This window comes from Phaethon lepturus, unplaced genomic scaffold, assembly GCF_000687285.1.
Source record: "Phaethon lepturus isolate BGI_N335 unplaced genomic scaffold, ASM68728v1 scaffold5213, whole genome shotgun sequence".
NCBI classification, from domain to species: domain Eukaryota; kingdom Metazoa; phylum Chordata; class Aves; order Phaethontiformes; family Phaethontidae; genus Phaethon; species Phaethon lepturus.
In genome coordinates this window covers 30,991-83,780 of record NW_010527096.1, presented here as the reverse complement: position 1 = coordinate 83,780, position 52,790 = coordinate 30,991, and the positions used below count along the sequence as shown (strand labels likewise).

Genomic DNA, 52,790 nt, shown 5'->3' with positions numbered 1-52,790 from the left:
CAGCAGGAAGGTTGCAAGAACAGGAGAGGGAGTGCCTGGGCAGTGTTCAGCGGTGGAAGCGGGGAGGCTAAGGAGGGAGGGCAGAGAGCTTTCCTAGTAACAGAAGAAGAACAGCGAAACCTTTGCTGCAGCCCAGCCAAGACTGGCTCACACAAACAGTCGTTGTCGCTCCCCAGGAAGCTCCGTTATCCCCACAAAGCTCTCCTGGACGCAGGGCAAAGCAGATGCTTCTGTCGCTGCCCTGCTGCATCGGGGCTAAACCACACACGCTCCTGCTGCTGCGAGCGCTTCGGCCTCTCCTGCAGCCGCAGGTCTTGTCGCTGTGGGAAGCGCCTGGAAGTCAGAGCAGGAAGGGCTGCTGCAAGGCTCAAGGGCATCTGGCAAATCGTCAGCCAGACGCTGAATGAGATTTAATGAGGAGGAAGTCCGAGTTGTATAAAACCATCCTCAAGGCTTGTGCAATTTGCAACAGGTTTATGATGCGCTGTTACTATTCTTTGATGACACTTAAACGCTTTATAGAAAGATTGCGGCTCTTTAGCAAATCGTATGGGGATACTCTGTAAGGGTTCCCATATAGAACCTGCCTGTATAGAGGAAGAATAGTCTTGAGATTAAGATGTGATGGAGGAAAGCATTGTCAAGTAAATGTGATGTAGGGACTTAAGAATTTGATTGAATTTAGGTTCCTACATGCCTTTTTGTAGATGTGCTCAGAATCCCAGGAAATAGGATATTTAAAACGTAATACTCTGAGCTGCTTTCCCCACCACGGACCATTTCTGACATTGGGCACATCACATATTTGTGCTGTCTCCAGTCCATTCAAGTAGCCTGAGTCCTGACTTGCCCTTTGCAAATGGGTCCTGTGTCTTCTGTGCATGGCACAAAAGGGTTCTGCTCTCCAGGTAACTGCGATAATATTAATAATAACAAAAAATTTTAAAGATAACTCATCACAGCTCACAGCCAGAAGATCACTATTCACCAAACTAATCACAGGTTGAAGAAATGCATTAGCATCTGCACCCACAACTTTGCCACTGCCTTCCAGTCTAGCACATCAGAGCCCAGGACAGTACGCTCTGGGTTACAGTGCCCCCCCCGCCCCAGCAATGCTTACGTTTTCCTTCCCCCCAAGCAGAAGTGTGAGATTTTTGCACTAATTTTGCTCTGTGCATTTTGGTGTAATAGAAGCCAGGTTGAAGGCAGCCTGTTTACTGTATGAACAGTATATAGGTCTCTCTTCCAATCTAGAGAAGCCTCAGGGTCTGGCAAAGAAAACTCTTGCTTTTGCATTTTATGTCTGATTTCTGTGCCGAAGGCAGAGGGAAGGACAAAGCAAGGCTTCTTGAAATAAAACCTCTATCTGCAAAGCTGGTTTGGATGAGAGGTAAAGACTGCCAAGCTATCCACATGAGACGACAGCACGCAAAGTTGCAACACATAGTCCTCACGAGATGGTACTTACTTCCAAATCTCCTGAGTGCTTCATAGCTAAAGGCTTTGTCCAGCAGTCGAATCTCAGCCAGTGCCTCCTCTTCTTCCAACAGCAAGCGGACAATCCTCTGGCCAAGAAATCCTCCCGCTCCTGTCACCAGACAGCTTACCCCGGCCAGGGACATTGCTCTGGGTTGCTCCTCAGCAATGAACCGTCCGTCTCTTGAGCTTAGACCAGCTGGTTCACCTCCTGCCTGGGGAAATGAACACACGACATCAACCTCTGGAGTCTTTAAGAATCAAAGGGTATTCCTAGAAGGAGAGACTACTGGAAAACAAACTCTCACCGCTGCATTAAACAACAATTTTTAAAGCGTGTCTTACTTTTGCTAGCTATTCCTATTCAGATGTAGCCTACACATTTTTCCATGCAAAGAAAAAACTGTTTACAATATATTACAAACTAAAGAAATTAACAAATATGAAAATACTCAAAATCTACTTCAATGCCGAACAAACCCCACAAAAGTCTGCCTCAATCCTTGGTTCCACCTCTCTAGCACTCAAGAGGCTGTAGGGGAGATTTGCCTGTATTTATATACCTCAGTCATTTTTCTTCCCCTCCCTCTTGCGTGCCTCTGCTGCAAGCAAATGTGGTGCTTCCACCCCTCCTCTCAAAGAGGAAAACTCTGGATGCGGCAAGGTCTGACCCTCGATGTTGTCCTGCATGCCTAAATCCTTGGAGGCTAAACCCGCATGCTGAGGATTCTTTGTAGCTGTGCTTGCTTGTATAATACAGTGTTAATATGAAGGTAGAGAGCACTAAAATTAAATGCAAATAGCAGGAGTAGCTGTTTATAATGGTTTGAGAAGTGGACTCTACTGCTGTAGTTTTTTTGGATACTGGGTCCCAGGTTGTAGCATGGGTTTCTCACTCTCTCTGTGCAAGATCGAAAACGAACCTCTGGGATTTTGTATTTTTTCAGTATACTCGAGGCATTTGAAGTGACAAAATGATCTAATGTACCATTAAAGTTAAATTAAAGCTGCAGGAGAAAAAGATTCACCTCTGAAATGTCTGGTGTGAGAGTACCTAGTTAAAATAAGGCTGTGGCTGGCCGTTTGTGCCTTTGCAGTGAACTGTATCATTACTTTTTACATCTCCAAAATACAGAGAAAATGCGCAAGTGTTTCTCCTTAGGGTTTCACTCCAGTTCTAGCAAAACTCTTTTCTAGTGTGAGACCAGGGCAGGGCTTAGGCATTAGCCTGAAACTCTGAACACTGCGCTGCCTTCCCGTGTCTTTGTGTACTGTTGGGACACGCTGAGGGGATGTTCCCTCTCTCACAGGGATAGGCAGCCATCCCTACTGGAGCAAGATGATAAACAGGTAGCCGCCTTAGGCGAGAAGGAAGTTACAAAACAGGCCGGCAGCACAACTAATTAGGCTGAAATCACTGGAAAGAGGATCACTGATTTCAGGCACAGCTGGAACGGTTCTCTAAAAATGCTTTACTCGCATCTGTGACTAACTCCCAAACTCCCTTTTTTATTCTGTCATGAATTTTGTTCACTCATTCAAGAAAGCCCTGGAGAAAAGCTATAGAAGCAGCACCCCAACATTGTTACTTTATTTTAGAGCAAAAAGTGGCAGGAGGAAAGCAAAACCATTTCTGTTGGAGGAGAAAAGTTTCTAGCTGACACAGATTACAAAGTTTTGGTAACTGTTTCAGTCACAGCGTCCTTGAAAATCCTTCCCTTACCCCAACAAAGCTTTAAAAAATTATCACTGTTTCTTTCCTTGGCTTCTCTCAGGCAGGACCTTGATGTTGTCTGTTCTTATCAGAAGCAGCTGAAAATTAATTTTGTGCAATGCATGCATTTTGCAAGGAAAAATAACTGACCAAAGCCTGCTGCTGCAGTCGGTGTTCTCTGAAACAGTGCTTCCTTTTTACTGTTAGAAAAGAAATAAAATGACATTACTCAATTCAAAGGCAGACCTGCTGGTGCTTCCTGTGGTCTCACCTAGAGTTGACATTTTCACCTTCTGTTTCTTCTGGACATTGCTGGGTGGGGTTGCTGGGTGGCATGACACCTCCTCTGTGCTGCAAACATGACTGGCTCTGGTGTTGCGTGAAGGACACAGAGGCAGATGCTGGAATGGGCTGTACGCCTCAAAACTGTGGTCAATGAGCAACGAGGCCCAAGCCCACCAGACCCCTGACCATCAGGGACAACATCACAGCTGTGTCCTTAATCTGGTGGTCCAGGAACAATGTTGATCTTCCGGCTTTATTGGTGCTTACTGTGACAAAGGTACTCTGGGGCAATGGCTGGCTTGTGTTAGGAGAACACATTTCCTTAGCCTTGTCACAAGGAGAAAAAAGATTTGGGGAGGTGTAGTGGAGATGAGAAGACAGTAAGAGAGAAATAGTGAAGGGAAAATTCCCAGCAGCATTGAGAACAAACTGTATCATGGTATTGGAGTCAATAAATGCAAGAACATTGCAGAGCATGGAAGTTTTAGGTAGGATAAAATATACTTTTATAGAGGGCAATGCTGTTTAATTGTGCAATCAGGCAAAAGAAGCTATCTGTGAGTAAGAAAAGAAGAATGGATTGTTTTGTCCAGAAAAGAAGTCTGATTTAGGAAAGGGGTTTCTGGACTCTGTCCTGTGGCCCAGACTGATGAGAACTGAAGCAGGGAAAAGCTCATTAGTTAACTTGGACCTTTTGCTGTCTAAACATAGAGTAATTGTGACCAAAAAGCCACAAAAAATCCATGAGCTTCTCATGTGAAAAATTAATGTGTTTCTTCTTATCTTATGCCTGTAAGCTCGAAATGCCTAGATGCTGGCAGATTTGTGAAAGAGGGTGTACTTTGAGGTGTAGATTTACTCTAGGAAAGCTTCTCCCCTTCAGGGTGGGAGGCACTGTTCCCCCGTGGAAACATTTTTCTCTCTCTTCTGGTTACACATTGACAAGAGGCAACAAGACTTAAATAATTAACTTTTGGACAGCTATGCTGATTCAAACGGAATAAACACAAATTCCTACAGTAGGGAACAGTTTTAAGACACTTTAACCAAAGAATAAAGATAACCACCTTAAGAGGTCTCAATGCTTCTGTGTATTCAAACGCGACAAGGAAAATACCTGCTATTTCAGTAGTACCAAAATTCTTTTGGTAGAAGGCAGAAAGTGTAAACTTTTATTACATGATCTTCAAGATCAGAAAGACTTACTTGTAGCATTCTTTGCTGTATTAGACAACACATGAGTTGGGCAATTAACTAGAAACAAACATTTAGTCTCATTTTCCCTTTAGTTTTAGGTAGAACTGTGTTTCCTCAACTGAAACTGATGAGTGAATTATATATTTAAAGGCTGTAGAAATTTGCACCATATGCCAAAGGAAAATGTTTATATTTGGATCCATTTTGTAGATAAACTATCCTTGTAAATAGACTGATTCCCTGTCCCTGCTACATCCTCCAGGGATGTTGGGAGGCAGCAGGGTTTGATTAGTCCTTAACCCACATGTTTACAATCTCTTCAGGCATAATTTTTTTGGAAGATTTGACCTTGCTTGAGTTTTCATCAGAGATATTCACAACAATCAAATACAGAAAGAAGGACAGAGTGTAGAAAGGGGGCATGAGACTTTTGTACACATTGACACAGGCTTAATCCAAATCGTAGAAAAGTTCCAAAGTCTTGGAAAAGTTGTAGGAAGGGCTTGTTCAATAGTATCTCAGCCTGGTTGAACCCTGTGAGCTCCTCTTTTAAGCTCACTCATCAAATAGCTTGCTTTTTCCCTCAGAAAATGCTTTCTGCAGCCTCTTTCACAGAGATTTAGGTGCTGCTTCTGCAGCTTCATGATAGTTGATCATGGCAACACACTGGTCCAGCAGGGTACAGATCTGATGTGTGGCTCTTATTTTATGATTCTGTGATGTCCCCCAACAGTTTAGATTGAAAGGAGCCTCTGGAGGTCTCTGACCCAACTCCTTCTCACAGCAGCATCAGATTAGATGAGGTTGCTCAGGACCTTGCCCAGTCTCCATCTCTAAGGATGGAGACTTCGCAAACCCTCTGTTGCAGCATCTGACCACCCTCAGGGTGAATTTTTTTCCCCCTAATTTCTAACTGTAATTTTCCTTATTGCAATTTTTGTCCATTGCCTTTCACCCTTTTTACTGCACACATCTGAGAAGTGGGGCTGAATCTTCTCTGTTCCTTCCGAGTGGTAAAAGATAGTGTTGTCATCCCTCCTCCTCCTACCTTTAGCCTCCTCAGGACTGAGCACACCCAGTTGTCTCAGTCTCTTCTTGTACATCCTTGAAGCCCATCAAAATGGGCAATGTGGTGTTACTCCTCAGTCTTATCTGCTGGGCTGTCAGTCTGCCAGCAAGGTTTATTATTGCTGGAACAGAGAGGAAGGCCTCCATGTGAAGGCCTCTGGAAGATCACTGCAGACACTGTTATCTCTGTGAGAAATTCAGGTCTAAACACAGTGAGCTAACAGGGCTAGCTTCTCTCTTCTGCCTCCTCAAGGCCAATGTAAAGTAGGGCTGATGCAGAAGGTCACTTCTTGGTAGCGTGGCTCCTGCTGAGCATGCCAGGGAGATGGGCACCAGGGCATCTGCCAGCTGCAAAGCAGGGGCTCTGCACTGCTGCGAGCTCGTTCTTTGCCCCAGAAGTGCCACTCTGCCATGGGCAATTGTTGGCCCTCTCAACTGAAGAGCAGCTTTATCGTTTGCCCCCAGGATGCACGTGCCCGATTCTGTAGTGGTTCCCTTTTGGTACTGATCCCTCTGGTATGACACTCACAAACCTGACCAGCAAAATATTCCCTTCCCCTTACTCCCGGAGGCATGCAGAACTATCCAAGGGTACAGGTATTGCTTCAGTTTTGGAATACATGCTGATCTGAGAGGGGAGAAGGGACTAGGAGGATATTCTATATTATTGCATAGTTTGAAAAATACGATAGAAAAATTGTATGGCTGTAAAGGGACAATAGGAAGAGACTGGATGGAGATGAGACTGGTGAACAAGATATTTCATCTCTGTGGGGCTGCCTATTCCAAATGCCTACAGTCCTGGACTCCTACTGACCTTCATTTCACTTGTAGATGCTCCATGCCTCTTCAAATCTGACTCCAGATGTACTCCACCAGACATCCAGATCACAGGAGGTGCAAATAAGTGGCCTCTGCAAACAATTCTGGTTTAAGATGTTTGTGCTATCTTATACAACAAACCTATAGAACAGCTTGTTGTCTGTCTACCTTTAGTGGGGTTCACATGTCCTTCAGCTCCACCTGCCCTCCTATCCTCCATCCCCCAACTTCAGTGCCATGGGGAAAACAGAGAAGGTGATAATAAACCATTGTGCTTATTTTCATGATGTGCATTTCCCTCAAAACAGATTTCAGTCTCATGGTACTCAACAATGGTGTAAATGAAGCCACCACAACTCAGCTCAGCAATGCAGTTTCCATCACAATTGTTTCAGCTCCAGCAGACATCTCTGAATTTCTTGATATAACTTTTCTCCTTCACAATTGTAACAATGACATGCTTTCCAGTATCTTGTTTTGTTGGCTTTAAATGAAAGCTGAGACTCTGGAGCCTGAAAGTTTTTTCTGCCTCAGCAGAGCAGCCTTGAGCACTACCTCTGCTCCAAGGAGCACAGACTGCTGTGAGAAGCGGCATGAGCAGACCAGCCATGTCATGTGTGGAGCATTGACAGAGTCTGGCCACAGGTGAAAGATATCTAAGTAAGTGAAATGCAGGTGAGAAACGGATGATTTTTCAGTACCTGGATTTCTCCAAACAAAAGGGATTTCTTTTCAGTGAATGGGAGTGTAGGATAAGGAACAAAGGCCTTGATAGCCATCTACCAGGGAGACAGAGGAGCTCATTTTCATAGGAACAGAGCTTAAATGCAATTGTCCCAGCCTCTCACCATCTACTTTCCCATTTTCAGCATCAGATCCAGACAGCAGCTAAATTCTGGCACCTGCTCACTCTCACACTTTACATGCCCATGTCTAGGTCTTCTAGATCATCCAGAAACAGATCTAAAAAACAATCCAAATGCTCAGAGGGAGGTCACTGAGATGTACCAGAGGAAGCATGCTAGAATCCTGCCCCTCTCCAGAGGTTAGCCAGATGTCTCAGGTCTGCCAGCAGGCCCCGTCAGCTGCTGCCATTTGCATAACCTGGAAGCCTCCCTTTTAGTGAGTTTAGGGTGTAACAAGCCTCGTTTCATTCTTCTAAGATACGTGCAAAAGGAGGTGCTGCTGCTGCCCCCCCTTTCCTTTGTACACCAGGAGCCAGTGGGGAATGTGCTCAGCAGGAGCTGGGTGAACACAGGTGCCTTCTCCTCTGCAGAAAAAGCAGCGCGTCTTGTCTGCCAGCCTTGACAGAAACAGCTCATAAGCAGTTTTGTGTGAGGAGAGCTGGCACCTTCTTGTTGAAACTTGGACACACAGCACTCCAAACCAGGGTTAGGTCACTGTGCGGCCCCGTGCACCAGTGACCTCTGTGTCATTTTCCCCCAAGTAATCACTGGGTGGAGTAATGACCTCGCACCCCACCTTCCTCCTCATACACAGGACAACCTCAATCACTAGCCTACAAAGCATCACTCCTCCCTGCTTGTGGCCCCTTATTCTTCATGCTTTTACTGAATGGTGCCAGAGCTCCAAGGGGAGCGGAGAGAGGTCCCGCTTGGGGATGCTCATGCCTGGTGCCCAGGGCAGTGCAGTTTGCAGGAGACCACCGTCTGAGGTTGCCTTCTGCTCGAAAAGGGAGCCTTGTGTGCATGGGAAGACTGGGAGGTGCACTAAGCAGAGGAGGTGCCCAGCAAGTTGGAACTTCTTTGGCACAGAGAGACATGTGGCATCCCATTGCTGCCCAGCATCACTCAGCCATTCTGTGCTGCCAAAAAGTGCCATAAAAGCAGCATCTGCACTGGGGAGTCTGGCCTCAAAAATTATTTATAAGAAAACAAGGCCAGGTGTCTTACCAGATATTTTGAAGATCACGTTGCATTTTTAAAAGATGAGGCACATACAGTAGCAGTTTTCATGTATGTACAGTCCTAGTTTACCTAGCCTCATTTAACAGACCTGATTAAGCCCGGGTAGTTAAATCAGCTAAACTCTTTATGGAGATTCAGCTTATCTCCATTTACACCGGCCCAATTCCCCACTGATTTACACATCACGTTTATAACAAAGACCAAATGCGCACATGGGGTTTTAGCCATTTTAAATAGATTCATTCTCTTTGCACCTTTCCTTAGACAGCATTGTATAAAGATTAAAAACCAAGTATTGTTAAAGTCCTCCTAGGGAGGAGTTCAGAGTAAATACTCATGCTGCAGCGTGTTGACACAAACAACCCCCAGGGAACACCAGGTCCAAATAATACAACATCAACAGGCTTCTGCCCTGGCTGCCCGCACTCTGCCTCATCTCCGCTCCCCAGTCGCTCCCTCGGCTCTGGGCAGCGGCAGGCTTCCTTGTTCTCCTCTCTGGTCAGCCAGAAAGCAGCTCTGGCATTCCCACCAAAGGTCCACGACACTGGGAGACTCATGTTACTCAGCGATATACAGAAATAATAGCGTAGATGAGGACTGAAATTTTTCTGAAGAAAAACAATGGGGAAGGCAGGCTGGTGGGGGATGGAGAGATGGGGGAATGAGGAAGAAAGAGGAAGACTAGGTGGTGTAGCTGAAGATTGTGCTCTAAGGAGTGCTGCAGAAAAAGAATCATCCAGGTGAAAGAGAACTAGAAGAAAAGAAAGAAGAAGGAAGGAAGGAAGGAAGGAAGGAAGGAAGGAAGGAAGGAAGGAAGGAAGGAAGGAAGGAAGGAAGGAAGGAAGGAAGGAAGGAAGGAAGGAAGGAAGGAAGGAAGGAAGGAAGGAAGGAAGGAAGGAAGGAAGGAAGGAAGGAAGGAAGGAGAGAAAGCTCCCAGTTGTTATTAAGGACCCATCACCACCAGGTGATGGCAGGTGGGTGGCACAGCAAGGGTGTGCTTCCTCATGGGGAGGCAAGACCCATGTCTCTGGAAGAAACCTGGACAGGGAAGGGATGAGCGCAGGTTTCTGTTACCTTGGGGAGGAAGGGTTTACGCCACTCTGTGCTGGCAGCAGGCACACCACTGCCTCTGCACCGTCTTCCGAGAGCCGAGGCCACACGCTGCGTGGGTGGTGCCGGCAGCTCCTGCCCGCTCTGTCAGCCTGTGCTGGCCGCGCTCAATCGTGGGCAGGGACCGGGGCACCGGCTGAGTTATTTACGTGGTGCCGCAGACCTGTGCTGTGCTCTGGGAAAGCGTAGGTCCTGACCGCTGCTCGGATGAGTTTGCCATGCAAGCTAACTATGTAGTGAAGGGAGAGGCTTTCTCAGCAGGGAGCACAGGGTGTTGCTTTAATTACTGATGATTTCATTGCTATGCATTTAGAAGCAGTGGGTAAGAACTGCCCCCACCTCCAAAGGGTAGCTGGGGTGCCTGTTGGCTGATGCATCTTGTTTCTGTATCTGCTATGAATACACCCAGGAAAGCCCAAGCTATGGAAGGTATCAGCCACAATGCTTACTGCCCCGGCGCAGGAAAGGTGTGCAGCTTGAGTTGCAATCAGACTTTCCACAACCAAGTGGAAGAAGCAAGGAACATAGTTTTCCATGTCTGGCTGCCCGGCGTAACAGAGCTTGGGAGTAAGGCCCGACACAGGTAATGCCATAGAACAGCCAGTTTAAAGTAAATTTATTTAAGCAAGTAACAATTACCCAAAATGTTAAAGAACTCATTGGTCTCAATAAAAGCAGAGAGAACAGCCTTTCCTAATCTCCTCAGAAGTTTCCTGAAGGCCTTATCAGATATTTATTGCACATTCAATGTTTTCACCTCCTTTTTCTCTCTTCAGTCTGGTTGGGACCTCAGTGTGAGCAGCCTCTGTTCAGTGGGCATTGCAGGAGGCTGTTCACAGCTTTGAGAACTGAACTAGGTGTCGGCCAATCTCTGAGACGCTGGCACAGCCTGAAATAAATAGAGAAATTAAACATGTTGGTGAGAGAGAAAGATCTGTGGATGGACCTTGGAAAGCCCCCTCTCTGAATCACGGTCTAGTCTTGTATGGGTCATGTGGGGATAGGTTGGTACTTCAACAGCTCACTCGCAGGAGCCCTACTCCTCAATGGCATCTTCAGCCTTGAGGTTAGGCACAGGGCTTCCCGCACAAGAAGAGTTAGTTAGAAACATGAAAAAAAAAAAGGATCCTTATAACAAGGTGAGAAGGAATCCATCTGATCCAGCCAGAAGTGAAAGGTAGACAGAAAAGATACCAGGATTGTATCTTTGTTGTGTGTCAAATGACCGGAGGTGGAGATTTGCATTGCTGTTTCATTTGGTCAAACCTAGGTGGGATTTCACAGCCCTGCCAAAAAGGTCCCAACCTGCTGCTCTTGCCAAGTTCAATGCCCTTTTGCATGTAGAAAAGTGTGAGAGCCTCCTTGAAAAAACCCACTTGTAGGAATTTTTACTAGTTGAAAAAGCAACCCAAAAAAACAGCCTATTAAGAAATGCCCAACGCAGTCAGCGTTGCTATCCACTTGAGTCCATGGTCACCGGAGCACGAAAATCTTTAAAACATGATTTGAAGTGGGATAAAACCCTTTTGCTGATGTCTGAATATTTCTGCACTGGATCTGCATGTTGTTCTTGTTCATGTGTGAAACTGGAGTTTGCACTGGGCTGTGCAAATTTGCTCTTCAGTGAGGGGGTCAAACATGGCAGCTACAGGTAGGACCATGAGTTAGCAATGCAGAATGAGGAACAGTAAAAGCTTGGAGGAGACATGGAGGCACATGGGATGCAGATATTTGAACCTGCACCAAGAGACTGTATTCTCTAATACCCCAAGAAAAATTCTGCATCCATTTTTTCCAAACTTTTCATGCAGCAAAAAAAATGTTTGCATTTTACCCTGGTAAACATTGCATTAAATACTGACAAACATACGCTGCAATTCCCAGCAGAACATAAATTCCAAGTTTTGCTAAGCTGCACTTAGCAGTTTTGCATCTCTTTAATTGGGTGAGAAAGCTGCTTTAACCGACTTCCTCCTTGCAAGCTTCATTGCTATGGCACCTGAAATGCCAAGTGGTTTCTACAGGAAGCAAAGAATCACCCTAAATATAGCAACTAGAACCAGCACAGCTCACATGGATTCTGATTTAAGATGGCTTGCATGCAGAAACCTCTGTATCACCAATTACAACCAAACTGCAAAAAGCTTACCAGCTAAGGCCATCGACAAACGAAACTCATCCTGCAAAATTCTCAAAACGTCTTGAAGACCCTCTTCACCCTGCTCCAACAAAGCAAGCAGTCAGGGTTAAAGGAGCACTGGCACAGAGCAACACTGCAGGATGCTTACACTGTGAGAGCTGGGACAGTCCCTTAAGTCCGTGCCAACTCCAGTCTCTCATACAGATGAATGATTAAAATGATGTGATGGATGTGCTTGGTTCATCATAGATTAATTTAGATGCTTTTCCCTTTGTGATACATCTGAACAGGGAAAGAAAACAAAGCTGTTTTTCACTTCTGACATTTTCTAGCTTTTTTTTTCCTTAGCTTTCAGTTAACCTCCACCAATGGGCTTGTTTTAAAATGTCAAGCCTTACAATGCTGACAATATTTTATGAAGTAATGAGAGTTTTATATATGGTACAGCTTTAAAAACTTTAGTTTACTCAGATAGCAGACTGAATCTTTAAAAATAGCACACTGTGTTTTCCTCCCAGCGAGTGACACCAAGAAGCTAAAAATCCAATAAAATGTACATGTGATTTGGATCTTACTGTAATATATTGGAGGATTTTTTCTTTTTTTCTCTTAAAATTTATGTTTATTTCTTGCAATAAATAATGCATTTGGGTGCATTCATGCCCTTTCCCTTGTGTATGCTAGGGTAATGCCACTGAGATACATCTTTGGGAATACTCTGTGGAATATAATACCAAAGCACAGTTGAACTCAAAAAATCCCATCTTCTTGCTGTTTGCATTGTGGAAAAAATGCAGGCAACTCACAGCAACACTCTTTTCATGTTAGACCCTTCTTCTCTGTTTACTGGCAACAGAAACAGTGCTGCCAACTCTTCCAGGTTTCTCAGAAGATTCAGGTGATCTCTTGCTTAAAGCCTAGATACTGGAATCCACAGCAATCACACCACTGGACAGAGGTTTCATTTAAAAGATAGGAAATGTTTCTAGATCATAAAAATAAATATTTTTTCTGCTAGAGAAAAGCTTGAAAGCTCCAATCCAGAGGCTAAAAAGCAAAAATTTAGCAAAGCAAACAACTGGTATAATTACATTGTAATTGTATTATGTTAACCTTCTGCATCAGAGGCCTAATTCATAAATCTGGATCATAGAAATATGCTAGTAGTTAAGAAGCAGCAAAGCTGGAATGGAGATAGTAGTGGCACGCTCAGGCCCCTACAGGACACGGTTGTGCTCAGTCTTGTGCAAAATATTTCAGACATCAGTGGGATGGAGTTCTACATGTATTTCTGAAGAATTCATAGCACTGCTGTGAAACTGCTGTATCAAAACCACACATTGTGTCCAAGTAAGCTGACAGCAAATAATATTGTCAGACTCATCTTTGTGGCAAATAAGCCCACCTCCAATTTTCAAAAGCACTCATGGTCCTGAGTCCTACAGTATTTTAGCACCAAACTGCAACACCAAGACATCAGGTCCCACAAAAAAATGTCACCAGCTTCAAAATCATACTTGAAATTGCAAAATTCAGTGGTATTTTTAAATCACAGAAATGTCTGGGTTTGATTTAATTTGGGATATTTCCACTTAAAATTCAGCAAAACCAAAAAAAAAAGGGTAAGATTCTTCACCGGTGAAAACTGTCTCCATGAGTTTTAAATAACAACAGCAGAGTGTTGGAGAGTATGAGAAGAGACAAACTCAAAGCTCCTTACTCACCTTGTAAGCCAGACCCCATAAAGCTGGTCTTCCAATAAAGACGCATTTCGCTCCCAGTGCCAGTGCTTTTAACACGTCACTTCCTTTTCGTATTCCACCATCTAAATAAACTTCGACTCTGCCTTGTACTGCCTCCACCACCTCAACCAGAGCATCAATCTGCAAAGAGGCAGCCGCTCTCACCTTGAGGTCAGCTTTTGATTCCAAGAGAAAGAGGAGATATTCCAAAGAGGCAGGCAGGGATGCAGTGCTTTAATAGCATACCTTCTCAAAATAAAATGTGACAACGCATCACAAATACTTCGGCACCAAAAGCTGCAGAATAAAGCGCAGCTCCCTGTTCTGTTTTCCAGATAGTTAATTCTGTTTTACACTGCTTTGCTTATGCCGATATTCTTTGCTAACACTTCTGATAAGTGTAAAAGTAACATTTTCACTTGCTTTCAATGGAAATTACTGTCGTTAATATCTTACTTTCATTTGAGACAATTATGAATGATACAAATGTTTATAAAAAAAGCTGATGTCAAACTTCTCCCTGCTACTGTCCAAATTACCTAAACTTACATTTCAACCTAATCCTGGTGACCACCTGTCGAAAGCCTCCTCAAACCCCCCGAAGTATCTGTGAGGGATTTCATTTGCTACGTAGTGCAGTCAAGGTCCCGTTTCCTCCAGGCTAAGCCTCCCGATTTCCTAAGGCCCTTTCCGCAGAGCAGGTGCCAGGCTGGTAGTGCAGGGCAGTACCGGGCAGAGACGCTGGCAGCATAACCAGGGGCAGGACATTGCACTAGACCTGATTAACTCCTTCGCAGCAAACCCGAAAGCCTCTTTTCTGCAGTCTCTTCAGTCAGAGGAGTATTCCTTTGCCTTCTTTTCGTCTTTTTTAAATTGAGCAGCTATAACTAAGATTACTAAGTAGATTTTTCCAATTGGGTCATATTTTTTTCAGAATTTCAGACTGAAAAGTTTCAGGCTGAAATTTTCTAGGAGTAGCTCAGCAAGAGCAGGGACAATAGCTTCTGCTGCCAGGCATGGCACCAGAGGAGCAGCAGAGCTGAACTAGGTATCTACTAGTTTGTCTGTGTGTGTAAAGAAACTTTCAAGGGAGAAGAGCAGTTTAATGTGGATGCCTTTTCTGTGATTATTATGTCCTTAGCATTTAGATTGATTTTTTTTTTATTCATTATTGTCAGCCTTGACGTAGAATAGAAGACAATTCCCTGGCACCTATTTTTGTTTTACAGAGGAAAATAGAGAAAAGAAAGTCCATAAGATACTATGCGATACAGAACTGTAAAATAAAGAACAACTGGAAAAACTGACAGAAGCCGAATTAAACCAGTGAAATACACATATGTCCAAACAACCCACAATTTCTTTGTACAGATAAAAAGCAGGGGAATTTTTCTCCAGATAAGTTACCCTTTTTCTGGCTCATGAAAGTCAATAAATTCCCATTTAGACTTGAGTCTGTAAATATGCAAGCAGACTTCTCACTAAATCTAGCTGCATTGTTTGTGCATGTTTTGGCAGATGTGAACAATGAGAACACGTTATGCCCTCATTTGTACATTTTTGTTTCCAGAACTTCATTTTATTTTTGCTGCAGTGCGCAAAGAGTACGTTTGCACTGCATCAGCTAATGAAGACATAGGCAGAAAACTTTTACTAACTTAGGCCTGTAGCTTGTCTGCAGTTATGTGGGTTCAGTGCTGCTTACAGAACCCTCCCAAGAAGCTAAGAAAATACTTTATAGGGTAGCCCATGCCAAGGCATGCCTCTTACCTGTTTAATGCTAAAGTACATCGGCACACATCCACAGCCACGCAAAGTCCAAACAGACAAGTCAAACACAAGTCCACCAGACACATATATGCAAAGATGAGCATAGAGATAGCCAGGTTAACACAAATGTGCATACTATAAAAATTGTGGGACATCCATTTTCTCACTTACAGTGGCAGGTCCTCCATCCAGTTGCCTTCCACCATGATTGGACACAATAATTCCCTGAACTCCATGTCTCACTGCCAGCTCTGCATCTTCTTTCGTCAAGATGCCTTTGATGATGATGGGCAAGTGGGTCAGGCTCCGCAGCCAGTAGATATCGTTCCAGGTGACCGACGGATCCAAGCTGTTGGGTGGCAGTCCATACTCAGAACGATCATCTCCCTACAGCCATAGGACAGAAGGAAACCTTATCTGAGCTGTAACAATACAGAGGCCCCTTGAAGTCCTTCCCTGCCCTACAACAGATTCATTAAACTTGCTAACAGACATGTTCATCAGCTCTGGAAAGCACATGTCTCCAGAGGAGAATAATTACAATGGAGATGGAGATCAGTGCCTCTAAGGCAGCTGGACTGGGATTTTGAAGCCAGAACCCAAGCTGGCAGGCTGTCAAGCCAGGATGCTGCAGAACCAGAAGGGGTGAAGATACACCCTGGGTACAGCAGTTGCCAAAGCAGCAGTTAGCCAGTGGTTTATGTCTCATGTGGTACACACCACCACAGCGAATGAAAGGACGGGCTCATTTTACAAACCTCAAAGGCTCCTTCCAAGTTCTTCAGTTTCATGTGGGGAGGAAGGCGGAAACCGTTGCGGACATCATCGCGTCTTTTGCCCGTGTAGGGCAGATCCGCGGTGAGGACGAGGCCCTGGAAACCCAAGGCCTCCGCCCGTTGGACCAGCTGCTGGGAAACCGCCCTGTTGCGGTGGATGTAGAGCTGGAACCACCGGAGCCCTCCGGGGGCGGCCGCAGTGATCTCCTCCAGCGTGCAGGTGGAGTATGTGCTGGCGATGTAACAGGTGTTCATCGCTTTGGCCGCTTCGGGAGGTATTGGAAAATAATCAGAATCAAGGTCATTTCAATAGTCCTGCCAGACACCAGGTACACAAGTTTTTTACATACAGTTTGCAGAGAACACCTGAGCTCCTGTTTTACTTATATCCTACCAAACACAGCACTCTACCAATTGGCAAATATGCCCTCGGGGTTGAAAATGGCTATATTTACCATGCACTGTTGTAGGATCATGGTTAAGAAAGCAGGAAAGGGACAGGTAATTTACCAAGTGGTGCTTTCATTTTGCAACTATTTTTTTAAAAAAAACAGGAACTTTATCTTTATGACTATGTCCTTTCAGGAATGCGCTGTCAAATGCACTCAGCGTACACAGAAACACACACTGGAAAAAAGATATTTCCAAGGGTCAGCTCCCCAGACCCACCAGAGGATTTTGGAAGAGATGTTATGCTTTTCTCCAAGGGAGAGACTGTTCTTACCAGTAACAAGGAATTTACAGGCTGAGTCCCATCCACCACTTTGATGTCCTATCTAGAGTCCACAGCACTGAGGACCTGTGTGGTCTGTGGTTACACCAGAAATATGTCCACAGTCTCTGTCTTAAGTTTGCAGCAGCCTTCACAGGGCTGATCTTGTAATAGTGGTAGCTGGAGAAGTAGAGCAATGTCTATACAGCTTCCCATGCACTCTGTGTCACCAGACCCAAGTGGGTCATCCACAAAAAGGAGCATCAGAAAGTGGCAAAGGAGTTTTCCCCCTCAAGCCTGAAGATTTTGCTCAGTCACACCAAGTCATCCTAACAGCTTCCTGAGGCTTTTCTACAAGCCCCGTTCTGCTACACAGCAACAAAGCAGAAGAGTACCTCTGGCTGTGCTTTTCTCTCCGTCAGGCCATGCTAGCTGGTGGAAGCCAGTGGGGGCGATTCCTACAGGAAAGCTGATTTCAGTCCCCAGCAGCTTAGTCCTAATGTCCATCATGGATACATCCCGCAGCATACGTGGCCGGAAACGAATTCTATAAGGCAAAACAATCCCTTCAGGATGGTAGCTGTTCAGTGGCTTTTCTGAAGTTTCATGGAACCTGGGTCTTCATTTACCTATTGTAATAGAGGAATCTGGGCCAATAAAGAAAGCAGCATATAACAAAGGCTCCGTTTGCTTTTAGAGGTCAATTCAGACAGCATTTCAGCCACTTACACTTTTCATTAATCCCATACTCCTGCTTACTGGCCAGGGTACATAATTTCTGCATTTCCCACCTCAGTTCTCCCACTGTCCATCCCACAGATTCCTTCTACTTGCAGCCCACTCCCAAGTTGCTGCCTTCTACTCTACCATCCGTATGTCTGTCCTCACTGTCTGCAGCATGTTCCCCAAATCCCATACTACTTAGACGCAGGCTTCCTGCTGTTGGCCACATGCTCCCATTGCATCTCATTCTAGTATAGCCACTCATCCCCGCTCCTGTCATACCACACCGTACCACACCGTACCAGACCAGACCCTACCCTACCCTACCATTTGCCTGGACCCTCAGCATCTCTTGTGCCTCACACAATCTATGTCATATTCAGGCTAGCATCAGAGCATACAGCGTATGTCATTCAGGTAAGTGCATTTTGCTTGGGGACCACCTTGAAAGGGCAAGGTGTAAGGAATCTTTGCTTGTGAAGTCCAAACACTTGCACAAAAACATAGTTTAAAAGTTTTCTGTACAAGACCCCTCATTTCCTCCTCACATTACCTTTTATATGCCTGGATGTTTTCATCTCGAGTGCTACAGTCATCTGCTCCAGCTGCAAAAAAATCCCAAGCAATTTTGGGTAAATACTTTTTAGCATAATCTTCAAAATCTGAAAGACACACCATAGCCATTGCTGAGAGAAGTTCTGGGAACCCTGAAGAAAAGAATAACATGGAGCACAAATTAGGTCCCTGAACTGTCATTCTCTCTTCCAGGGTCTCTAATGTCACTTAATGCAAACCTTGGACCCATCTGTCTTGTAGAAGAGTTGCTGAGAGGTTGTCTCAGTCTATCTTGCCATTCATCCTCTCCCCTAGTATAAGGAACACTTGCAGATGCAGCCATAACAGTAGGAAGAAACTTGCATCTCTGGCCCTCTCTCTTTATTCTGTCTCAAACAGAAACCCGAAGAAGACATTTTAGGTCTTTTACTATTTTAAGATACAGCAGTTGTGCAATTCTGTCATAAATTCCATCTTAAAACTTGCTGGGTTATTTGTTCCACTAATTCTCCTCAAAGGTTGTCCCAGAACATCGTTTGCTGGAATACCCCTTAGGACGGCTCCCTGACTGAACAATTAGTTATGGAGTGCAGTGACTAAAAACAAGCTCTGAAATCTAGAAGCAAGTAAATATGGAGTCTACATCTAACCTGCTCCAGCATGAACGCATTGTAAAACTATGTCCAGACTCCAAGTGCAAGCTACTGTCAAGGCCAGTGCTGTGGAAAAACAAAGCATTTTCTACATGTCTTCATTTCTCTTTTGTAACAATTATCTTCTGGGTGTTTGCATTACATACTGGAGCACCAATACATACTGAAAAAGGAGCATGCAAAATTTGGACAAACTATGGGAAAACACTGGGAAAAAGTATATTCCACAACATGAAACACAATTCTAGAAACTACCCTCAATCTTTCAGGGAACAGAAATGACGTTGTGTGACCCAGATGCCTCATCAAACCAACAGAAATGCTGCCTAGCAAATGCTGCCTAGCAAATGCCTCCACTTCTATGCTGTTGAACCAGCCAGGATTAAAAGCTATGCAAATTAATGTTTTAGCAAACCATGCCCATGTGCAAGGGAACATGTACAAAACACAGACAAAATCAATTTGCTAAATCGTTTCTTGCAATTACTTCCGCAGCTCTGATTAAAATAGTCATTTTGCAAGGTATATGAAAACATGAAGTTTTAAAACAGCTGTGGTTTGGGTCTAATTTTTCTAAAAATGCACAGGAAGAAGTAAATATCCTAGTTTTCAGGATTAGTCTCCCACCGCAGATTAGCAGGGGTTGCAAGCTTCATCAAAACCAGTCCCATGTGTCCAATGTTGTATGCTTCTGGCACAGATAAACACACAGGTTATGTACACAGATCCAACCTGCCAAACTGCACACATGGATATGTCTCACTGACTGAGATGCCTGTGTATCCACTTGAAAATTAGGACTCATAATTCTTCCTTAGCAAAGAGCCAAAGATGAGTGACTCATTGGAAGATGAAGACGTGTGACTGATTTCTTCAGTATTGTTTTGTCCCCTCTGACAGGCACTAGGTAGCAGGTGGTAAAAGTAGCCCAAGCCCTCTCTGTATGCCGTCAAGACATCATGCAAGTCTTCATATATCATACATCATGATATACCGTAAACCACATATCACGACTTCTGCTTTTCCAGCTGTTAGAAAAGTCAAAGCCAGCAAGCACAAAAAAATACACCAAGTCTTCTCATGGCAGAACAAATGGGAATTTTAAAAAACCCAGGCCCATTGACCCCCAATTCAGACCTCAGTTCAGACCTACTTTGGGTTTCAGAGATAACTGCAGGAGGTGAGATCCTCTCCTTCAAGTTCGTCTGCAAACAGGATGTAGAGGAGATCTTTTCACTGAGTAGCTGCTATTTTTTCTGGAGTCAATAAGCAACCACCAGAGATTAAAGCTCAATCCTGCAGTAAACTTTGTACTGTTTATATAACACTAACTTTGTTTTGCTATCAGATGATTGAAAGTTCTTTCCAAAAACATGCATCACCTTGTCAGCAATGCCATTGTTTGGGGGACAGCACTGGAGCTGTGCTCTTCAGCAGTGGTTGAAGGGAAGCAACAGTATTTCAGGGGTTTTGACTGAATCCCTAAACTCTTGGTAACTTGCTGCTGAATGTGCTACAAATTCCACCAAAATGACGATCCACAGACAGTATGAGTTGTTACAGCCCACAGCTACAGAGCCTTGAGTGTTTACAGCCACGTGTGGAAGAGATATTTTTTACTTTCTACAGTATATAAACAAGTAGAGTACCCTTTGTCTTCTGCCATTGTTAGAGGGCTATGAGCACTGTCGTGACCCGGTTGCTCTCCCACTGGGTTTGCAGATTCCCTCTTTTGGCTTCCCACCCAGCCATCTCCCAGGAGGACCATTGGTCCTCTCCCTTCCCTGTTCTCGGAGTTGGTGAGACTTCTCTGTGCTTCCCTCTGTCTCCCCTGCTAAGAATTACAAACGGGGACTGAGCTGCCAACAGATTTATGATATTGTCTTAAATTTGCAAGATATGAAAAGTAAACACTGGACAGTTTTATTTGTCTTTTGGGTTTTTTTAGGCCCTTAGGGTTCCTGCTTTCAATTTTTCCCTGCAAGCATGAGAGCTGGAAACTTTGATTTTTACTAGCTGAAAATTGAGATATTTTTCTCATAAACTTGTGATACCAGGTGCAAAGGGTGAGGCAGAAACTTGGAAAACATTCCCAAAGTTTTACCAGTATTGTTGCCCTCCCAGCCCAAACAGCCCAGATGGGGCAGTGTGAGCCAAAGGACCAAGGAAGAGGTGGAAGCTGAACAGACCCACAACCTTGGGACCTAGTGTGCAAGAGACTGGTCTGATCCAGGACTGCAGATCTGATGTTCCTGACAGCAGAAATCCTAGGTAGCTGACACCTTCTTTGCAGCTGTAGTGAACATCTATTCTTCTGTTAGATGTATTCACGAGACCATGCCCAAACTCTAGCAGTCATGACCGTACATACCATCGTCTTTTGAAACTTTTTTTAAATTCAGCCTTCAGAGCTCACTATGCACCAACAGCACCATGACCCTAACTTCTGGCATCCGGCTACGGATACACGTGTCACCAACAAGACACGGTGTGCACGCTTAACCAGAGAGCCCGTGAGATCCTTGGTTCGCTTTCCTGCCCAGGACAAGCCGTTCAGCAGGCAAGTCTGTCTGAGTGACCAAGGCAGGTCACTTCTGAAGAGAAGAGCAAATTGCCATTGCTATCTGCACACAACGGAGTGCATCCCTGGGAAGGGAAGGAAAATCCTGCGCTCATTCTCCCTCCACTAGATGTCAGCTTTGGGTCATATATGTCTATGCTGGTAATAACCAGAAAAAAAAATCAGTCCTTGACGGCCTGCCAGGCACTATGGCCTTAAAATTGATATGATCCCATCACAAGAACGTCTGCTAAGATGTTTTGAAATCTTCATTCCCTGTGTTTAATTCTTAACATTTTTTGGTGCACAGCAATAAATGTAGCTACATCTGGTCTGTCCTGATCTTTGTTTCAGCCTACGAGTTATCTGCAGGGTCCTCTGTCATATTTCTCCTTATACCTATCTCAGTACACCCCTACTTTAGGGATGCATATCGCAGCCAAATCACCAAACCATAAAGTTTATGGTTTCATGGTTATCATAATTTTACATGGATTAAAAATAGTCTGTGACTACTGTATTTTAGATCAGGATAGGGGAAAAATCTCTGCTTTTGTGTTGTGGCTTTTAAGAGACCGTACTTTGCATCTAGATATATTGTCTTCCTTCAGCAATGGACTCAATTCAAAGTAGCAATGACTTCTTGTCCCACAGGTAGCATTTTCTCCGATACTAGTTAGACTTCTGATTTATCTGTGAAGCTTTACAGTTCTAAGGAAATCAAAATTTGCCACAGAGGTAATACCTTTTGTTAGAGCCCCTGCTATTTACTTGAAAAAAGTGGACAAGTTTTAAAGTTCTGGAACTCTTCCAAAAGACTCTCTAAAAACTTTGCAGGAAACCATGCTGCCTTCTTTTGAGAAGTGACAAAAATAATATGGGAAATACTCACACATCTGGTCCAGCCTTGCAGGTAGAGTGTCAAGCAGTCAACAGACAAAGCTTCATTTTTGCACAGATCTGCACAGCTGGGGTTTTGCAGTTGCTTACTTTTCAATACTAAGATAGTCAAAGGCTCGTGAGTCCAAACACAAAGATCCTGTGTAAATCTGTGCTCAAGTTCCTATTACAATCACGATGCTCATTACTCCAGTTGGTTATATTTGTTTACTTTTCACAGATGGCAAATCGCTGTGGGTCAAGCTGACATCTATCTCACTGATGCATCTACTAGAGCTGGGTTCAGTCTCGGACTTTACAACACTTCAGTGAAGAATCTGCCGAATTCTAAGCAATGTAAATAACTCAGATCACATAATAGTTTGCATACAGTCACCACTGGTTTTCCTTATCAGATGTCTTTCCTGGGCATATACCCCATGTTTGGAAGGAAAACACTTTTTCCTTGCATGTCAGAAAGTTTTTCCAAAATTAAATATTTAAATAGCTGTCCCTCTATTATAGGTGGAGATGGCAAGAAATCTTATATTTAACATTGCCTAACAATTTTGATTATAAGATCCAGTTTTCAGTTGCTTTTCATTTTGTCATATTTTAATCATTCTAGGCTGAAATTTTCCATCCTTGGTCTCTGTGTTGGGCTGAATTTTTTTGGGAACATTTCACTCAAAGCTGGTCAGCAACTTCCAAGAATGAGGTTAGTGAAAAGTATGGTGGTTGGCCCATGCTGAAAATGTCTTACAGTGGTTTCACTGCAGTTCAGTGCTTCATGCAGGGGCTTGAAATTAGCAGGGGCTGATCCCTGGGGGCATCAGCCTGTACTTGCTGGCCATATGAAAATCCAGCTAGATCTGACCTAGCTGTAAATCACTGCTCTGTGCTTGCAGATGCTCAGCAGAGCTTATCTGAAATCCAGATGTTATCTTTACCGAAGACTTGCCTAGTGCAGAGGATGCTTCTGCCTGTGGCCAAAGGAACTTGGAAAGCCCCCAAGATGAGGGCAGAGAGCTGGCCGTCCCCCAACCTCCCACCCCCCACACCACCTCAGCCTTAAACAGCACTGGAGGGGAGAAGGAAGAGAAAAATAATGGCTCAGAAGAGGACCTGTAGGACAGCCCCTGGGGACAGGCAGGGTGGGATGGGGCACAGGCAACAAGGTCAGAGACAGAACAGATGGGAGTAAAACACGTCAGGGACGTGACAGGATGACAGGACTTCAGGGAGTTAGAAGAATCAAGAGAAAGGGACAAATTTGAGGAAGAGGCAGAAGGGGACACACTGGGCAGAAAGAGTTCTAGGAGACTACCAAATATTTGTCTGTTCTTTCTGTAATCACCTCTGTCTCTAAAACCCAGAAGAGAGCTTGATTTATTCTCAGCATTACTCTGCAGAACAGCAAATAGCTACAAAGTTCTCTGGGAAAATGTGTCTCACCTACCCCCAGTGTTAGATTCTCAAAAAGGAAAAGTGTTTCCGGCTAGCAGGTGATTCTGCTAGCTCATATGGCGGGCTTTGTACAGTGTGTCTGGAAGTCCAACCATATAAAGTCTCACATCTCCCATGTACTGTCACATGTGGTAAAACATCATTTCTGAGCCTTTCCTTCTGGCTTTCCTAACATGCTGATACACCACGTAATGACAAGTCTTCTCACAAGGTGACTGCATCTCATTTAGACATCTGCATCAGCATTAGAGAAAGGGTATGAAGCAGGTAAGGTTTAACTAAAGATCACCAAGCAAAGATCTGCTAAACCAGTGACAACAGGGCACAGCGAAATCGCAGAATGGGAAGTAGGTTGGGTTTGGAAAGAAATGCCACAGCTGGTAATCCAGAGCCAGTTAATTGCTAGTAACACTGTGTTGGCACAGCCTCCCTGCTTCCAGACTGTGACCATTCAGAGCTGTTCCTGAGATTCCCACCACACTGGTCCTGACCTCTGTGCTCCGCGCCCTTGGCTGTAACATAGAGATGACTGTGTTACTAGGCACAGCACCGGTTCAGGACCATTCTTTCTTGGCTGGGGTCTGCAAGAGCTAGTGGACTTAGATTGCCTAAAATAAGACAATCCAAATTCATAGACATGTTGGGAAAACTGCACCTCCTGGGGTCCTATCCCAGTTGTCTCACACTGCCACTATGGCCCTGTCCATGGAATCTCTTCTTTTTCCTCTAGAGAGTTCAGGTCAGAAAAACAATGATCGTTTCCCTTGCAAGGCGCAGGGATCCCTTCTGTCCTCTCACAAGAGGAAGAGGGTCAAGCACAGTGTACTTTTCAAATCATAGGTTGGATTTCCAGCTTCATTCCAACCCAAGCTGCGGCAGGACCTTCCAGCTGACAACATCTTTGGTGTAGGTGAGTCTACACCCCTGCTGCACCACATCCATCTTAGCCTCCCTGGATGTGGCAGCTTGTGGGTGGAGCACAGTGTACCCTGCCATCCATCGGTCTGAATCTTCCTACCTCTCTAGATTCTCTCAGTAACCCGAGCTTTTGTAGTATCCTTTCTTTCATCTCATCCTTACACTTTTTCTCCATTTTTTTCCCCACCAGAAAAAATGGGAGGAGCCAGGAGCATGGTCCTGGATCTTACTGTGGAAGTCTGTTCCCTCATGTCTCTTAAAGTGAGGAAGGTCTAGAGTGGAAACAAAGAGAGATAACGCAATCTTTCCACTGGGTTACCCCTTTTCATAAAGATACTGGAGCCACAGACCTCTTCACCGGCAATGCTGGAATCAAGCCAATAGGGTGGGAGGAAAGATCACATCAGAGTTTGATGTAAGAGACTCACATATCATCCTGTGAGGAGTCATGGGCTGCAAGGTAGCAGGGAGCAAGTGCACAAGCAGGGTCACAGGCTGAGGACACAACCATAAAAAAGAGATTTCAGAGAGCAGTTCCAGAGTTGTTTAATTATTGCTGGGAAATGCTGAAGGAGGGATGACAATGACTGTCTAGTCTCAGTATGAAAACATACAGCACTGCTCATCCCAGGCACATAGCTGAGACTACCATCAAGCAAATAACGGCACAAATAAGTACAGCCTGCAGTACATATGCAAAATAGCGGTAAGGGTGTGATGTGAGCAAGAGTCAAGGAAGAAGGGCTGCAGATGCTGTGTTTCCCAGAACACCCTTTGGTCCTTACCAGCTGCTGCCAAAGCTGCCTCCAAAGACACTGACCTCACACAAGGTGGAGCAGCAGAGGAGCTCAGGCATGACTCAGCTTTGAGTCTTCCCTTTGACATCCATGGGCGGCTGTCCCTCTTAAAGCCAGAGAGTCAGAGGCAGCTGGAGATGACATTAATCATGATACACCCTTATGTAAGGCTGGATACAGATTATTTTGTCCATAACCTTATCTGGCCTAATAGGCTAGCTAGGCTTATGTAGACATCCAGCCTTTCTGCTACTTCTTTTTTTTTAAAGTACTGTGGTACTGGCAGTGAAAGAAGTAGCTCACTCAGATCCACAGAGCACAATAAAAACAGAAACAAGAGGTATCTGGGAGCTGCATCCGCCTGAGACGAAGAGCACTCTGGGCTCGATGTCCCACTTTCATTTTATAAGCTGGGCAAAGTCCTGGCAACTTTCATCTACAGTGGGAACAATGCTGCTATCTGACCACCGTTTGAGAATCAGTGAGGACTACATCTTTGTCTGCCATTGCATAACTGTCATAGAAGAATAGAAAAGTAGGGATGAAAGGAGGTCAGACAGGCCAGCTAGTTCACTCCTCTTCCTGAAACCAGAATCAGCTATACCTGTGCCCATCTCCAGTTGTGGAGGTTCCACATCTTCCAAAGACAACCAGTTTCTACCCTCAACACAAGGAAAATTTACAGATGTTTCACCTAGATCTCCCTTCCCGTAATTTATGCTATTATCCACCCATAGTGGACACAGAAAAAGATTCACTCCTGTTCTCTTTATGTCTACCTTCAAAATATTTAAAGATAATTGCTGAGCCACCCCCTCCATTGTCTCTTTTCTAAATCAAGCTGTGCAAATTCTTTCAGCCTTTCCTCATGAGCCATGTTTTCTAGACTTGTGGTCATCCCCAATTCTCTCCTCTGACTCTTCAGCTGTTCCACATCCTCCCTTAATTAAAGCACCAGAAACTGGACAGGATCCTTCAGCTGAGTCCTCTCCTGCCCTTACCTGGAAAAGAGCAGAAAGAATATGCCAATACTCCTGTTTTTTCAGCTGTGATGATAGAAGAATATTTTTGTGTACATTACTCAGCAGTATGTTCCTTAATCATTTCTTCAGATGTGCCATTCCATCCGGAGTTAAAGAAAGGAGCCAAACCCTTTTGTTCATTTCTTCCAGATGAAGAAGTAGTCTCATCTCTTTTCCAACCAGGGTAAGAGTCAGGCTAAGGATAACAGAAGTCTCAAACCCCAGAGGTCAACCACCTAGCAAAGAATTGTCATTTTTTGCTAAAAAATTTTGAGAGGAAATAGATGTCATAAAAAGACTCCATCCCAAATACACAACAGAGACACCCTAATACATCCAGGATGTCTCCCCAGAGAATCAGAGACAGAGAAAACCTGATATGATATATGATATAAAGGAGGCCTTTGAACAACAGTGTCAAGTACAGTCTGTTATCCTGAAAGATCCATCTCAGCCTTGAGATTTTGTGGTGATGGAAGGGCAGAAAACAAAAGAGATTTTCATGACTCTCAGTCTGGATAAGAATGTGGACTCAAAACCACAAATGAAGGGCTCCTTTTAGACTCGAGACTGAATTAGTATTTAATCTGATCCTAGGACTCTGGCATACAAGAACTGATGCCTTCAGGAAAGTAAAACCACACTAGTGCTTTGGAAGTTGGCTTGTCTATTATTGTTAATGTCTAGACTTCCAGTACAGCCTGAGTCCTCTCATGAAAGCAGAGGACCTGCTCTTGTGAGGCCATGGAGTAGGATCAGAGCACTGCCCTGGTCCCAACGATCAGAAGGTTGACCCACTTTGGAGGTAGTCCTCTGGCTGACACGAAGTCTAAGAGTCTAACTAAGAGTCTAAGTCTGAGACAGAAGGGAAGCAGCTGAGCTGAGGCAGCACGACCCTGTTTGCACCTTGATCTATGGCAACCTTCCGCGGAGAGGTTTCTCTGTCTTGCAGCAGCGTTGCATGCAGTTTTCTGCTTGGGACACACTGCAGCCTCCATATTCCTCCCTGCAGTGCTGCTCTCAAGCTCATGCACAGCTGTCGATTGATAGCTAAAGGCATAAGATATTTGCCCTAATAAAACTGTATCCTAGCTTTTCCTGACTATTTCTCCAGTTTGTCAAGGTAATCTAAAGTAATCGCAGCCCCTCACAGTTCAATGTAATATGGAAATACAATAAATGTATTCTTTATTCTGTCAGCCATTTGAATAATTAAAAAGTTAGCAATAGAGACCTTGGGCTAACAGTGAACTATCAAGAACTACTCTCTGAGTATACTTTTCAACCAATATTGCACTCACCTGCTAAAAATTGTACATAGCAAATATTTCCTTAGCTTGCTTCTGAGAAGCTCATATGAAACAATGTTCAAAGCCTGACCAAAGTTAAGACACATTTCTCTGCTGTGCTCCCCTATCCACAGGCCCTATCACAGAAACATATTAGATTGGTTTTGTATTATTTGTTCTTGATAAATGCATACTGGTTGCCACTCACCTCGTAGTTAACTTCTGGAGGCTCAAAGATTGCTTCCCTTGCCCCTCATTATTTAAAAAAATAGTGAGAGGCAACACATTTATCTTTATACTCCATGATTCCTCAAAGATAACAGCTAATAGTTCTGGCATTGCTTCAGACAATCCTCCCAGTATCCTCACAGGAATTTCATCAAGTCCAGCTGATTTGAAAACATCCAACATCTCTAGTTCTCTACTGTAATATTTCTTGGTCTTGCAGCAAATTGAAAACATTCTCAGACATTCTTAGCAAAATGAAGGCCCTAGACAGTCATTTTGAAATGAAAATATTCCCTTATGAGCTGAAAAAAGCAAGTAGTTGGGGAAAGCTGACAGGTGTGGAAAAGCCCAGGCTCAGCATGAGTACCTGTATGAGGGGAAAAAAATGGGAAAGTTCTGAATCCTGAAGGAAAGCATGATCCAGAAGATGCAAGGAATCCAGCAGGGAAAGGGAAACAAACATACTGGGTTTTATACAAGGTGCCAATAAAATAATCAAAGTAGTGGTACACTCACTTCTAACACAGTGTTTGAAGTCTCAAAAATAAGGTGAGGAACCAGAATGTCTGATCTAAAATGCAGACACTGATATACCAGGCATATTGGAAACTTGGGGAGAGGAAGGCAGTCAATGGGACACTGAAACCAGGATATAAGGTACACAGTAAATATAAATTGTGCCAGAGGCAGAGCCTTATTGAAAGCTCAGCATCAAATCGAATTTACAAGCTCATCAACTCAACAAGTAACTTAAAGTCTGTACAGGTTGAAATTCCAGGCCTAAGTAGGAAGAACATGGTTATGACAGATAACGTTACTGACCCAGGACAGCAAAATGCCTTGAATTCAATAAGCTGAAAGAGATCAGAGAGGCAGGAAAAACAGTAGTAACAGGAGACGTCAAATGCCCTCCCGTAGACTGACAAATGTCATGCTGGGACATGAAGCAGAGGTGACACTTTTGGGCTCTGTCAGCAACTATTCCATGGAACAACTGGTTAGAGAGCACACAGGAGCAAAGGCAGTCCCTGGCTTTGTAGCTCTAGCCCTTCCAGTGGAAGCTCCACTCCGTGACAGTGACAGCAGAGGACTCAGCTTCACCAGCTCTACAGGAGCACTGCAGGCCAAATACGCCACTGCCATTGTACTCAGTGTCAAGAAAAGTTATGCAGAAATGAGGAAGCTTGTTAAAAAGAAGCTAGAAAGGTCAGCAAAGAGAAATCCTAACAAGCAGCATAGAAACTTCTGAAGAACACCAGACTGGAAGCATAACACCACTGTGTATGACCTATTGAGAAAGGCCGGAGAATGGATTAAAGGAGGCCAGCACACATAAAGAGCCAAGTAAGCAAGTTTATTAGCAGTAAGAAGGCATTTTTCAAAAAGATGCCTATTGTATCCAAACCAATAAAATGAAATGAATAGTGCAGTCAGGCAGATAAAAAGCAAAATCCTAATGAGGAAGGCTAAAAAGAGTTTGAGGAGAGCTAGCTAAAGAAATCAAAACTAGTACTTCATCAAAAATGTTGGGAGCAAAAAACCTGGTAGGGACTCTGCATGCCCAGCTAGTGATAAGGCAGAACTCAGAGACAATGCAGGCATTCTGCAATGCTGTTCACTGGGAAGAAATGGGGGAAGTTTTCATATGGGGAAAAATGTGGAGGATATGTCTGAAATCAAAGTAATTGTGGCTGAGATTATGTTTCAAACAGACAAAATGAAAGTTAACAAATTGGTGGAGCCAGATGGTACCTAGAAGAAATCAAGAATGGAAACACTAAATTATTAATCACAATGTGTGACCTCCCACTTGAAACCTCCTTGGGACTTGAAGACTGGGAGATGGCATATATGAAGCTAATCAATAAAACAGGTCCTGGGACACATCCAGAGAAACACAAGTCTTATGCTTCATACTATTTTTTAAGGCTGGAAAGGTGAGCAGCACAGCTCCAGGAGACCAGGGTGTGCATGCGTGAGAGGGGAAGTTCTGCTCTTCTGTCATCGTTTAATCCCAGCTGGCAACTAATCACCACACAGCCACTTGCCCACTCCCTGCCACAACAGTGGGGAAGAGAATTGGAAGGGTAAAAGTGAGAAAACTCATGGGTTGAGATGAGAACAGTTTAATAATTTAAACAAAAGATGATGATGATGATGATAATTTGTAATGAAAAGGAAAATAACAAAGAGGGAGAAATAAAACCCAAGAAAGACAAGTGATGCAAATGGAAACAATTGTTCACCATCAACTGACCGATGCCCAGCCAGTCCCTGAGCAGCAGCCCCTTTGCCAACCTTCCCTCTAGTTTTATTGCTGAGGGATGTCATATGGTATGGAGTATCTCTTTGGTCAGTTGGGGTCAGGTCTCCTGGCTGTGTCTTCTCCCAACTTCTTGTGCACCCACTACTTGCTGGTGGGGTGGTGTGAGGAGTAGAAAAGGCCTTGACTCTGTGTAAGTGCTGCTCAGCAATAACTAACACACCCCTGAATTATCAACACTGTTTCTAGCACAAAACCAAAACATAGCCCCATACCAGCTCCTATGGAGAAAATTAACTCTACCCCAGTCAAAACCAGCACATCTTGATAAACCATTAACACTCAGTAGAGAATGTATTGATATGTGCAGAAATAGGATATACTTCAAAAGAGTCAAAATTAGTTGGTGGAAAGAGAAGTGCTGTTTGAGAGGCTTCCTTGGCCTTCTCTGAAAGGATCAGCAGCAGACAGGTGAAGATGGCCTTGTAGGCAGAATCTTCCTTGAAAAGTCCCTCACCAAAGGATGCTAAGTACACTAAGCAGCCAAAGTATAAGACTGAAAATCCTGAAAAAGAATTTTTCAAGAAATAAGGGAAATTGACAGTAGGGATAAACAGTCATTTTCAGAACAGATGGATGTCACCAGAGGAGCTCCACAAGGATCTGTGCTGGGTCCTATGTTCAACTATTCGTAAGTGGCCTGAAGAAGAGTGTGAGCTGTCAGGTGACAACATTAGCTGATTATACAAAGATTTTCAAGATAATGAGGATGAAGGCAGACTGTGAAGGATGGTGGAGGGCTTTTGGGTGACTGAGTAATGTATGAATAAATTGGCAGGTGAAATTCAATGCAATAACATAAAGCAAGGCATACGAGGAAAAGTTGCCATTTGTCATACAAATTGATGACCTCATGCTGACCATTGCCACTAAGGAATGAAACATGAGGGTATAATTCCGTGAGGATGTTAGCTCAGTGCTCAGGAGCAATTAAAAAGCAAATCAGAAGTTAAGAGTTACTAGAAAAACAGACAACAAAACAGTGAGTAACATCATGCCCATGTATAAGTTCATGGTTAGCCCCAAACTTGAATCTGTGCAATTTTGTTGTTACCATCTCAAAAAGGGTATAATGGAACTGGAAAACATTCAAAGAATGGCTACAAGGATGATCAAAAGCATGGGATGACTTCTACAGGAGGAATAACTCAGTAGGGTGGAACTTTGCTGCCTGGAAAAGAAAAGGCATTTGAGAACGTTCTGCAAAATCCTGAATGAAATGGTGATGATGCATTATGAGAGACTGTCGCTTCCTACTCAGGAACTAGGGACAACAAAATGAAGCTAGCAGAAACCAGGTTAAAAACCAACAAAGGAAAATGAGTTTTCATACAAGTAATAAAATTGTGGAGTACTTTGCCTAAGGATGTTATGGATATGAAGAACATACCTGGCTTCAACGAGAAATTAGACAAGTCTTTGGAAGTGTACTACATCAAAGGATATTAGAGAAAAAGCATCAAGAAATCTCTGGAATAAAATTTGTTTGGCAGTTAGGAGACTGTCTTACCTGTTCTTACCCTTCTATAGGCATCTGCTGTGGTCATTGTTGCAGAGAAGCTACTAGGCTACAAGGATCCTCAATCAAAACCAGAAGAACAGTTTTCATGTACCTCTTTCTTACATAGCCCTTTGAGTAACCAGTCTAGCACGTGCACCATAGCTACATTCAGGCCAGAAGCGGCAAACAGTACAAGGGTCATCTTCTACCTTATCTACACATTATCAAAGGCCCCCATGCATTCAGCCTCTTCAGTGTGCCTTCATAGTCTGAGTTTGCCGTAGAAGGTACTGAGCTCTCTTCTCTCTAAATAGACTTTCAAATTCCTCTATTCTGCATTTTTAAATAGGTGGAAAGATAAACATTCTTTATAAACATGAGTCATTGCAAAACAGTTATTAGTTCACACCTAGTTCCTTAAATAATGACAAATATTGTAACAGTTTATAGCTGTCTAGGCACAACCACACTTTGTTAAGCCTACATTAGGGTCAGTGTTGCTGTTCAGCCTGCATTTCTCGTTCAATTTCATCTGATCATGCCAAAATGTCACCAATGCAGCTTCAGTCCTAGGCTTCTTTCTACTGTACCATCCATCTCCTACTTGATCCAAATCTTCCTTTTTCCTTCATACTTATGCATTGTGTTTATGCAAAAAAAAAATGGTTGTCAAATATGTATGGTTTCATACTATCCCACAACGTTAAATGATCAGCCCTGAAAGAACTGAAGGAATTCCTTGGGTTTAGTCTGTTTGTTTGAATTTATTTTCTTCCTTGAAACAGGTTATGAATTGCTCCATTTGGCCAATCCTTCTACTAGATTATTAAAGAATTCTTAAGAATGTAGTATCTACTACAATGAGAAATTTGAATGATTACAACATTTCCAGCGTGGTTTTAATTTTTTTATATGCACCATTTATTTCTCATCATTTTATTTTACAGCAAATGAAAGCTTGGGAAAAAAAATAAGCAATCAGTCTTCCTTAATTAAGGGATATCATTCCCTCTGGTGAATTTGTGGAGAGCAGGAACAGAATAAATATCTTTTCATTTCCTCACTGGGAATATTAAATGCAAAGCAGCTAATTTGTCTGTGAATTAAATTTCCAGCTTTTTCCAGCTCTTCAGTGTTGCTCTTATCTTTTATTTTACTGTAGCAGGGGAAGATGCTGTACTATGGTATCTGAGGTATAGTGAAGGGAAAGATCTTTGTATTCTGATTTCTTTTTCTGGTATTGAATTTCTCTAAGAGAGACAGGTGTATACAGAAAATAACAACTGTAGTTGCTCTAGGAAGGAATTTCTTATCAGTCTGTTGAAAAAAAAAAGTCTCTGTTAGACAGCAAAACTTAAGATGAGGTCTGACAGGAGTTCTTATTTTTCTAATGTAGCATTCTTCCTCAATTTATGCAGGTTTCAAGCATGATGTTTCTGCTGTCTCTGGCAGTAACTTTAAAACCAGCCTCTCTGAATGCATTTCTATGCAGGTCTGGAGCCTCATCAAGGTTTGTGCGAGGGGGCTGTTTGGGGCAGGTGTTGGTGGCTGGGAAAGGGATCTTCAGGCTGGTCTGAAGGACACCAGAACTTCTTTGCTGTGCCTACATTCCCTCCAGCACCTCCAGCCCTGTTCCCTCCAGAAGCAAAGGCAGTACTATCCCTGATGAGAAGGATTATTTCTCTTTAGACCAAATAACTTAAAGAGTAAACAGGTTTTAACCTATCTACTTGCAGGTTAGAACCCGCTGACAGTCCTGTACATTCATCTTCTCTCCCTTCCCCTGCTCTGAGGGTTTTTTAACTGTTCAATGTTTTTTCCAGCTGTGTCGCTTTTGAAGCTTGAAATTCATCTGTTGCCCTGTTAGTTTGGAGGTTGGTTGGAAACGTTGCTTACTTGTTGGCTACTGCATTGCTCTCCTGCTTACTTTTCCTCCAGCAAGGCCAATTCCTTCCCCAGTGAAAGCATTATAACCTCAAGTATAGTAAATCATCTCACTAATAATGTCACCATAAAATTATTATATCTCATTATTCTTAATTACTTTGCAGTGTTTCCAGATTTTTCCCCAAGCTCCATGCTGGAAAGAAGAGGATATACAGCCTTTCTCAGAGCAGAATTAAGGATGCACTCCAAGAAAGACCCTAGGGTAAATTTTATTTAAAACTAAGATCCATTTTTCTCCCTATGTCCCAAGTTTGGACTTTATTTTACATGTGGCAGAGTAGACATTTAACATGCTTATACCACATTTAACAATTCCCTGACTGTTACTGAGCAAAAAAAGAAAAGATGGAATGTGGTTGTTACATTTACATGTGAATTCATCATGTAAAAAATTTCTTGCCCTGTTAACTCTAAGAGCTCACTAAAAACTATCTTGATATGGAACTTGGTATTTCTATAAGCGGCCCGTCCAAGATCTGCTGTTCCACTTTTCCACTACACCTGTATCTGCCTACTAACCAGCTAATCAAATAGGCTATGCAGATAAATATGTATTTATTTATTATATTTGTTGTTTGTAGATCTACTTGAGCTATAATTCTCCTTTGTAGGCTTTCTTAAATGGCTGAGGACATCAAGGACTTTGTGGCTAGGAAAAGCCTGCAAAGCACAGGTTGCGATCTCTATACTCTCCTCAGGCACCAGGCTAGCTGACCTTTAGAAATTCACTTCTCAGGATGTTCTTTCACTTGAGACTTCTATTTTTATCAACAGACAATGTCCTGCAGGATGTGCTATTTACATCATCCGAAGAATGGTGTAGGACACTTGACAGAATGCAATTGCCATGTATTGGCAAGTCATTGCCTGCTATGCCAACATTTTCATTTTCTCTCCTTATCTCTAGAAATTTTTACATATATCCTCCTGGCTGGCCTGCCCTAGACGCAGCACACCCTAAATTCTAGCCAGCCTATGAGATGGAAACTGATGCAGTGCTGGTGGATGGTCTGCTGGTAAAGCAAAGAGAGCACAGATCTATCGTCACCCTTCTGGGTTCTTGTGCGCTGTTCATGTGTCGTGCAAGATTGCCAGCTATGGATGATCTGGGGCCTCTCAGAAGATACCAGCTGTGGGTGACGTGGGGTAAAGGGTGCTGTTGTTTCCTGGCAAGATGCATTCGACAAGCAGTGGTGGGAAGCTGCATCTCCACAATCGGCCTCCTTACCTGTGGAATCCATCAGACGTTTTCTCTGCTCTCTACATGCTCTTCTCAAAGTGTACACAGTCAAGGTCTCAGTCCTTATGGCTGTACCCTCTGCAGCCTGAGTCCACCATCCCAGAGATAATCCCGAGAACTACAGGGCAGAGTCATGTAAACACAGAATCATCCTCAACTGAAAACAGCTCCTGAAGCCTTGTGAAAAATTAGGAAGAAAATGACTTTTTGCATTTTAGAGGAAATTAAGAAAGAATGAAGGGTAAGGCCAGTAGTGCCCTGCTTTGGATGAACTTCTTGAAATGGATGTTTGAATGCATCTTGTGCGGCTTCACATCTGGTGGAGTGGAAAACCTGGATGACAGCTTTGGATCCAGGTCTGAATAACATTTGCATGTAGTTGGGTCAAATGTCTTGCATATATTTGATCTTGTTAGGCTCTATGGCTTAGGCCAGAGGAAGAACCAAAAAAAAGTTAGGGAGCCTCTATCTATTCTCTGGTATGTTCAGCACACTTAAAGTAGCTGTCTTATCTTTTTATGAAAAACATACATGTATTTGAAGTCCTTTTCTCCACCTATGCTTTCCTCAAAGAGGCAGAGTCTGGGTTTATAATTTCCTGCTACAAGCAGGCCTATGACACAGGAACAGGGGCTTAGAAATTCTGTTCAGAAAATAAAATAAAAATGCTTTAAGTAATCTACCCCCCACTCATTACAAGGAATCCATATGCTCTGGGATACAAAGACATCCTTTTCCCTTTTCTGATTCACACAGAGGAGGTGCACAGCAATACAGCATTTAAATGTAGTGAACACAGAATTAAAAGGTATGCTGGCAACAGTGGATAGCTCGAACCCCAAATCTCTTTTGTGAAAACACATACCAACAACATCAAGGTTACAGCAGAGCAGTTAATAGTGGCTTAATACAGCACAAGCCTACTCCCAGAGTCTGTTATTCCCTTAGGCTTAGATCCCTCCCATTTGCACAGCTTGACGGTATGAGGACAACTGATGCTGGAAGAATATGGACTCAGTATGTCAGCCCAGCAAAAGGAGATAAATAAGTATCATACAGATGGTGTGTGCTCAGAGGAGAGGACAGGATGGAGGCACTCTCCTTATAGCTGGCCCAAAATTTAATCATCTGTGCACCTGGCTTCAGACAAAGTCAGAGCAGAGATGTGGTTTTAGTTAGGGATGTAAGCTGCATCACAAAGGCAGAACGTCTATTAGTTAATGGCTAGTATCAGTTTTCATGCCTTTTAAGGCCATAAATATTTTAAATATCAAGGCCTTTTTCTTTCATGTGTGTATCTATTTCTCTTAAGTGCATTCCACTGCTGTCTGTCCCCTTCTCCTCTGCTCTGCTCTGCAAAAGATTAGACATGATTTTTTCTTATGGTCATCTCCAAGCCTTCAGTCATGGAAGGTGTTCCTGGCTCACCACAGGTCATGCCAGATTAATCCATAATGACTTCTTAATTCCTATTAACTTTGAGAGAGGACTTCACATGATAAGAAGTGCACTCAGTCTCACAAAGATGTTGGAAAATATGACTCACAACAGGGATAAAGCACTGCTCTAGGAGATACAGATTAATTCAAGAAAGGTAGCATGAGTCTGTGACAGAGTTAATACTCCACCTGCCTACAGGTCCCTGGGACTGATAGAGAAGCACAAAAGCAGGCTTGTCCAACATGGTCAGAGCAGCTTCTGAGAGCCTCCAAAATGCAGGGTGGAGTCTGATATCCACGTCCGTTTGGTATGGAGAGTTACTGTTTGATTCGCCAGATGTGCTCTCCCCCATTCCACTCACCCATCATCTCATTTCCTCTCCATCAGTGATTGTGGTATTTGGAGTGTGTTTCTACATATGAGGGCTTTCTTATTTGGTTCTGAGCAGGTTTTATTAGCAAGGCATACTGTTACTTTGCCCCTGTGATGGGAAATACACTGACCTCTCCTCTGCCTTGCTTAACTTTGTCTTTTTCCACTCCCCAGTCAGCTGGCATGACAACGACAAACAGACTTGCCTCCTCTTCTATGTATTTATTCCACTTCACAGGAAGTTCCCACTCTTTGCATTCATTAGACATCGATATTAGTTAGCGATGTCTTTTTCTGCTGTCACATACAACAGAAATCTCCAAGCGAGGAGTCTGACAGCACAGGTGAACCATACAGTGATGGAGAGAACCACTGTCTGTGAATTTACCCTTTGAGAGAACTGTCCACAGGGTAGACAAGTTCCAGGGTTATGTCCAAATTCTCTGAATTCCCCTGAGAAACACTCAGGTAATTAATTTGGAATAGATAATTCCAGCTCCTCCACTTTAAGTTTTTGTTTGAATAATGCCAGATTTCAGTGAAACTAGCAGACTTTGTGGTTCCAGAAGTAACAATAGGATCTAAATAGTAGCTAAATCCTGGCTGGAGGATGTTGGTACCAGTCAGATGGTAGAGGGACTGAACAATTTTAGGGATAGCAGAGAGGTAGCTCCAGTATTTTTATTCTACATGTGGTGTGCAAAGATGAATAACCCTGTTTTAACCTCTGGCATCATCTGGTGGCAACAGAACATGACAGAAACTCAAGAGTTTTCACCATATGAAGTTTATCAGTCTTTAACAAGCTTTTTTTGAGTGCATACTTTATAACTTTTGTTATTTTCTGGGAGTAAAGCCTCCCTGCAGAACTGGTCATACATTCACATTCATCTGTATGTGATGTGGGTTGTCTGGGTCTCTGAACGTTAAGTGGTCAGGTTCTCTGTTTCGGCATTTCAACATTGAGACTCTTCTGCATTATGATGAGTAGCAGCATGAAAAATCTCTACTTCTATCAAGGTTAACGAATAAGTAAGTTTGTAATCACTTGGCTGCTGCTGAGACTTGTATGTCCAAAACTAGATTAACTCCATAACTTTCACAGTCATATGTTTAGATGTACTTAGCTAAACTGACTTCTTTAGATACATTAATTGTTGCTTTCACGTTGTCCTTTAAGAACGATCTGTTAGACCTCAAGCAGCTGGGATCCAGATTGGAAAGAAGATGCCTACAGAAACTGAATATGTCATTTAACATCGTAAGCTTCACAGAAGGTGTTAAAGGGAGCTGGCATGCAAGCTATGCAAGGGACATAGGGATTCAATCACACTCTGTGCGATTTCAGACAACCCAACTGGAAAGAAAGAACAAACTGAAATTTGTGCTATTATCTAGGAATGGTCCAAAACACTTTGAAGTCAATGGCAAGATTTTCACTGACTTCCAGAGCTCTGGATCAGGTCCTGGATAGTCTTAGACAGAATGACAGGGAACTTTCATCTTCAGGAATTCCTTTCAAGGGACATTGCATTAAATGGCCTTTACTAGCTGTCAGGGTCAGCGTATCTTTAGATAATGAAATGGAAAATGTTTGGATCTTCATGGCAACTTCAGCTGTTCACTAAGCAATTCAAATCTAGACACCTACACTGACATGTATACATCTATATTTAACATCTATATAACTGAGGTCAGACATGCAGAAAGGACGAGCTCTTAGCACTTGCCATTGAAGTTCATGACAACTGTGGGTGATAATCAGATCTAAAAAACTGGTCTCCTCCTGAGGTGTCTAAATACAGATTAAGCAGAGGGATGCATCCAGGAAGACAGCCTGTATTTAACAGTGTATACCGATGTTTGTTCACAAATACACCTTTGTTCTTATGCAAATGTCTGCAACCAAAGACCGACCAACCATTACACAAACATCCTTAGGGATTATATACTAACAGGCATCATAGCTGCAGCCAAACCAGCCAGCTGTTTGGAATTTGAATAAATGGGATTTTCCCAACATTTGAACGTTCCTCATATAGAGTTTACTTAATTTATATTTTTTCATATATATGTGTGTGTGTGTCAGCCTTACCAGCTCCATCATAATTTTTGTTCCTTTCCACTGGATTCTTCCAATTTGTCAATAACTGTCTAGTAATAAGGCAGCTATAACCAAACACAACAGGCAGATGCTCAGCTGCTGTTAATTGGCACAGCTCCACTGACTTCAAAGTCCCTGAAACTTTCAGGTGTGGTCGCACCAGGCATGTAGAGAGGGGGTTTACTATCATGTTCTCTGATGTGGTGCCTTTGTGCATGCAGCCCAAAGTGCATTGCTGACACATTGCAAACTCATGTCTAATTTACTGTCCGCTCTCAAACTTAGGTCTCTTTCAGCCTACCTATTTCCATGGCTCCCTTGGTGAATAATGTGTTTCAGATAATTTTCCCCAGATGCATTAGTTTATATTTTTTCCCAAGTAGGATTTCATTTTATCACCCAGTGACCTACTTTCTGTTTCTTTGGCTTCTCCAGTTTTGCTCTCTTCACATTATTCTGAGGTAGTACTCTCCTGCCTGCAGATGCAAGGAAGTTGAGGCTTACCCTCTTTTCCATGATGAAAAAGCTAGAAAACATCAATATTATTACTCATTGTGCAACATGTTCTGCAAACTTCTGGAGAGCTAGTGATTGTAAGCTGGTTTTCAAGCAGTTTTCAGCTTTCCTGTTATTGACAAAACATTTTAAGTTTTTCTACTAAAATCAAAGGCCCAAGTCCAGTGCTACAAAATGATTGACACAGCCCTAAAAATAAGACAGGGCAAAGCAGCTTAGCACTGTGGTACCTTAGCAGCAAAGCACTCTCAGCACTTCCCAATCTGGCCAGTGCCTCCTAAAAGCTAAAATCGCTTGAAGGCTGCTCTGATCCATCTCACTGACCTCAAGCAGGTGGAAGCCAGACACTGTGGGGACGGGAAGAAGGCGAAGATGGCATGCCTGCACTGGAGACCTGGAGAAGAGATAAAATAGGAGGCGGTGCAGCTGGCTTGCTGCAGTGCAGGAAAGGAAGCGGGGTGCTCAGGGGGCCACCTAAGGCACATTTGAAGCTAGCTCTGTGCCAAAGATCTTGTGTTGGACCTGCTCCACCTACTGCTCTCCCTCTTCCCATTTGTTTCACTCACTACTAAAACTTATTTTAAAAACTTCTGCCTGACAGAGCCTACCTACTTTCTCTTCATGCTTCACAACATAGATCCTGCTGCTTACTTATCCTTTGGCAGGTGAGATCAGACACACAGGATCAGGGCTTAAAGACAGCACTGGGTTTAGGCAGTCAAATGATGCACACACCGTGGGATCATGGGGATGCAGCTGCAGCAGAAGGCAAAAAGTTTGCCAGGAGCTCTTTGGTCATAAAGGGGGAGACCCCAAACTGCAAAGCATGGCCACAGCTACTTTCCCAGTCTGAATCCATATACCAGTCTGGTGTGTCTGGACCACAAAATCACAGAGGTTGTGGTGCTGCACCACAAATGACTGGCATACAGGATTGATGAGTGAATATTTTTAAACAGAATATAAATTAAACATGTGGGACACTTTCATTGTTTTTAATAACATTATAATTGCTTCCTCAGGTTTTTCAGTATTGTCTCTCCTGTTATGAATCATGCATATAGCTTAAAAGATACATTTGCAAACAGAATCAAAACTTGCCTGCCAAAAAAGCGCAGCCTACATCTGCCCTAGTATCTACCCTAAATATTAAACGACAGGCCCAGGTAGTAGAACTGGTGCTTTATTATCTCCCTGTTAAATCACTGCAACTGCCTCTTGGTACAACCTTGGTATAGAAACCTGTAGTGGAAGGCAAGATGAAGGCACTTTCTTTGAAAAGAAGGACACAGTGTATGGGGAAGGTTGTAATCTTCTCGGGTGAGGGGAAGCATTCCGAGGGAATGGTGTAGAAGGCAGGGCCAGGATGGAGGCTCCTAAGTACAGCAGAAAGGGCGAAAGCGTTGGCAAAGTGTGGGGGAGCCAACCAGGAAGGTCAAGCAGATGAGACCAAGGCAGGGCAGAGCTCCGTGGTACCCTTATACTGCATAAGGGGCCAGATTGCAAATTGTGGCCAAACTGTGCTTGGAAGTTCAGTGTTCCTTGCTCTTGCTTTTATACCCATCACAGATCTAGGCCCTGGGCCAATCTGCTGTTTTCTTGCAATTTCATCACCTTGCGCTAATGCATAGTACATTGCCCTTTATTGGACTGTATTTCCTGGTAAGCACAGTTGAAATACCCATGAACAAAACTGAAGTCACTAATTCACTGAAACAGGATCCATATGTCCCTACAGTCTCATTCAATTTCTGCTACTGTGTTGATATGTGGTTTTTTCTACAGCAAGAGTGACTGCTTTCACTATTTAAACTCTAATTCATGCTCAGGAGCCCCTTTGTTGAATGTTTAGCTGAATGCCCTTTTTTAAAGTATCACCAGCAGCAATCTCCTCTCCCCATCTCCCACCTCAGAGGTGCAGTGACCTCCCACAGGCTTCTGGATGCCCAGCTACCCAGTGCAAGAATTTTTCAAGCCATTTTTCCTTTCCTGTGGTTTTACCAGATGCTGGTGGTGGCTTCTGCTTTTATCATACCCAGAAGCACATCACGGCTCTCCTCGGCAGGACCATAATGCACCGGTAGTGGGGCTGTGACCTGTCGATGCCTGGAGGCAGTGGGCCGGGTCGGCACTGCACCCCACCTTGCCCCATGCCTGCAGGCGAGCAGGGGGATGGCTCCGGGACAGCTGCCCCGCCAGGGCAGCCAGGACAGCCTGGTGGCCAATCAGATCACACATGACTTCTGACTGGCCAATCAGAACACTCAGAACTTCTGACCAGCCAATCAGAATACATGTGACCTCTGACTGGCCAATCAGAACACACATCTTCCAGCCAGCCAACCAGAAAGTGTGTTCTGGATGGCCATGCCCCACTGGTGGGGCCCAGGGTAGTGCTCAGCCCCCAGGTTTTTGCCCCAGGGACAGGGCAGGGTGGGAAAACTCCCCCAAATTTTAATTCAAGAGAACTGAAATGTTTTCTTTAGGTGCTTTCTGTAGGTGATGGTTTGCATTCTTGATGGTCTGCATTCTTCATTTCATCAATGCAGACTCACTGTTGTGTATTTTATTACAGGGTAAAGTTAATTATTATCCTTTTATTAAAATGTGGTATTAAATACAACAGTCTAATAACAGAAATTTCCAAGTGAACTAATCAAAGCATTAGGGAAAGTTATACCAATGAAACTAATGAGGCCATTCACACATTTATGTAGTGGAAATACTATTAAAAAATCAGCCTAGGAAATAAGTTTAGCTAGCTCAAATCACACGAGTATGCAGTAAATACAGAAATTATACTAAAAAATCCTGTATAGAGTGTAGAAAACAAGGAAATAGTAGATTATGTAAATACATTTCTGACCGTTGAGGTAGGTAGGACAGGTAGCATTCACATGAAAAAAGAAAAAGAGGTTTTATCAGATAATTAAAGGGTGTATGAAACATAAGCAGAAGTCTGTGGATGAGTAACCTCAGCTGTAGTATTCTGTGTTCTGTGCCTGGATCCCTGGCAGCAAGCTTCTGCTCTTCATTAAGCTCTGCTTCTGCTCCTCTTCCGCCTTTTATGGGTGCCCCCGTGTTCATTTGCACTCTTTCTCTTCTCTCCTCACCTGTCCTCTCTTTTTCCTACACAGCAGTCTGTGAATCTCCTCTCCCCAATTTTCTCTTGCCTCCTTCTCTTCCTGATTGCTTACTTCTATTTCTCTGTCCCAGCCCATGACTCCCATTCAGGCTATTCGTACCCTGCACCCTCTTCTGACCCATCCCAGTAACCCACATTACTATGGCTCCCTTTCTTCTCCCCCACCCTTTACCTCCTCAGGAATTCCTGCTCCCTCTCTGGGACACTCATATCCTGAAGCCGCCTGAGAGCGCAGCCCTCACGACAGCCCACCTTCGCACTCACAGCCAGCTCTGCGAGCCCAACAAGGGTGGCTGCTGTTTTCTGTACCTGGCTGTGCCCACCCACCTCTGCTCCCCGTTTGCCCTCACCCTTACCTTGCGCTTCCTGCAGCCACCTTCAGTGGTAGGCACCTTGCAAGCACCCACTTTCTTTTGCTCTTCTTCTCTAATCAGGCCTTGCTGCCTTTCATCACGTGGTCGGTTTGGTGCTGTTAACAACCTGCGGATCCCATAATCTCTTTCACACACCTATTTATTAACCAAGCTGCCTGAGGAACTGTCAAGGATCAGCATAAATATGAAGTCCAGGCTCCACCAGGTCCAGGAGAAGACTGTAAAGAAGGGTAGACAGAAAGGTCCAAATGGCCCCATTCCATACGTACACCTCATCACGAGCCACGCAGCGCTGCTAAAACCCAGCTCCTACCGTGAGGCCTGTAGCACAAAGAGCAACAGCTAAATGTATCCCAAAGGAAAGAACTGGTGGTATAAAAAATATAACAGCGGGAAAACTTTCACGGAAACACTTTGTGAAGGTCTGGCTTCAAGTTTAAAAAATAAATTATGCTATTGGCACGCGGGACCTGGCAGAGGCCTCAATTCCAGCACCTCCTACAACCTGGCGTCTCTGTCAGGCTTTGAGGACAGCGAGCACTCAGCCTGATCTTAGGCTGCGTACAGATCGGCACCCAGCTTTGCAACCACGGCGTCTGAACTCTTGTGAGGTGGGCTTCGTGGCCTCCGCCACAGGTACGATCCGCTTGCCTAACAGCGGCTCTGGAAGGGGAAGAGGAAGCTGCAGCAAACGCCAGAGGCTCAGCAGGTAGCCATGGGGTGCAAGGCCCTTCAAACACCAGCACTGCCCCGGGTCCCTCCCTTCTCCACGCCAGAAGTCATGTCAGAACTGGTCAAACCGATGCCCAGCAAGCAAGTAATTTTAGTAGCTATTTCCACATCCGGGAAGCCCTGGATGTTGGGGGCATCTGGGGGATGCATGGCGCAGCAGGGCAGATGTAGCAGTTGTGCTGACCAATCTGATGTGGAGAAAAATTCGTTTAATACCCTAAATCTGGAGAGTGGTTTAACCTGGAGTGTGCACACAAGCTATGCCATTCCTGGAACCTAAAAGATCCATCAGTAACCTCAGGACTGCTGACCATATAAGATCTAGGGAGTACATACATTTCTTCTACGCAGGCTTTGAGCCCGAGTATGAATTCAGCAACATTTTTGGATGAATCTGGAAAATTCTGCCATGTGGATTCACAATGTGGCTTTATTGTGGATGGATGGGTGAGCTACCTATGGTGACAGGAATCTACCCTCTAATTAAATAAATACAACTCACCTGTACAGATTGCCACTTCTGTATCTCAACTGCAACACTAGTTGCGCGACCCTGCAACTCTTCATCGCCATGCTGCACAAGGACACAAAAATATTCTGTGAAAATAAATGCAAAACATCACTGGATAAACAACTCGTAGCTCAGTGTAACTTACATCTCTGCATTCCCAGACCTCAGTGTGCCGGATATCCTGCAACTGCAATACCGTAGGCAAAAGGCAATTGTTTTAATTGATTCTTATTGGCAGAATCCCCATCTGCAGATTGAAATTCCTGCATAAATGGTAAAACAGATATCTTGGCAAAGGACAGAGAGATTGATTTAGCAATTGGGAGCTAAGAAAGAGGGGAAGAAACTTCCTCTTGGGAGAAGAAAACTGGGAAACAAATCTAAAACTACATTAGAAAACTGTTCTCCACAGGTACCAAAACAAAAATCAGACAGATGTCCCACCTGCCTCCTTCCTCTCCCCTCCCCACTGTTAAGGACCAAAAGGCAGGTATATTCACAGCAATTAGACTTAAGCAAACAAAACAAATTTGAGAGGTCATGAGTCTGTTACCCAAGTGTAAAAAGCAGGCTTATTGCATCAGCATTTAGTGGGCCAGCATGTGAGAATGATGGATGGAGAGTTTGGGGGAAGGGGGATAAGGAAGTGTCCTTGCTGTTGAAGCCCCCATTGAGTTTGATTGGAATATGTGAGCAGGAGACTTGCAAGGAATATGGAGTTGATAATCAAAAACATGACAGGGAAACAGATGTTGCCTGCTTTGGAGACTCTCCTTGCACATTCAACACAATGGAAAGGGCTCAGATAATAAAACAGAGAGGATCCCAGCAAGAAATATAGCGTGCTGACACTTTTATGACCTGAGATGCTTACAAAATACAGAAATGGCGTTTTGTTTGCTTTCCATGCGCAGCTTGATATCACATGCTCAGCTCTCTCTGCTGCCACTCGGAGTCAGGAAGGACAATATATTTTCCTTTCCAGATAAACCTAGTGATTCTAGTCAGGTGCAGAAAGCAAATAAATTACATAAGAAGACTTTCTGTATCTATTAATCAAGAGGCTTGTCATTTTCCAGGCCTTGATCCACATGAAAGAAAGTGAGGAGGGGGAAGGGGACCTAGGAATAAGGGAGGATGTGGAAGGGAGCAGAAGGAAGATTCTTGCTGGAGCTGCTTGAGAGGTTTCTCATAGCACGAAGGACCACAGCTTAGACAAACACACTGAAAAACAACTCCCTACCCTCTCCTTTTGGAGCTTTTCTCTGCAAGCCAAGAGGACACAGCCCAAAAGGAGGAATGCACGAACCAGAAATATTCCATTATGCTTTTGGGGCAGTTATTCTCAAATTTCATTCTTCTTTTGAATGTTGAGAGGAAAATACCCTGCTGCTGGAAAAAGGAGGCACATTCAACACTTTGTCTTCAAGTATATCCCAAAAGGCTAAGTCACTTACTTGGAGGTTCCTTTCCAGCACATAACTAAGTATTTGTGGAGCACAGCAAGGGAGTCATGAAGTAACAGGGTTGGCTACTTACATAGATAAAGGAGGAGATAATTTTCAGTGTGGACTGCAATAATTATAATATCAAGTAGAGAGATACGATGAACTCAGGAGTTTGCATGAGAAACTGGCTATATTTCACTCTCTGCAACAGACTTCACATGTAGCATTAAAACAAGACTCAGAATAATCTTATTAAGGCCGTCATATTTATTTTCTTCCTTGGATTGCTGTGAATGTAAATCAATGAATATTTATGGCGTTTTTGAGATCTTCCAAGAAAACAAACTAGAAAAACATAAAATTACTGTATGGAAGAACTGAATTATTGCTGCAGCCCAAACATGAATCAGAATAATATCCCACATGGAAAACTGTCAGGAAAGTTCTTGAACCAGGAACCTGGTTCATGGCCAAAGAGTAAATCTGGTTCTCTCTGAATCAACTGCCTGAGAAAATCTGTCTACATACTGCTAGATAGGCATGTAGCGACAATATAGGCAAAGCAATTTTCTCTCTGAGGCTTCTTACAAAGGCTAACCTTGGCTTAGGGAAGCTGTTCTCTCCAAGTTCCCTCTACCATCTGTGACAACGAGAATGGGTTTTCCCAGAGGCACCTTGGAGGACTGGAGCTTAGGTTCTTCTGCAAGGCTTCCTGGAGCTTCCTACACAACTGTATGTCTCTCACCTTTCTAATTTCAGCACAGAAATAAGCAATGAAACAGTTAATGCCAACAGCTAAAGTATTATTGCAATTGGAGCAATGGTTCTACATGGTCCACACCCATGAGAGGATGGTAGAAATTGGAAGGGGTTCAAAAAATAATTTAATGACTAATATGAGGTCAGGAAAATCTGCTGCATAGTGAGGAATGAAGAAAGACATACCTACTAACTTATCCAATAGACAGCTGAGAAGAGATTTCAATCTTACCTACAAATATCTATGTGGGGAAGATATATCTGATAAGAAAGAGCTCTTCAGTTTGGCAAGAGAAAACTATGAGAGTTACAAACTTGGATTAGAAAGCATTTCTAATTAAATACTGAAATCACCTACTGAGAGACATGAGGGATTTTCCATTACAAAAATGCTTTACATGAAGACTGAAAAGCTTTGCAAAGGATATGCTGTAACTCAACCACAGTCTACTAAAGGCACTGAAAAAAAATTTTAAACCCTTCTGGTTTATGACTTTGATCTGAAATCCTCTAGACACCTACAGTTTTTTGCAGCTCTTCCAATAACCTCTTAGCTTGTTGGCTGTCTCTGTGCTAGGTAATATTATCGACATACTCAAGATCAACCGAACATGATTCTGTAATTTTTACTCCTCCTTTAGCATCTCTTGCCAGACAGTCAACGGGAACAGTGAAAATACTGGCTAACAAACATTTCCCTGGCATATCCCCATTCAAAGCGAGTCCATAAGACAGACATCAAGTCTTTCACAATTAACGGCAATGAGTTAAAGTTTCTTAACTGGATACCATAACTCCTCAGACAGAGGATTCATCTCCATGATTTACATTGTGACTTGCTACATTTATACATTCTGCAGGTCCTGATAGTTATAACAGAATACCAACCACAAAACTTTCTCCTCATCTGGGTTTCGTGTAGAGCTGTTTTGTTTGTTTATTTTTAATTAAGAAGTGGTGCACTCACTGTCATTGTGTTTCCTGTTCTTGAGGAATCGAAGTTACTTAATTAATAAACTTCTCCTTTGACAGTTTCTTCTGCCTTAGGAAGGTTTTCCTGAAGTGCTCACTTTAATATAATGTCAAAGTATTTGCAGCATTAAAGTATATCCTCCCAATTCCTTTTTGGTTTTCGAAGTTCATATAATTTTATCAAGAGGTGAACAGAGCAGCAGTTAATCATTGTGTCAATCTGGGTGTTAATACCCTTCACAAAGAGCCAAGAGGGCAGCCACGGCAGTGTTTGAGGGCGGCCAGCAGCTGGATGTCCCTCAGAACTGTTTCACTCCCCAAACAAGCGCTGTGTGAAGCTAGCCTCGGCAATGGCATTCTGGCTTGCAGCATACAACCAGGCTATGTGGTCTGCATCGCCCAGACTCAGCCAAACTGGACAACAGTGACCCGCCTTTCCCTCAACACTTTGGACATATTCTTGAGATCCCTGCAGCATGCAACATTCCATTCTTCATTCAGGTAATTATTGGTAGGTCTTGAAGTGCCAAGTGTTGTTCAAGATGACAAGTAATATATCCACTCTGTAGGATTTAGTAAGGCGCTCAGTCTACAGATACCCATATTTCCAGTAATCCCAGCTCCTCACTCAACTTTTCTTCCATTTTCTATGTAGCTCCTTATTACTCTAAATGGTTTTAAACTAACTAATAGGTGCTGGTATGGGAAGACATAAAAATACTATGTAGCATAAAAAATTCACTTTGTAAAAAGGTGTGAAGAATTTGGAGATATGTGACATTATGAAGTGAATTTGTCGTACAGTGAGCATCAGCTTTCAGGGCTGACCATGAAAGCTTGTTCATTTTGTACATACTGTGTGGTCCCAACAAATGAGGCTAGCTTTTCTTCCTGTCATCCTCTTCACTTGTAGGTTTTACTAGAATGTTCTCTGAAAGAAACAAATTATCCAAAACATTTCTCCCTACACCAGTCCTGATACTCACCCTTTCCATATGCTCAGAGGCTTGATATTTAAACTCTTCAAGTACTGGAAAAGCAACCATGTCCCTCAATAAGTTTCTTCAGTAGTTAACTAACTACACAGCCATGCACGTGCTTCATATCCAGTCTCAACTTGACCAGATTTAGCTTTCAAACACTGGGTCTCTTGTGCAAGAGTTGTAACTTGTCATGTAACATATAGCTTAAGGTATGCACTCTACTGATTTTTAAAAGCTAAATTATATTATTGTGGCTCAACTTTTAAACTAATCCCTTGGAAGATTTAGCACCTCTGCTATATATATATGGAGGTTGGTGCTGCCTTAAAAACACCAAGGCTAACAGAAATTTTTATAGAAGACTCATTTTTTCTAGGAGAAAGCTTCATAAATTTGAAATGTGATTGGGCTAGCGCAGCTCTGGCTGTCAGAGGTGTCTATTCCAAAGAGGACTAGCAGTCAATATTGTTGCTGAATCTGAAATTATCTTGGCTAACATATGTGGACCCAGCATTAAGGAATCTTAAACCTTCTTTTTTTTTCAGGGGAGTGTAATCAGCCTGTTGCAGCAGTAAATAAACTCATCAGTTCATATTAGCCATAAACCAACGAAGTCCAGAAGAGCGCCAGATTCCCACACAAAGGATGTGACTTATGCGTCCAACAGACAAAATTTATACACTTCCACCCTCCACATCTAATGTGCATTCCCAGAGCAGCGTTTTTCTCCCCTCAAGGAAACTAACCATATCTGTACCTAGGTCCTCTGCTGGACAACCACCTGGGCTGGGGACAACTGTATTTGAGACTTCATTCTGGTCATGGAGCACAACCTAATCATGTTTCAAAAGTGTTTAATTCCTGTTTGCTTCTAGGTTATGACAACAATTTCCGTCTGATGTTTAGGATACCTTTTACAAAGACACTCCAACCTTTTAGAATGACATTGCATCTTGACAGAAAGATTTTAACTGACGTACTGTCTACCACAGAACTGTGTAAAGTTACCTTTGGAAAGGAACCTCAAGTGTTGCCATCACTTTCCATATGAAATTCAGTTACATGGTCTTCTTTACAGTGAGAAAACATCATCTTGGTTAGTTTATACAAGTGGAAGTTGTGTGATGCGATCCTTAAAACTATGTTCATGAGGAAAACATTTCCAGCAAAAGACAGATAAAAGTAAAAAGAAATCCAGTGACTAGAAACTGAAGGAAGAGCTTTTCAGGGTATAAATAAGATATACATCCTTGTCCATGAAAATAGCCATTGAAACTACTTGTCCGAACAACTCTTTATTAGTGGAGACTTTCAAATAAAAAATCAAATGTACTTCTAAAAGCTAATTTAGAGATAAAGCAGAAGATACTGTTCTGTTGATGGACAACGAAGTGCTTGGCCTATCTTATGGAAAAGCCTAGACTACCGTATCGTACTGGTTGCTCTGGGCTTTAAGATCTCTGGAAACATCAGTGGCTGGTGTTTACAGGGGTCTAGTCTTCGGTTTACCTCTTCTGTTTTTAATAGGCTGATTTTCAGCTTTTAGCCACACGCAGCTTCTTTATGTCTATAAATGTCTCTATTTCTGTGTTGAGCTGCCTCCTTCCTTCTGCATACAGGGCGTCATCAATGGAAAAAATTGCTTTTTTAAAAAAATACTGATCCAGACAGAGAACAAAATATGGTTCTATTTAGCCCACTGGGATGATGACATTTTCCACTCACATAACTTTCTCAGTAAGTGATGTTTCAACATCCTCCTTTGACAGAAGACGGAAAACAAACTTTCAGAGAACCTGCCTCTCACCAGCTGGCAGATGTCCACTGAAAAATGGGTTGGAAATGGCAATGAAGAAGCACTTCTTCCCAGCAAGACCTATAATTTTTAGATTAATATGGACTCTTGAGCTTTACTGGCAAGCTCAAGAGAGGACCTATATCCCAATAGTTCAGCATCTTATACCCTATATTGTGCTGCCTTACATCTATTGTCAATGTTCAAGACTATGTAAAACACATGTAAAATGTGATCACTCATATTTGACATGTTTGGCTTTACATCCCAGCTGCAAGATAGCGATGGATGGTTCTCCATAGCCTAAAGAATTTTCATAAAAATAAAACCATTCTTCTTTCTCCCCATCCACCTACTCCTTAGTAATTTCTCCACCTAAAGATTCAAACAGTAAGCATGTGAGAGAAACAGCTTTCCTGACTGGGTGAGAAATGTGACATCCAAGATTTGTTCTGTTTCTGTCAAAGTCTACAGCTTATCTAAACAGTTTGCAATTACCCCAACTAACACCTCTGGGAAGCTGGAGCTAAGGTTTCATATGTTGCCTGTAATTTAGGAACTTGATAAAAATATAGATAATGTTGCTTAAATAAAATGAATCTGAATTGTAAGAAATGGGAGGTAAGATTACAGATAAAAATATGCTGGAAAGGACAGAAATGCAGAACTAGCAGGGAGTGCAGAGTTCTCTGGAGTATGCCTTTGAATATTGTGTATCTACGCGGGAGATCACAGCACCTGTTAAATTTAATATATATTAAATCTTGTCATATCTTATATATCTGGGCAAATGTAGCATACCTTCATATTTTCCTGGCAGCTTACAATTCCCAGATTTCAGTTTATGTTACAGAAAGTATGTAGTCAATTCCCAATGAAAAGCTGATTTAAAGGGCACCGCTGGGGATTGTAAGGAGATTAAATTGTTTTAATATTTTCAGTACATGGAAGGGGGAATTTAAATGGGAAGCTGGGAATCTTTGTTCCTTATGTAAAACACAAAGGTCAAGATTTTGCTGAAGATACAAGAGTTGGAAGATAGTTTCTGGTTGCGTAATGTCCATATGCCCTGGGTGGGTGCTTAAGACACCCTTAAATCACATATGATGCACATTGATGGCTCATCTTGTCAATGTACAGAGGGATTGCAAATCTATGCCTTTTTTTCATTATTATAAGTGGAAGATGTGCAATGAGATTAAAGCAGATTAAAGGATGTTGAGACCTTGAACTTTCTGGGGTTTTAGATTTTTAAGTTACCTTGCTAAATTTCCCATTAAACCTACTTATTTTAAACTCTAGTCTTTCACCATAATTTTTCACTCTTTGGATATGAATAATTTTTTAAATTATTTTATTTTATTTTGATTTAATTTAATTTAATTTGTTGGAGCACTGGCTTTTCTGTGGAAGAAATGTCACCCCTTTCTAGAATAAAACTAATCTGTGCAAAAGGCCAGCACAAGACCTAATTTAAATTCCAGAGTGGGACATGAAATCTGTGTTGGCCACTGTGGGCATATTCTGGCCTTACAGTCACACTGTTCTCCTAGCAGCACTGTACCACACTGCCCATCACTGCCAACTTGTCCATCAAAAAAAGTTCATGCAAGCCTTGCTTCTAGCTTAACCCCTCACAAAGCTCTAGCCGTATATAGCAGACTATATCCACACTACTCATGAGTTACCACAGTTCTTGTATGAGAAAGATGGAGGAAAAAGGGAGCAAGAAAAGATAGAGGCTTTCCTCTCTGCTCTACTCACTTCCAAGATAAAACAAATCACATTTTATACTATTTTATGATTTATTTTTTAGCATATTGTGTACCATCTCAAAGCACCATTTCCTCTACTTCTGATAGGAACTGATCAGGCAAAGAATAAACAACACAGGCATATCTTACTCATAGCTTACTGTTTGCACAGGGGGAGAGCATCTGCCACCTGAGAAGCTCAACTACAACTGACAAAGCCTTCTGAATCTTTGGATTGATGGTGTTTTCATGGAGGAAAATCAGATGTGCACAGCTCCCAATCACCTCTTCAGGGTTTATCATTGCTTGGGTAAATTCCTGCGCACCCACTGAGAATTCAGTATATGCTGTAACCGAGGAGGGAAGCTACACAAAATTTTAAATACATCATAGATGCCTGGAATGGGCTTCTTGAGGCTCATAAAAATCAGCAAGCAAAGTTCCATAGGGGTTTTTTGGCTTAGCTAATAAACTTTTATCAAACCAGTCATAGGCAGCCGTCATTGATGAGATCATCAGAGAAAAAAATTGTAAAATAGAGCTACAAAAGATACTGGTGTAAATAATTGACATGTTTTCCCCAAAAAAATATAATCTGGGGTTAATCAAAACTATTCACAAATTCATACTGCATTTACCAAGTCTACAGACATTTTTTTTGAAGGAGAGGAAAAAAAATATTTTTTACATTTTTCTTGACAGACGTTTTTATTTTTCCCCACAATATTTTGTTTTGAAATTTGCCTACAGATAGTATTCTTGTAAACTAAAAAACAAATCATAAAATCGAAATTAATTCTCTGCTTTGATATTGAAGAAAAAAAGGCATCTTGAAACAATTTTTTTATTTTGCTGGGAGAAAAAATTCAATTTGTATTAGCAAAAAACATTTATTTCAGTATTACCAACTAAGAACTCAAGCTGAAAAAACACCTATTGATAAAGTGCTAATATGACACATTCAACAACGAGCATTCAGTAACCATAAAAAAGGTTGACATTGAACACACATAGACTTGGCTCAATTTGGTAAGCTAATT

The 52,790-nt window shown here is 42.9% G+C and overlaps 2 protein-coding genes across 2 annotated transcripts in view; both read right to left on the bottom strand.

Annotated features, from left to right (window-relative positions):
* Positions 1 to 1,688, bottom strand: part of LOC104617853 (3 beta-hydroxysteroid dehydrogenase/Delta 5-->4-isomerase-like) — a 10,346-nt gene extending 8,658 nt beyond the window's left edge. The window contains exon 1 of the mRNA XM_010283283.1: positions 1,472 to 1,688. Within this exon, the coding sequence (XP_010281585.1) occupies positions 1,472 to 1,625 (154 nt within the window). The 5' untranslated portion in view covers positions 1,626 to 1,688. The remainder of the gene's footprint in view (positions 1 to 1,471) is intronic.
* An 8,748-nt stretch (positions 1,689 to 10,436) lies between these two features.
* On the bottom strand, positions 10,437 to 18,150 carry HAO2 (hydroxyacid oxidase 2 (long chain)). Its single transcript, XM_010283282.1, has 7 exons — positions 18,020 to 18,150; positions 17,139 to 17,290; positions 15,997 to 16,297; positions 15,427 to 15,604; positions 13,468 to 13,626; positions 11,753 to 11,822; positions 10,437 to 10,492 (listed from the first exon to the last, which is right to left on the bottom strand). Exons 1-7 carry the CDS (start codon positions 18,148 to 18,150, stop codon positions 10,437 to 10,439), a joined length of 1,047 nt encoding a protein of 348 aa, XP_010281584.1.
* Positions 18,151 to 52,790: the final 34,640 nt, after the last annotated feature.

Bases quoted from the DNA above. Each gene is read 5' to 3' on its own strand.
- HAO2 (XM_010283282.1), bottom strand. From the start codon at position 18,150: ATGGCTATGGTGTGTCTTTCAGATTTTGAAGATTATGCTAAAAAGTAT. The intron at 13,627-15,426 runs GTAAGTGAGAAA...GCCTCTTTGCAG, and splicing joins TGGATGGAGGACCTGCCACT to ATTGATGCTCTGGTTGAGGT. The intron at 11,823-13,467 runs GTGAGTAAGGAG...TTGTTGGAGCAG, and splicing joins TATGGGGTCTGGCTTACAAG to GGTGAAGAGGGTCTTCAAGA.